The sequence below is a fragment of the Arachis hypogaea genome, chromosome 3 (assembly GCF_003086295.3).
Source record: "Arachis hypogaea cultivar Tifrunner chromosome 3, arahy.Tifrunner.gnm2.J5K5, whole genome shotgun sequence".
In the NCBI taxonomy this organism is placed as follows: Eukaryota; Viridiplantae; Streptophyta; class Magnoliopsida; order Fabales; family Fabaceae; genus Arachis; species Arachis hypogaea.
In genome coordinates this window covers 120,586,828-120,658,916 of record NC_092038.1, presented here as the reverse complement: position 1 = coordinate 120,658,916, position 72,089 = coordinate 120,586,828, and the positions used below count along the sequence as shown (strand labels likewise).

Below are 72,089 nucleotides of genomic sequence, written 5' to 3'. Positions count from 1 at the left end.
TCAATGAAGCAAAGAAATCATATATTCACATACCCAAAAAAAAAGGATCCACAAAATTGCTACTAATCCTGTTGCATTTGGGTATTAGAATTTTCATCAATTTCCTTTCCCAGTGGCCGCAACCTACTTCGTGGTGTTACCCATGTTTCGACCACTGTCCATCTGATTTAAAATAAAAAAAACAAGCGAGAAACAGGCGTTTCCTTATAATCAATAATGTAAAAAGTCAGTCATCTTAATCCAAGAGAAAACGAATGAGAACTTACGATAAAGAGATGCATTTGAACGCCCATGCAGAGTGGTCCAATGATATCTTAGACAATTCAGACAGACTATCATAGAATATATCCAAGATGGTCCATTCTGAAAGCATGTCAGAAGGACACTTTTTGGTCAGTTGCTTATATCTCTCCCAAGCTTCATAGAGGGATTCACCTTTTTTCTGTCTGAAGGTTTGAACATCCACTCTAAGCTGACTCAGCTTTTGAGGAGGAAAGAACTTGGCTAAGAAAGTCATGACCAACTTATCTCAAGAGTTCAGCTATCTTTAGGTTGAGAGTCCAACCATACTCTAGCTCTGTCTCTTACAGCAAAGGGAAAAGCATAAGCCTGTAGACATCGGGATCAACCCCATTTGTCTTAACAGTATCACAGATCTGCAAGAATTCAGTTAACAACTGAAAAGGATCTTCTGATGGAAGTCCATAAAACTTACAATTCTATTGCATCAGAGAAACTAATTGAGGCTTTAGCTCAAAATTGTTTGCTCCAATGGCAGCAATTGAGATGCTTCTTCCATGTAAGTTGGAATTTGGTGCAGTAAAGTCACCAAGCATCTTCCTTGCATTGTTGTTGGGTTCGGCCATCTCTACTTCTTTTTCGAAAATTCTAATAAAGTCCTCTTTAGAGTGTTGTGTTTTAGCTTCTCTTAGCTTCCTCTTCAGAGTCCTTTCAGGTTTCGGATCAGCTTCAACAAGAATGTCCTTGTCCTTACTCCTGCTCATATGAAAAAGAAGAGAACAGAAAAGAAGAGAAATCCTCTATGTCACAGTATAGAGATTTCTTTATGTGAGTAGAAGAAGAAAAGAATAGGAGAAGAAAAATTCGAACACAGAGAGAGAAGAGAAGAGGGTTCGAATTATGAGTAGAATAGAAATATTAGTAGATAAATAAATAAATAGAAGGAGATGAGAGGGAGAGAATTTCGAAAATCGTTTTTGAAAAATGGTTAGTGATTTTTGAAAATTAAGAAAAGAAATAAAATTAAAATTAAAATTTGAAATAATTAGTTAATTAAAAAGAATTTTGAAAAGAGTGAGGAAATTTCGAAAATTAGAGAGAGAAAAGTAGTTAGATGGTTTTGAAAAAGATAAGAAATAGTAAAACAAACAAAAAATCAATTAGTTAGTCGAGAAAGATTTGAAAATCAATTTGAAAAGATAAGAAGTTAGAAAAGATTTTGAAATTGATTTTTGAAAAAGATATGATTGAAATTTATTTTGAAAAAGATTTGAAAAAGAATTTTTAAAAAGATTTGATTTTGAAAATTAAAATTGATTACTTGACTAACAAGAAACTAAAAGATATGATTCTAGAATTTAAAGATTGAATCTTTCTTAACAAGAAAGTAACAAACTTCAAATTTTTGAATCAATCACATTAATTGTTAGTAAAGTTTTCGAAAATTATGAAATAAAATTAAGAAAAAGATTTTGAAAATCAATTTTAAAAATTTTTGAAAATAATAAAAAATGAAAAATGTTTGATTTTCGAAAAAGATTTTGAAAAGATTGGATTTTTGAAATTAAATCTTGACTTGACTAACAAGAAACAACTTATTTTAAAATTTTTTGACTAAGTCAACCCAAAGATTTCGAAATTTATGAGGAAAATAAGAAAAGGATAATTTTTTTTTGAATTTATAATGATGAGAGAGAAAAACACAAATATGACCCAAAACATGAAAATTTTGGATCAAAACCAATGATGCATGCAAGAACGTTATGAATGTCAAGATGAACACCAAGAACACTTTGAAGATCATGATGAACATCAAGAACTTATTTTTGAAAAATTTTCAAGAAAAGAAAAACATGCAAGACACCAAACTTAGAGATTTTTCATGTTTAGACTCTATGGATTAAAGAATGCATATGAAAAACAACAAAAGACACAAAACAAGAAAATATGAGGATCAAATAAGAAGACTTACCAAGAACAACTTGAAGATCATGAAGAATGAAATGCATAAATTTTTTGAAAATTTTTTTAGAAAATTAAAAATATGCAATTGACACCAAACTTAAAATTTGACTCAAGACTCAAACAAGAAACACAAAATATTTTTGGTTTTTATGATTTTATTTTTTTTTCGGATTTTTTCAAAAATTACCTTTTGGAAAAACGAAAACAAAGAAAAATTTTGAAATATTTTTGAAAACTTTTTGAAAATAAAATAAAGGTTGAAACAAGAAGAAAATTACCTAATCTGAGCAACAAGATGAACCGTCAGTTGTCCAAACTCGAACAATCCCCGGCAACAGTGCCAAAAACTTGGTGCACGAAATTGTGATCTCATTGGCGCCAACAACTTGGTACGCACAATTGTAATATCACTCTTCTTCATAACTTCACACAACTAACCAGCAAGTGCACTGGGTCGTCCAAGTAATAAACATTACGTGAGTAAGGGTCGATCTCACGGAGATTGTCGGCTTGAAGCAAGCTATGGTCACCTTGTAAATCTCAGTCAGGCAGATTAAAATGGTTATGGAGTTTTGATAATTAAAATATAAGTAAAACGCAAAATAAAGATAGAGATACTTATGTAAATCATTGGTGAGAATTTCAGATAAGTGTATGGAGATGCCTCATTCCTTTTGAATCTCTGCTTTCCTACTGCCTTCGTCTAATCCTTCATACTCCTTTCCATGGCAAGCTGTTTGTAGGGGGATCACCATTGTCAATGGCTACCGTCCATCCTCTCAGTGAAAATGGTCCAGCTACGGGTTACGTAGGACTAATCATCTGTCGATTCTCGATCGCGTAGGAATAGGATTTACTATCCTTTTGCGTCTGTCACCACGCCCTACAGTCGCGAGTTTGAAGCTCGTCACAGTCATCCCATCCCAGATCCTACTCGGAATACCACAGACAAGATTTAGACTTTCCGGATCTCAAGAATGCTGCCAATGGATTCTAGCCTATACCACGAAGACTCTGATCGCAAGGAATTGAAGGCTCTATTGTCAGGAGAGGCAATCAAACGCATGGACCAGGAATCCAAGAGATACACATTCAAGCTTGTTTTCATGTAGAACGGAAGTGGTTGTCAATCATGCGTTCATAAGTGAGAATGGTGATGAATGTCACATAATCCTCAACTCATTATCATGGTGCAGCAAAGTTGCCAATATTCTGGTCTTCCACAGGAAGAACCTATAGAGTTTCTGGGACAGTTTTTAGAAATTGCTGACACAGTATATGATAAGGAAGTAGATCAGGATGTCTACAGATTATTACTGTTTCTATTTGCTGTAAAAGACCAAGCTAAGAGGTGGTTAAATAACCAACCTAAGGATAGCATAAGGACATGGAAACAGCTGTCAGAAAAATTCCTGAATCAATATTTCCCTCCAAAATGGATGACACAGCTAAGGCTGAACATCCAAGGCTTTAAACAAGGAGATAATGAATCTCTTTATGATGCCTGGGAGAGATACAGAGAGATGCTAAGAAAATGCCCCTCTGAAATGTTTTCAGAGTGGGTGCAGTTAGACATCTTCTATTATGGGCTTACAGAGAAAGCTCATATATCTTTAGACCACTCAGCTGGTGGATCTATACACATGATAAAGACAATTGAAGAAGCTCAAGAGCTCATTGATACAGTTGCCAGAAATTAGCATCTGTACCTAAGTAGTGAACCTTCCATAGGAAATAAACCTGCAACAACTAAGGTTGAGGAATACAAAGCCAAAATACCTTATCCTCAGAAACTATGCCAAGCAAAACAGGATAAGCAATTTGCCCGCTTTGCAGACTATCTCAGGACTCTTGAAATAAAGATTCCGTTTGCAGAGGCACTTGAGCAAATACCCTCTTATACTAAATTCATGAAAGAGATCTTAAGTCATAAGAAGGATTAGAGAGAAACTGAAAAAGTTTACCTCACTGAAGAATGCAGTGCAGTCATTCTGAAAAGCTTACTAGAGAAGCTTAAAGATCCCGGAAGCTTTATGATACCATGCACATTAGAGGGTACTTGTACCAAGAAAGCTCTATGTGATCTTGGAGTAAGTATCAACCTAATACCTGCATCCACTATCAAAAAAATTAGTTTGACTGAAGAAGTCAAACCAACCCGGATATGTCTCCAACTTGCTGATGGCTCCATTAAATACCCATCAGGCGTGATTGAAGACATGATTGTCAAGGTTGGGCCATTTGCCTTTCCCACTGACTTTGTGGTGCTGGAAATGGAGGAGCACAAGAGTGCAACTCTCATTCTAGGAAGACCTTTCCTAGCAACTGGACGAACCCTCATTGACATTCAAAAAGGGGAATTAACCCTGAGAGTCAATGAGGATGAGTTTAAGTTGAATGTTGTCAAAGCTATGCAGCATCTAGACACCCCAAACGACTGCATGAGCATTGATATTATTGACTCTCTGGTGGAAGAAGTCAATATGACTGAGAGTCTCGAATTAGAGCTAGAGGATATCTTTAAAGATGTTCAGCCTGATCTGGAGGAACAAGAGAGAATAATAGAACCTCTGAAAATTCCTCAGGAAAAGGAGAAACCTCCTAATCCCGAGCTCAAACCATTACCATCATCCCTGAAATATGCATTTCTGGGAGAAGGTGACACTTTTCCTATAATCATAAGCTCTACCTTAGAGCCACAGGAAGAGAAAGCACTAATTTAAGTGCTGAGGACACACAAGACAGCTCTTGGGTGGTCCATCAGTGATCTTAAGGGTATTAGCCCAGCCAGATGCATGCACAAGATCCTATTGGAGGATGACGCTAAGCCAGTGGTTCAACCACAGAGGCGGTTGAATCCAGCCATGAAGGAGGTGGTGCAGAAGGAGGTCACTAAATTACTAGAGGCTGGGATTATTTATCCTATTTCTGATAGCCCCTGGGTGAGCCCTGTCCAAGTCGTCTCTAAGAAGGGTGGCATGACAGTGGTTCATAATGGAAAAAATGAACTGGTTCCTACAAGAACAGTTACAGGGTGGCGTATGTGTATTGATTACAGAAGGCTCAATACAGCTACCAGAAAGGATAATTTTTCTTTACCATTCATAGACCAGATGCTAGAAAGACTAGCAGGTCATGATTACTACTGCTTTCTGGATGGATATTCAGGTTATAATCAAATTGCAGTAGATCCCCAGGATCAAGAGAAAAAAACATTCACATGTCCATCTGGAGTATTTGCATACAGAAGGATGCCATTTGGTCTGTGTAATGCACCTGCAACCTTTCAAAGGTGCATGCTCTCTATTTTCTCTGATATGGTGGAAAAATTTCTGGAAGTCTTCATGGATGACTTTTCAGTATTTGGAGACTCATTCAACTCCTGTCTTGACCATCTAGCACTTGTTCTAAAGAGGTGCCAAGAGACTAACCTGGTTTTAAATTGGGAGAAATATCACTTTATGGTGACTGAAGGAATTGTCTTTGGGTACAAAATTTTGAACAAGGAAATAAAGGTGGATCAAGCTAAGGTAGAGGTAATTGAAAAATTACCACCACCTGTCAATGTTAAGGCAATCAAAAGCTTTCTGGGGCATGCAGGATTCTATAGGAGGTTTATAAAAGATTTTTCAAAAATTGCAAAACCTCTGAGTAATCCGCTAGCTGCTGAAATGCCATTTATCTTTGATAAGGAGTGTCTACAGGCGTTTGAGACTCTGAAAGCTAAGCTGGTCACAGCACCAGTCATCTCTGCACCAGACTGGATATTACCATTTGAATTAATGTGTGATGCCAGTGACCATGCCATTGGTGCAGTGTTGGGACAAAGGCATGACAAGCTTCTGCACGTCATTTATTATACTAGTCGTGTTTTAAATGACGCACAGAAGAACTACACAACCACATAAAAAGAGTTACTTGCAGTGGTTTACGCCATTGACAAGTTCAGATCTTATTTAGTAGGATCAAAAGTGATTGTGTACACTGACCATGCTGCTCTTAAATATCTACTCACAAAGCAGGATTCAAAACCCAGACTCATAAGATGGGTGTTGCTTCTGCAAGAGTTTGATATAGAAATAAGAGACAGAAAAGGGACAGAGAACCAAGTAGCAGATCACCTGTCCCGAATAGAACCAGTAGAAGGGGCGTCCCTCCCTCTTACTGAGATCTTTGAAAACTTTCTGGATGAGCAACTTTTTGCCATCCAGGAAGTACCATGGTTTGCAGACTTTGCAAACTACAAGGCTGTGAGATTCATACCCAAAGAGTATAGTAGGCAGAAATCAAAGAAATTGATCTCGGATGTAAAGTACTATATGTGGGATGAACCATATCTCTTCAAGAGATGTGCAGATGGAGTAATCCATAGATGTGTGCCTAAAGAAGAAGCACAGAAGATCCTCTGATATTGCCATGGATCACAGTATGGAGGACATTTTGGAAGTAAGCGGACAGCCACAAGAATCCTCCAATGTGGCTTCTACTGGCCTACTCTCTATAAAGACTCCCGAGAATTTATACGTAATTTGACAGTTGCCAAAGATCTGGCAATCTGCCTCACGCTTATGCCATGCCTCAATAAGGGATCTTGGAGATTGAGTTGTTTGATGTATGGGGTATTGACTTCATGAGGCCTTTTCCACCATCATACTCAAACACTTATATTCTAGTGGCAGTGGATTATGTATCCAAATGGGTAGAGGCTATTGCAACACCCACTAATGATACTAAGACAGTGCTAAAATTCCTCCAAAAATATATCTTCAATAGATTTGGTGTCCCTAGAGTACTAATCAGTGATGGGGGCGCTCATTTCTGCAATAAACAGCTTTACTCTGCTATGGTTCGATATGGAGTTAGCCACATGGTGGCAACTCCATATCATCCACAGACAAATGGGCAAGCTGAAGTCTCTAATAGAGAACTTAAAAGAATCCTGGAATGGACTGTGATAACCGTAGAAGGGATTGGGCAAGAAGCTTGGATGATGCTCTGTGGGCATACAGAACAGCATTCAAGACTCCTATAGGGACCTCTCTATACCAGCTTGTGTATGGAAAAGCCTGTCACTTGCCAGTGGAACTGGAACACAAGGCCTACTGGGCAACCAGATTCCTAAACCTTGATGCCAAGTTAGCTGGAGAAAAATGATTGCTCGAGTTAAATGAGATAAAGGAATTCAGACTCAATGCTTTCGAAAATGCAAAAATTTACAAAGAGAAAGCAAAAAAGATGGCATGACAAGAAGCTGTCATCCAGAGTCTTTGAGGCAGGGTAAAAAGTTCTGCTGTTTAACTCTAGGCTAAGATTATTCCCCGAAAAGTTGAAATTCCGGTGGAGAGGACCATATGTGATTACAGGTGTGTCACCATATGGATATGTAGAGCTTCAGGACAATGACTCTAACAAAAAATTCATTGTTAATGGACAGAGAATCAAACATTATCTTGAAAGTAATTTTGAGCAAGAATGCTCAAAACTGAGACTTGATTAAAGCTCAGTAATAGTCCAGCTAAAGACAATAAAAAAGCGCTTGCTGGGAGGCAACCCAGCCATTAACAAAGCTTATTTGTTAATTAAATGATAAATTTGCAGGTTCATATTAATTATCTTCAAGGTAAAGTATCAACTGCATAAGTTCACAGAGTTACAGAAGGATTCAGATGATAAAACAGCAAAAAGAAGCTCACTGGTATGAAAACGCCAGTAAAAGCTGTTTTGGGCGTTAAACGCCCAAAAGAAGCATCTACTGGGCGTTTAACGCCAGTAGGGATAGCCATTTGGGCGTTAGACGCCAGAATGGATACCATTCTGGGAGTTTAACGCCAGATTTGCAGCATCCTGGGCGTTCAGAAAAACGCCCAGTGATAAAGGATTTTCTGGCGTTTAACGCCAGCCAGAAGCTACAGCTGGGCGTTAAACGCCTAGAAAAAGCTACAGATGGGTGTTAAACACCCAAAACATGCAACAGTTGGGCGTTTAACGCCAGGATTATGGGGAGAAGGTAACTTCGTTTTCACTTCAAATTTTTTCGATTTATCATGTTTCAATTCATGATTTCTTGCATAAACATGTTACAAACTCTCATCTTTCAACTTCAATTTCGAAAAATTTTTAATCCTAAACATATTTCTTAATTTTTTTTCAATATCTTTTCAAACCTTTTTCAAAACTCATTTATCTTTTTGAATTCTTTTCAAATCTTTTTAAATTCTTCTCAAATCTTTTTAAACTCATCATATCTTCTTTTCAAAATTCAGATTTATCTTTTTCAAATATCTTTCTTATGTTTTCAATTTTAAATTACATCTTTTTCCTATCATACTTATCTTTTACAAATCATATCTTCTATCCTATCTTCTTCAAAAATTTTCAAAAAATCCACCCTTCTTCCCCTTAAATCCGCGTTAGGCCTCCCTCCTCTCCTGCACAATTCGAACTTGGCTCTCCCTCTATCCCTCTCCTTTCCTTTTTTTTGCTTGAGGACAAGTGATGAGCGGATAATTTATACGCTTTTTGGCATTGTTTTTAGTATGTTTTTAGTATATTTTAGTTAGTTTTTAGTATATTTTTATTAGTTTTTAGTTAAAATTCACTTTTCTGGACTTTACTATGAGTTTGTGTGTTTTTCTGTGATTTCAGGTATTTTCTGGCTGAAATTGAGGGTCCTGAGCAAAAATCTGATTCAGAGGCTGAAAAGGACTGCAGATGCTGTTGGATTCTGACCTCCCTGCACTCGAAGTGGATTTTCTGGAGCTACAGAAGCCCAATTGGCGCGCTATCAACGGCGTTGGAAAGTAGACATCCTGGGCTTTCCAGCAATGTATAATAGTCCATACTTTGCCCGAGATTTGATGGCCCAAACCGGCGTGGCAATTCAGCCTCAGAATTTCCAGCGTTTAACGCTGGAACTGGCATAAAACTTGGAGTTAAACGCCCAAACTGGCATGAAAGCTGGCGTTTAACTCCAGAAAAAGTCTCTACACATGAAAGCTTCAATGCTCAGCCCAAGCACACACTAAGTGGACCCAGAAGTGGATTTTTACGTCATTTACTCATTTCTGTACACCCTAGGTTACTAGTTTACTATTAATAGGATCTTTTGACATTGTATCTCTACCTCATGACACTTTACACGTTTCTTTGTGTACTTCCCACGGCATGAGTCTCTAAACCCCATGGTTGGGGGTGAGGAGCTCTGCTGTGTCTTGATGGATTAATGCAATTACTACTGTTTTTCATTCAATCATGCTTGCTTCCATTCTAAGATATTACTTGTTCTTAAACCGGATGAATGTGATGATCCGTGACACTCATCATCATTCTCAACTATGAACGTGTGCCTGACAACCACCTCCGTTCTATCTTAGATTGAGTAGATATCTCTTGGATTCTTTAATCAGGATCTTCGTGGTATAAGCTAGAACTGATGGCGGCATTCAAGAGAATCCGGAAGGTCTAAACCTTGTCTGTGGTATTCTGAGTAGGATTCAATGACTGAATGACTGTGACGAGCTTCAAACTCCTGAGGGCGGGGCGTTAGTGACAGACGCAAAAGAATCACTGGATTCTATTCCGGCCTGATTGAGAACCGACAGATGGATAGCCGTGCCGTGACAGGGTGCGTTGAACATTTCCACTGAGAGGATGAGAGGTAGCCACTGACAACGGTGAAACCCTTGCATACAGCTTGCCATGGAAGGAGCCTTGCGTGCTTGAAGAAGAAGACAGTAGGAAAGCAGAGATTCAGAAGATGAAGCATCTCCAAAACCTCAACCTATTCTCCATTACTGCAAAACAAGTACTTATTTCATGTTCTTTTACTTTTTACAATCAACCCTGATAATTATTGATATCCTGACTAAGATTTACAAGATAACCATAGCTTGCTTCAAGCCGACAATCTCCGTGGGATCGACCCTTACTCACGTAAGGTATTACTTGGACGACCCAGTGCACTTGCTGGTTAGTTGTGTGGGATTGCAAAAAGTGTGATTGCAATTTCGTGCACCAACAAGCAAACCTCTAAGTTTGGTGTGTTTATCCGTGATCACTAAGCCAACACCCACTAAGATCATGGCTCCTAAGGGAAAACAAACCACTCCAAGAGGCAAGAAAGAGAATATTCCAAAATAACTTTGGAATCAAGGGAAGTTCTTAACCAAAGAACATTCAGACCATTACTACAAAATAATGGGTCTAAGGTCAGTGATCCCGGAAGTTAAATTCGATCTGAAAGAAGACGAATATCTGGAGATCCAAGAGCAAATTCAAAACAGGAGCTGGAAAATCCTAGCTAATCCTGAAACAAAGGTGGGAAGAAACATAGTTCAAGAATTTTACTCTAATCTGTGGCAAACAGACAGGCAGAGAATAGCTGGAACCGCCTTCTATGACTATCGAACTCTAGTCAGAGGGAAGATTGTTCACCTCCACCCTGACAAAATAAGAGAGATCTTCAAGCTGCCTCAACTGCAAGATGACCCAGACTCCTTTAATAGGAGAATGATGAGAACAAATAAGAGCTTGGATGAAATTCTAGAGGACATATGCCTCCCTGGAACCAAGTGGACAACCAACACAAAGGGTGTCCCAAACCAACTCAAGAGAGGAGATCTCAAACCAGTCGCCAGAGGCTGGCTGGACTTCATTGGGCGTTCTATACTGCCCACTAGCAACCGCTCTGAAGTCACCATCAAAAGAGCAGTAATGATCCATTGCATTATGTTGGGACAAGAAGTGGAAGTTCATCAGCTGATTTCTTGTGAACTTTACACAATTGCAAACAAGAACTCCAAAGATGCCAAATTGGCTTATCCAAGCTTAATCTCTATGCTATGTAAAGATGCTGGGGTAAATATGGGAGTAAATGGGTATATCTCAATCGAGCAACCAATCACCAAAAAATCAATGGAAGGACAACAAGTGCAGGACGACCCCATCAAGAGGAAAGCACAGGAGTTCCTCCCGGAAATCCCTCAAATTGAATACTTGGAGCATCTTGAAGCATCTGTTACCTAGTTGCAAGAAGCTATGGACCAACTAAAGGAAGAACAGAAAAATCAAAATAGCATGCTTTGCAAACTGCTTGGGGAACAAGAAGAGCAAGGGCGTGAACTGAAGAAACTGAAGCGTCAGAAGCTATCTCTTGAAGGGCCAAGCACCCCACAGACTAAAGGAGCATCCACTTCCCAAAATAAAGGTTGTTGAGTTCTAATCTTAGCCTTAACTCTGTGATAATTGTTCTTATTAGGAATTTACCTTAGAAGTTATATATGAGTAGTAGAATTAGTATATTTATTTTGATTTTATCTCCAATTAAGCTATAATTTATTTTTCTCATCATCATCAAACATGAATAAAATAGCAGATTTTTAGAATAAGGAGACAATATTTTTTCGAGTTTTTAATAAGAAAAATTCAAATTATTTATATGTGGTGGCAATACTTTTTGTCTTCTGAATGAATGCCTGATCAGTGTATAATTTTAATGGTGGAGTTTATGAATGTTAAATCTATTGGCTCTTGAAGGAATGATGGACAAGAGAAATGTTATTGATGATCTGAAAAATCATGAAATTGATTCTTGAAGCAAGAAAAAGCAGTGAAAAAAAGAAGTAGAAAAAGCCAATATCCCTTTAAACCAAAAGGCAAGGGCAAAAAGGATCCAAGGCTTTGAGCATCAATGGAAAGGAGGGCCTAAAAGGAATAAAATCCTGGCCTAAGCGGCTAAATCAAGCTGTCCCTAACCATGTTCTTGTGTCATGAAGGTCCAGGTGAAAAGCTTGAGACTGAATGGTTAAAGTCGTGATCCAAAGCAAAAGAGTGTGCCTAAGAACTCTGGACACCTCTAACTGGGGACTTTAGCAAAGCTGAGTCACAATCTGAAAAGGTTCACCCAGTTAGGTGTCTGTGACATTTATGTATCTGGTGGTAATACTGGAAAACAAAATTCTTAGGGTCACGGCCAAGACTCATAAGTAACTGTGTTCAAGAATCAACATACTGAAATAGGAGAACCAATAACATTATTAGAATTCTGAGTTCTTATAGATATCAATCATTCTGAATTTCAAAGGATAAAGTGAGATGCCAAAACTGTTCAGAAGCAAAAAGCTACTAGCCCCGCTCATCTAATTAGAATCTGAGCTTCACTTAAAACTCTGAGATATTATTGCTTCTTTATTTCTCTTTATCCTATTTTATTTATCTAGTTGCTTGGGGACAAGCAACAGTTTAAGTTTGGTGTTGTGATAAGCGGATACTTTATACGCTTTTTGGGGGTAATTTCATGTAGTTTTTAGTATATTTTTATTAGTTTTTAGGAAAACTTCATATTTCTGGACTTTACTATGAGTTCGTGTGTTTTCTATGATTTCAGGTATTTTCTGGCTGAAATTGAAGGATCTGAGCAAAAATCTTATTCAAGTTGAAAAATGACTGTTGATGTTGTTGGATTCTGACCTCCCTGCACTCGGAATGGATTTTCTGGAGCTACAAGAGTCCAATTGGTGCACTATTAATTGCGTTGGAAAGTAGATATCTAGGGCTTTCCAGAAATATATAATAGTTCATACTTTTCTCGAAGATAAACAACGTAAACAGGCGTTTGACGCCAGCTCCATGTTCTATTCTGGCGTTAAACACCAGAAACAGGTTACAACCTGGCGTTTAACTCCAGAAACAACCTATGCACATGTAAAGCTCAAAGCTCAGCCCCAGAACACACCAAGTGGGCCCCAAAAGTAGATTTTTGCACTATTCATCCCAGTTTACTCATTTTCTGTAAACCTAGGTTACTAGTTTAGTATTTAAACAACTTTTAGAGATTTATTTTGTATCTAATGACATTTTCAGATCTGAACTTTGTACCTTTTGATGGCATGAGTCTCTATACTCCATTGTTGGGGGTGAGGAGCTCTGCTATGTCTCGATGGATTAATGCAATTATTTCTGTTTTCTATTCAAACACGCTTGTTTCTATCTAAGATATTCATTCGCACTTCAATATGATGAATGTGATGATCCGTGACACTCAACACCATTCTCAACCTATGAACGCGTGCCTGACAACCACCTCCATTCTACATTAGATTGAATGAGTATCTCTTGGATTCCTTAATTAGAGTCTTCGTGGTATAAGCTAGAATCCATTGGCAGCATTCTTGAGAATCCGGAAAGTCTAAACCTTGTTTGTGGTATTCCGAGTAGGATTCAGTGATTGAACAACTGTGACGATCTTCAAACTCACAAAGGTTGGGCGTAGTGACAGACGCAAAAGGATCAATGGATCCTATTCCAGCATGAGTGAGAACCGACAGATGATTAGCCGTGCGGTGACAGCGCACCTAGACCATTTTCACTGAGAGGACGGATGGTAGCCATTGACAACGGTGATCCACCAACATACAGCTTGCCATAGGAGGAACCTTGTGTGCGTGAAAAAAAGACAGGGGAAAGCAGAGATTCAGAAGACAAAGCATCTCCAAAACTCCAACATATTCTCCATTACTGCATAACAAGTATTATTTAATCCATGCTTTTTATTTACTACCAATCAAAACTCAAAATTATTATTATCCTGACTAAGAGTTACAAGATAACCATAGCTTTCTTCAAGCCAACAATCTCCGTGGAATTCGACCCTTACTCACGTAAGATATTATTTGGACGACCCAGTGCACTTGCTGGTTAGTGGTACGAGTTGTGAAAAGTGTGATTTACAATTTCGTGCACCAACAGGCCATACTCTACGTTTAACGGTTCTATGGTTTAGGGTTAATGCTTTCCAGTTTACAATTCACGGTTTACGGTTTAGGTTAAGCGGTTTCCGGTCCAATGTGTACAGTTATTGGATTTGTGTTTCTGGTTTTAGGGTTTATAGTTCCCAGTTTACTTTTTACCATTTATGACTCAAAAATTATGGTTTCGGGTTTATGGCTCATGGTTCAGTTTCACGGTACAGTGTTCAGGTTTAAGGTTTTACGTAGTACGGTTTAGTGTTCACGGTGTAGTGACTAGGTTCTGAGATTGAATGGTTTCGTACCTATGGTTTATGGTTTAGCAGTTTACGGTTTAGGGTTCAAGGTTTACGGTGTACGGTCTATTATTAAACGGTCCAATGTGTCTAGTTTAGGATTTACAGGCCATGCTCTACGTTTAACGGTTCTATGGTTTAGGGTTAATGCTTTCCGATTTACAGTTCACGGTTTACGGTTTAGGTTAAGCTATTTAAGGTAAGCAGTTTTCGGTCCAATATGTACGGTTTATGGATTTGTGTTTCCGGTTTTTGTGTTTACGGTTCCTAGTTTACTTTTTACCATTTATGACTTAAAAATTATGGTTTTGGGTTTACGGCTAACGGTTCAGTTTCACGGTACAGTGTTCAGGTTTAAGGTTTTACGTGGTACGGTTTAGTGTTCACAATTTAGTGACTAGGTTTTGAGATTGAATGGTTTCGTACCTATGATTTATGGTTTAGCTGTTTACGGTTTAGGATTCAGGGTTTACGGTGTACGATCTATTATTAAATGGTCCAGTGTGTCTAGTTTAGGATTTACAGGCCATATTCTATGTTTAACAGTTCTATGGTTTAGGGTTAATGCTTTCCGATTTACGGTTCATGGTTTACGATTTAGGTTAAGCGGTTTAAGGTAAGCGGTTTCCGGTCTAATGTGTACAGTTTACGGATTCGTGTTTCCGATTTTAGGGTTTACGGTTCTCAGTTTACTTTTTACCGTTTATGACTTAAAAAGTATGGTTTCGCGTTTACGGCTCACGGTTCAGTTTCACGGTACAGTGTTCAGGTTTAAGGTTTTACATGGTATGGTTTAGTATAGTTTAGGATTTACAGGCCATACTCTATGTTTAACGGTTCTAGGGTTTAGGGTTAATGCTTTCCTGTGTACGTTCACTTATTATGTATGTTAATGTAATTTTTTAAATAGAATTTATAGTTTTCCTCGTTCATGTTTTTTTTTTTCATGTATTTTTGTTTAAATTTCTTTTCTTTTCACAATTAAATTTGTAAAATCAATTTTGCACATAATTTCCTTTGCAAAAAAGAATCCAAACACATGACTAATAGTTTTTTTTAATTTCATTTTTTTTCATTCATGGAAGGAACTAATTTGTGATGAGGGATGGGAAGTTCAGTCTCCTATAACTTAACTTTATAGGCAACGACCAAAAAGTGGAAAGCAAAAAAGTCATTAGGCAATAAAGTTATTGATGATGAGTGTCCATCACAAAGGAAAAATCAAAGAAGAGTGTGGGAGACAGGTAATGTAATACACACAGTTAATGAAAAGGAGTATACTTCATAGGAAATGGAAAAAAATATACCCTTTTCTCGAGTTATTGACCTAATACGTGTATGATTTTCAAACTAACCTTTTCGAGTGTTTAGCCATCTCATTAAACTTTGTTGTGGACTAAATTTTTGACTGGGTGTGTGATAATGAATGATAGCAACAAACACAATTCTGTTATATGAGTATAGTCAGTGACGGATCTAGAAAATTTTGATAGTGGGAGAAAAATATATATATAAATATATATGTGTACATAGAAAATTATAATAAAAATATTATGTGTACATAAAAATCAATTATTAAATTATTCATTAATCATTATATATTTGTATATAAATATATATATTGTTTAATTTATTTTTAATATGCATTTTTTATTTCAATATATATACATGTGGTTATTTTCTATGTACATATAACATGACTAGTTTTTAAAATATCAAATTTACAAATTAAAATACTAAAATTGTAATTTAAATAATAACATATAATTTAAAATTTTATTATTTAAGTTTGATATTTTAAAAAAATTAAGTAACTCTTTTTTAACAATACAATCGAAATATCTCTCTTTTTATATAGAATAATGCTACACATTCATGTTATGTAGTTTTTATGGAAAAAAATTAAAACTAATATAAAAAAGATAAATAATACTCTTTCGAGTCGATTTCTAAGAAAAAAACAAATTTCATTTAAATTGTGAATTTATCATTCTAATGATATCTAATATGACATTTTTAAATTGGCTATGAAGTACCAAAAATTAAATAAAATATTATTGTGGGGTCAAATTCAATAATTTAGCGGGGGAAAATAAATATTAGGGGATAAGTATGATTTTGGTCCCCAACGTAGAGGCTGAAAATTTATTTCGTCCCTGACCTTTTTTTCGCTATAAAATAGTCCCAAAGGTTTCAGTTTGTTTTAAAATCATCCTTTTTACCAATTTTATTTTTTATTATCAAATTACCCTTCATTAAAAGAATTATAAAATAAAATAGATATAAAATAAATTAAAAAATAAAAAGAAGAAAGAAAGGGATACGAGAAGGGGGTGTGGAGAGAAAGAAAGGGGGCGCAAGAACGGGGGGAGGAGGGGGACCACCGCACCACCGTCCTGTCGCACCACCGCACCACACCACCACCACCTTCTTCTTCTTCTTCCGCCGCACCACCGCACCACACCACCACCACTGCACCACCCCACCACCAATTCTTCTTCTTCTTTCTTTCTTTCTTCTTCTTCTTCTTCTTCTTCTTCTTCTTCTTCTTCTTCTTCTTCTGTGAACTGGATTTGTTAGTGAAATTTTTGGATTTTTTGTGAAATTTGTTGTGGAATATTGTTGTGGATTTCTGATGATGATGATGATGACCATGATGATAATGTGGTGGTGGTGGTGGTTCTATTCTGGTGGTGGTGGTGGTGGTGGTGGTTGATTTTGGTTAATTTTGGGGTGAAGGGAGAAGGGTATTTTCATCCGAAGGATGATTTTAAAATAAACTGAAACCTTAGGGACCATTTTGGAGCGAAAAAAAAGTCGGGGACGAAATAAATTTTCAGCCTCTACGTTAGGGATCAAAATCATACTTATCCCTAAATATTACTATCATATATTACTAAAAAAAATTAAATTGTAGTGGGGGCGCTTGCCCCCACAATGAAACATGTACATCCGTCACTGAGTATAATACATTATGAGAATTAATTGATTCATGGAGACAAGCATTCATTACAAAAATTAAAATAAATCCTTAAGTAACATATTGGTTTACAAAAATAATAGACAGTTACTAGAAAATTTTTATTAGCTTTGACTACAACAATGTAAATCAACTAATGTATTGAACTGAATAACATCAATTAGTTCCAAAAGATGGAGACTCCGAGTCACCAAAAAAAAGGATGGAGCCTTCTCTTTTACCAATCAGAAAATAGAGTTTTAAATAAATTAATTTTTTTACAAAATGTTAGGAATATAAACTGGATACGTAAACTGCCTTATATATTAGAGGTCTACAACCAAATATCAATCAGCTGTCAGAACTCCTTTGAATAGTAGGGATAACCTACCATGTTTGTTATTCTTTTAAGAAATTGTGCTTGCTAGTGGAGTGCAACTCATTAACTGTACATATTGCAATGTTTTTCATGTTTTTTTTAAATTAAACAGCTAAAACACCCAATGGCTGCCAGAGGGAAGCGACACTCAACACAAAAAATAGAAAAAGGAGACGACGAAGCCAAAAAGGAACAAAATAGAAAAATCTCAAGAAAAGTCGTCGATAAGGAAGTGATAGAACTGTCATCCAGGTTAGAATTAAATTATAAATCAACAAACTGTAAGTGTCCTTTTAAATCGATTCCGAATACAAAGTATTCATATTTTATGTTTTGTTTTTCATAGTCTCCGAGGAAGCACCATGCATAACCAGCGACTACATGTAAATTTTAATGGTGGAGCCGGTAAAGAAATTGGCGAAGACTTCGGTAAAACTATAGTCCTAGAAGGGTCCCTAAAAGATGTGGTAACACAAATGTTGACGATGATGAATACACTTTCAAACCTGATTGCTTCCCAGACCAAGACGTGTTATCTTGTGTTTGGAACAATACCACAAACGATTAATCTTCGAAATGGTCAGCCCGATAACTTCAACCCTACAGTAATGCATGTGATCATGAGCGGATTCAGCATGCCATCGGGTACTCTTGAGAGGAATCTATATCCATCCAAGAAGATTAGATCCAACATGTCCAGCATTCATCAAGCCGCGGATTCAATTTCGCATAAAAATACCAAGTGTTGTTCAATGTCTCCGAAGTGTGAACAAACAATGCTAGATGATTATGTTATTCGCCGTAATTTATTCAGAGATGATGGTACTGGAAAGAAGACAGATATAGAACCAGTTATACCGAGTAGCTTAGACAAGGCTGTATATGTTAGCTACTTCAACCCAGCTGACAGAAAGTTGCCACTAGCAAAGGAATCCGCAAAGATACCTATGGTGGGTTATCTCCTGTTAAGAAATCGTTAAAGATTTGTTGTTCTAATTAAGTATTAATAACTCACGGGTAAGTTTTCATTTTATCAGTGGACACCTGTTCTGTTCCGTCCCCCAACTGATATGGCACTGTGCAAGGACGAAGTTTCAGTCATGACCTACGTCTTTGGTTTAGATCTGGAGGATGAAGAATAGAATTCAGAGATAATCTCAACAGACAAACTTGTGGCACGCTAAATAGGAGAGTCATGTATACTCTACTGCCAAACAAATCATTGGTGGACGAGGTATGGATTTTTCAGTCATTAGCATTTGTTAATTTCATAAATGAAATTCCGAACACATAAAATAATTTTAATAAGGGAATATCTGTTTATATTTGATCTTATTGGCCGTTAAACAACGAACGATAAAGTAGATCATAAACCTGACATCAAGCATGCTCATGTGTGATGCACGCAAGGACACTAGGTTTCCCTGCTTGTGATTTTTACCCACTACATTTTCGGTAAGTGCAAACCATTAACAAATTGTCCATCGCATGGTTTCCATTGATCTTATACATGTTCCCATAAAATAAAATTTCAGCAATTTGCCCTTAATTGGACTCACTCACCAAAGACTTTGAAACACTATTATGCTAAGGAATACATGGGAGAGTTTGAATCGTTATGCAAGGTAAGTTTCTACTTTACATATCGCAATATATGTTAATGTCAGTAAAGAATGCTTATTCCAATATAACTTATTTGTGTATTTTTTGTTAGATTTTCGTTGCAATGAATGAGGATAATATGAACTGGTACCTGCTTGTAATTGACATTGAGAAAAGACACCTGATATTACTAGATTCTAAACCATGCGTCTCGAGCAGAACCAGGCGCCGTCGTTGTGCCAAGCTAATGGTAATGTTTTAAAATTTCTAAGAGGCAGAAATAACTATTCTAAATTAGTTGAACACGTAGTGGACTTGACACATGAAGTAAATTTTACTATGATTACAGGCACTGTTTATTGAGGAGATGCTTGATGACTCGACCTTCTATGCTAACCATACAACACACAGACCAGTAATTTCTGAATATCCTATAATACACCCTGTAGAGATTGGCGAGCAAAATGATGACTCGTAAGAAACTGTATAAATTTTTGTTGCTAGTTGAATTCTAAATTACTGAGAGACATCAATGATTTTGCTAACAAGTGATGAAAATTTTTTCTTTTGCACAACTTAAGGAGACCGCTAAGATATTTATTGATGTTGTTATTATGCTATACACTGCTTTTCTTTCCAGCCTTGGTTAAGGATGATAATAGTTTTTACAGTCCCATTTCATCTGCTATGATCATGTACCCTAAGAAATTAAATGGGGTATAGACTATAACAAACTTTTTTGATATGCAAGGAATGATTGTGGAGTTTGGGTGACAATCAAGATGAGAGAGTGCCAATGGAGTAATAACATCTGACTTTTTCTAACGTATGCTGACATCTGACTTTTTTTTGCGCTTAGGTAAATGAAAGCACAAGATTGCAGCTAGCTATTGATCTAGTCATGAATCCGTTCAATTTGAAATCCCAGGAAGTCTTTGAGACAGCAAAGACATATTACAATGAAATATCTAAAAAGGAAGAGCGATTGGTTAAGGGGATAGGAAATATGCTCTGAGTTATTTATACCTAAGGCATTCAAATAATTGTGTTAATTGCTTAGACTTTTAATACTTTAATGCTTGCAACAACTTATTAGGATTATGTTATTTGTAGTACTTTATGTTAATTCTCGATTTAGGTTTTGCATTGCGCACATTGATTGAGAAAAAACTACTGGGTCATAACAAAATCAAACTAGTTGGCCCGAACCCCTTTTAAAAAAACCAAAATTTTTTTTACCTAAGATTATGATATTTATATTTTAATTAATGGGATATTTTAGTCCATTTTTTAATGGAATACCGCATTTTGTTATGTTAATGAGAAAATCATTTGAATTTGTTCTGATATTTTCTAAAGCAATTAACTAAAAAGATTTCAATAATTTACCTAATTATAAACACAAGATTATACGTATTATAATGTTTTTATTTTCCCTTGTATAACCTTCATTATCTTTATGTGTATTCATTTAGTGACACGCAGACCAACTAAAGGTTATTAAACTTTATTTACCTTTTCCAAACAAGAGGAATACCATTCAAAGATAGTTTATTATATGTATTTATTATTCAGTTTACATTTTCGAAAAAGTTTGATTACTAATGGGGTTTGAATCCTAATGGATGGCTTCAAGATATCCCTTCAACTTCCTATGCAACTGGTGCGACGTTTGGTTTTACCCTCTTTAAAAGTTAAACTTGAGTTCCTCCAAAAATCATTTGACAACAACATTTTAAACACTCTTCTAATTCACTCACCGCTCCTATCAACTGCAGCAACTAGTCACTACTTTTAGCAAACAAAGATGGAGCCAGAATTTCGGTAAGCATCTAATTGTTATTTGCTTTTTGATCAACTTTTTTTCCACACACATGATCGTCTGTATTTGCATGGTTTTTTCTTTTTAACATTGATGACTTCTCAATTTTTGGTTGCATCTTTGCATGGTTTGTTATTTTTAACATTGCTGACTTTTAAATTTTTGGTTTGGGTTGGCTAGTTACGTGAATGCATTCAGGAACGTAAGAAGATTCCTGACCAGACTTTCGTCTTAAACCTATTCGCAACAAATGTAAGTTTATGGCCTATGCCACAGACGTTTCTTCTTTCTTGTTTCTGTATCTAAGGTTTTTCAACATCTGTGTAACATGTAATTTTGTTTCTGTGACTATAGGAAGATGTACGATTTCTGTAACACATTGTATGGAACGTCTCTTTCTTTACAACCAATGATCTCTATTTCATAGACAGACAAGACAACTGTCTCCATATCCACCCAAAGAGAGAGGGTGATAGGTACTCGATCAAAGCATCGGACATAGGGAGGATAAGATCTCTCTATCGACCAACCCCACTGCTTATTGTGGAACTCAGTTACGTTGGTTGGGGTATCTTCTACATGCTTGCATGGGAAATACTCATACGAAAGAAAAGCCCAAAGCGGTTGATGAGATATATGCCTCCAACGTGTTGTCAGACCAAATCAACAGTGGCTGGTAGACAGATGCAAGGCACACTTCAACAAGGAAGCACAACTGGCTGCGTTCGAGACAAAAAGGTTATTACGCCTGCAGCGTCGGAGGCAACAAGGTTCACCACCGCATTCTCATGAGTCAAGGTAATAATAACTTGTTTACTTAGGAAATTAAATTTACAGTCTTTTTTATATTCATTGATGTATAATAAATTTTCCAAAAATATTACATGATCAACCGCCATCAACAGGGGGGAGGGGCAGTGGCAGGACCTAGTAGGAGATATCGAAGAACTTCGCCGTCTGACTCTTCTAAGTCGTCTGTGAACCAAAGAACACCATCATCGTAAGATAGAACATGACAAAGTTATTTGTTTTTGGTTTTATGGTGCACTTATGTTTTGTAATAGTGTTTCGGTGGCCATGTGTATATGTACATATTTAGTTTTGTGGACATCTTCGATTAGTATTCTGTCTAATAACTTTGATTTTTTGAATGTAAATTATCGTGTTGGAAATCATTATTTTGTCAATGTATATACCGCATAATCTATTGGTTTTATTTTTATTAACTGTCACACAATTCTACCATGACAAGACTTTTTTTATTCTAGTCATTATTTATAAGAAAATTTGGTAAGAAAGGCTTTTTCATGTGGAAGACTTGATTGTTGTTTTTCTGTGGCTACATGGATGAGGGTGTGGCAGTGGTAACATCCTAATTAGGGATTGGAAATACTTTATGCAGAATCTATGAAAATGATTAAATTGGGAGTGAGATGATGTTCTTTAGGATGAGGGGTTCTAATGGTGTGATAAGGCGAAAAATATTGGAAATCAAGTAAACGATGAGTGACTAACTTAGCAACATAAAACTTAGCAAGATAAGGTAAATACACATGCAGGACACATGGAAAAATTGGCGGCTGCTTCTAATTTCAAACTAAATAAACACAAAATCAGAGATGATTTAAACTAGTATGTTGGAACTCCCATGGAATGTATTTCCTAGCATATGCAAAAACTTTGGTAGACGAAACAATTTTAATGGTACACAACACCTAATTCAAACTGGTTACAATAACACCGGTAAACACAATATTCTGCCACATCAATTCTCATTGGATGCAACATCTCACACAATTAATAATTAGAGAAATTTAAGTTCAATACTTATAAGCAAACAAGACACTTCAACCAAACAAAAACTACAGCATAAACAAACCGAAAACCAAGACTACTAAACGTGCCTCTAGAAAAATGACTAAATTCCAACTAAGTTATCTTCCGTTGCCGGTTATTCCGGATGAACTGCTGCAAGAAATCTTCCTACGAAGTAGTGCCAAAGTTGTAGGAAGATGTATGTGCTTGAATAAATTCTGGCACCGACGTCTACGCCAACCAGAGACATGCGACAACACATGCAAAGGCAGAAAGTGTTAGATCAACATGTCTTGTTTCATGTTGGATACTTACTACTGTTAATGGGTTCAGATTCACTATATATAGTGAATGCTACTTTCGGAGAAGAAGTGCATGTTCAGCAACCTTTCGGAGTTGGCATCCATGGGTGGTTTCGTATTATGGGAGTGTCAAACGGGAACATATGTTTCAAGTTCTCCCGTGAACAAGACGACACAAGACTTTTGGTATGGAATCTAACAACACAACGCTCTAGAGAAATTTTCGACCCCCACAGGGACCACGGTAGATCATATTTCCCAATATATGGTTTCGGTCATGTACCAAACACAGATGCATCACCATCATACATATGTGCAAAAGGGACATAGCTTATACCTACGTTTTTTCTCTAGATATTGTTCAAGGCATTCTACATGGTTTCACTGCATTGATTGTCTCCCTGGTGTAGAAAAAATTGACCCTAACTCTGTTTTTAATAATGGTAATGCGTATTGGATTACTGGTACAAGAGATAATTATGCTACACCCAAGTCTGTTTTATGTTACAGTGTTGAAGATGAATCATTTAGCGAGGTGTCTATTCTAGTAGGTGCAATATATACCGTTCACAATTTACTAACCCACAAGGAAAAAGTTGCACTCCTCGCTCATACACACAATGAATTTGGTTATGTCGCATTAATTTGGCACTTGAATGAGGACGCCGGTGGAAACAAAATATTAGAGCAATACTGCAGGTTTGCGAGTCGAAGCATCAGAGAAAATTCAATACTATTCGTGGATGATAACCTAATTTTGTTGGTGAACAATTCAAAGGAAAAAGAGTTACTCGTCAATTACAGGTACAGAGAGCTTGTGTTTACAGAATATGACATTGAATATGGCAGTAGAAATCTATTGGTGAGGAGAGCATGGCGAGACCCAGGAATGCCACACCCGATTACAGTTAGGTCTACACTCAAGTATTTTGCAGGGATGTTTCCTGTCTAGAAATAATTGATATTAAGATCTACTCCGACTACATGTATTGTGAAACTTGGTTGAACCTCTATGTTTAGTATTCCGGTTGATGTTCTTTATGTATTTTTTTTGTTAATAAAATCCCCAGTTAATTGTTATGACATTGGTTAATTCCAAGTATTTTTTTATTTCATTTTATCTTACTTGTGTATGTTTTACATTGGTTTGAAAGTCCCAAAATTAAGAGAAATAGTTGCATAACAACTTCATTCTATCTAATTCGATGTGTCATGTAATGTTCCTCATGTATAGGAGATTTATAATGGTGTTATTCTATTTCTAACCATCCTAGTATAGAGATTATGTGACAAATATCAGTTAACCTACTAACATTTTACGCGAATATTCAATCAAAAAATGCTATTCCAAAAAAAGACTGAGCAAGGTAAGGGTAGACAGACACATGAATGGAATAAATAGTTACCTGGAAAAACTTGGTTTGGCTTAAAATTCCAGAGAAAGTTGAGCTTAACCGGTTTCAAGCCACTTGCTGCATTAATCCTCAGCTGAATTATCTACTAATTGTTTTTGTAGCTGGCCCAATTTGATAGCTAGCCCACTTTACCTTTAGAGAGACTTGAACTACCAAAAAATAAATGTTTTTCCAGGTTAGTTGACTAAGCCCAATCCCAAGTATGTTAGAAAGACTAAATATTCAGTTAATTAAAGTAACTAATACTAGGGGAAAAAATATCGATGACCTTTGATCATCTACTATGTTACACCTTAATATCTAACCAGAACTCAACCAGGATGATCGTGAATTGACACATGCATACAAAATTCGACCTATAATTTGACCAATTTTTTCCTATTTAACACGATTCCACCAAAAAAGACGACATATAAACGGCCAATGAAGAAACTACTTGAAATAAGTTAGAAGACAAACTTACATGATGGCCACAGGTTTCAGGAGCACAATTGTAGACACCACTACTGTCTTGGACGATGGCACAACCTAACCCAGTACATTGTAAGACCTGCAATAAGCCATACACTCGTTGAATATTACTATATAAGAAGAAAAACAGATCAACCCAGTACATAGTAAGACCTGCAATAAGCCATTAGCACTCTATAACAAACTCCAGGTTGCACTCTACCTACACGGCCACGTCTCTGAAATGATCAATCCATTAGCACCCTTTCTTTGAATTTGACTTAGAAAGTAAGTGGAATTCAATAAAGTGCATGAAGGGGTCAATAAAGTCAAACAAATTTAGCAAATAAAGGATTCAGCAATAACAGCAAGCTCCAGTTTTTGAAAAAATCGGATCTTTCATTTGGAGCATTATACATCATCTGCAAGGGGATAAACATGATGATCTATAACTTCAATACCTGATGAGCGGAAGCCTTTGAAATCCATTATGGTAACAAACAGGCTAGCTTATTTAAAGCATCATAGCTGGTCTCCTTTGCTTTACCCCAGTCTATGACATACACAACATCATCTATGGTGATGCTACTCTCGGCGATATTTGTTGCTAGGAAAATTTTTCTACAATGGAAAATTAACAATCATCAAAGTTACAAAACCTGAGAGTTAATAAAAAATAGTAATCCACTTTTTGCTGAACAATTGATGTATATTAGAACAAAGCAGTGGCCAATCATCATGGTTAGATAAACTACAAGTGTTAAGATTTATTTAGGTTCAAGGGATTAGGAATTTGAAAACCTACGCAAGAAAATTTCTAAAAGGAAAGCAATTAAACTTGAATAACAAGTTGCAATTCACCAATTTTTCCAAGCCTAACATAACATTTTAGTTGAGTTTTAGCTTCTTCATTCTCTCATTTGTTCATATTTATGCTGCACCCTAGTATATAAGAAGAAAAATAGATCGTGTCAATTATCTATTGTGGTAGCTGCATGATTTGTCATGGAAGTCACCAAATCATCAGTCTATATTGTCATGCCCTTCTCCTTCCTACTCTTACAGAATTGCCGAACATTGAGTTATAACATGACTGCAATGTTAAGCATTCATATCACTAAAAAAAGGTTGTTATTTTCTGGTATTCGGACTGACTTACTACAACATATTAGCCTTCATATGCCATTGAAATCAGTAGGGAACTTTGATAACTAACTCACAAAAATAAATACCATAAAACATATACGTATGTATAGGTAAAACAAGAACACATAACTAGAAATATAATCAAATTCCAACCATATTGCCCATATCAAAAAAACGTCATCGACAATTTTTGCTTTAAAAGCTTCAAGCAATTGTGTGTCTACATTCTAGTAGAAAAATTCAGAAAGAAGGAAATTATTCTTAAGTTTCTGAACCTAATAGAGGTGCTTCAGGTTCTGGTTTTGATCTAATCGTTATACTTTGTTGATGAAGCCTCCTTCTCTCTTGTAGCTGCTTCGCTAGTCTTCTTCCTCAACTCTGCTTCTATACTTTTCTTGTTCAGCAGCTTCTCTAGGTTTACTATTCTTTCCTCTACATGTGCTATCAGGTTATCCATTCCCAAATGTTCTTCAACGTGATTCTGCTTCCCATCACCCGATCCCCTTGTAGCCTCCCCCGCTCTGACCCTTACAATGTGTTCATCAACCCAGAGAAAGAATTTGCAATGTGCTTCTGTCACCTAAATCAAATAGAACACAATGAATGTATGGTAGTACAAAACACTCCAATTCAATCTAATCCACATATGTGACTGTAATTAATCCCTAAAGCCTAAATCTTAAAAATCCTTTCAAATTTAAAGCCATTTTTATATCATATCAGGTTCCATGTCAATTCATGTCACAATCAACATTTTTAATCTAGGTACATCTATTTTCAATAAATCAACTTTTTTCCAGTTCTCAATCATTCTTCAAAATTAACCAGCACCAATATCAAATCATATACAATATCAACCCAATTTAACAGCAAATCGCTTACAAAATCAAATCATTTTCATAACCAATACGCATGTCATTCCAAACAATTCAAAATCACATCTACAACAACTTGAGCTAGGGAAAATAACCAAAATCTATGTTCTAAACCTCCATTCCAAAAAATCCAAAATTTATCCAATTTTAGAAAAAAAAAACTTAGTGATCATACATGAAGAATTGCATGCTTACCTTTAACAACGGGCATCCAAAAAATAGCCTATTCCGGTTGGTGTCTGTATTTGACATGTAACAGATGGCATATTTTCCGCAGAAGTATTTTGGGGCCACACCATCTTTTACATCCCCAGGTTGCAGCGAACTTGAACTTGCATATCCATCTATCAGTTCCTGTTGTCCGCCGACTTCGCCTCTGCCTCATCTCGTGTTTGAGGAGCATACATCACTGGCCATCAATCTAATTAACATTAAACACCACCATGAACAACTATTATCAACTATTGCATTCAAAATTGAAACAATCTACTTCGATCAAAGGTGATTAAAGAAAGTGAATAACAGAACAAATCACGCAAAATTGGTTGTGAAAATCGACAACAAAAACAAACGAATTATCTAGAAGAATAAACAGTTGGCCTTACAATGGTTTTTCGAGAGGGTTTTTCACGTGGGTCGTCGGAACCGTTCCCGGCAAGGGGATGAGTTACGTTCTTCGACAGTTTCGGAAATATTTCACTCTGCCTGTGAGTGACAGAAAAGGACACCCGCATAATCCTAGACGAAGAAGCAGTAGGCAGGGTCTTCGACGGGGTTCAAAAAAATCTGTCACTAACGATGAGTTACCAAGGAAATCAGAGGAATTAGGTAGAAGAAGAGGCTGTGAACATTAAAGCGGTATTTGGGAGAAGGTTTTACGAGTGGGTCGCCAGAAAAATCAAACGCTTCACCTATAGGAACGGTTGGAGGAGCAGTGAGGTAGAAGAGGAAGCTGTGGACATTACAGGGGTATTTGGGGAAGGTTTTGCAAGTGGATCGTCGGAAAAATCAAACCCATCACCTATAGGATGGGTAGAAGAAGCAGTGAGGTAGTAGAAGAAGAAGTAGTGGACATCACAGGGGTATTAGGGGAAGGTTTTTCGCGTAGGTCGCCGGAAAAATCACACCCATCACCTACAGGAATGATAGAAAAGAAGAAGCAATAGACACAAGGGTAGAAGAAGCAGTGAGTTTGAAGAAGAAGCAGTTCCTTCGAACTGTATTTTGAGAGGTAGAAGAAGAAGCTGTAGACATTCAAATAGTATTTGGGAAAGATTTTGATTTGTATGGTATTTGGGAAAGGATTTGTAAAATCAACTATTTGCATATTGTACCCATTTATATTACAGTATAAATACATTATGTGGTATAATGTAAATACTATAAAATACAATGTAGTGTGAACACATTTATTGAATGAATTAATGAAAGATTGAAAATTTGTTTATCAATGGCTGAGATGATGACACATATGTAAAGGTAATTTACCCACAAAATTGGCATGGGTTTGGAAGAAATCACCCTAATTATTTTGTTGGTCTCTATAATTTTGCGAAATTTTCAATTAGGTTTCTAGATTTTTTGTTTTTAATTGGGTCTTTGTACCAATTTTTTTTAATTACGTCTCTCTTGGTAGTGATTGTCTTAATTTTATAGGGACCCAACTAAAAAAATTGGTGCAGAGATCCAAATAAAAGAGAAAAAAATTTAAGGACTCAATTAAAAAAATATTTTAGTACAATGACTCAATTAAAAGAAAAAATATAAAGACTTAATTAAAATTTTGCAAAACTATAAGAACCAACAAAATAATTAAAGCTAAACATATAAAATTATAATAAAAATCAATGGAAAGAAAAGAAAATAACTGACCCTCTTTGAATTTCACGGGAGGGGGTTTCCCAAAAGGCTAATCAGTAGCCCAAATTATCTTATTCTCACTAGAAAGAAAAGAAAAAGCTATGTTCATAGTTACTGAGTTGTGTTCTCGCCAGCACCTTCTCCCAAGGCTTCTTCACTCCCTCAAAGGTGAAAGTGTTTCTTGCCTTCCACATATTCCAACACAGTATCGCTACTAAAATGGTCTCTTTGCTTTCATTCTGTCTTCGTCCAAAGTCTGTCTTCGTTTCTAACCACCATTCGTGAAACTGTTCCGTGGCTGTGGAAGGGAGCTACTGATCAGGTAGCTATTGGAAAAACAGGTAAACTCCTCGGTACCCAGACAAAAGCCACATTATATTTCATTTATTTATTATATTATTTTACAAAAGCAAAACAAATACATCCATCATTGATGAAGTTCGAACAAGTCAATTTTAAAATTAATAGACTTATTTATCTTTTATTCTTTTATTTAGAAGTTCTAATTTGAAATAGATTTTTTTAAAAAAATTATTGCTATTTTTGTATAGTATTAAAAATATTAAAATTAGTTGATGAGAAATTGAAATTGGTTACACAGTTATATTTAAACTTGGTTTGATAAAACTTTTACTTTTCGAAAGTAGCTTATGAAATCTGTCTTTTAAAAGACAGCTTTTTAAAAACTGCAGCACTTGCGTTTGGTAAATCACGTTAAAAGTAGCTTTTAATAAGCACAAGCACAATTGTATTTGGTAAAACAGCTTTTAAAAATTAAAAAAATTATAATAAATATATTTATAACAAAGAATAATTTTTTTAAAATTTTAGAGACTAATAATTTAAATATTTATTTGATTTACTCTCTATATTAATATAAATAGAGTTATCATTAGTCAATAATAAAACTTGTATATAATCCAATGTTAGTACTGATACGTCTGTTACCATCTATATTTTGACTAATGTTCATGAAGTTGGTGTACGAAAATTTTATGATTGGTTTTCATAAATCATGTCTCCTTCTTCACGTTTTAAAGAACAGAGAAAAACAAACATCTACTAAAAAATACAAAAATAACGCACAAAAAATAATATAAATGGATAGAGTTCATACCTAATACGTGATAGAGATGTATTTGTATTAAAATTGTGAAGATTAGGTTGAAAAATAAAAAATATATGAAGATTGTGTTAGAATTTGTGAAGGCTAAGTTGAGAAATTAGAAATATATGAGTATTTCAATGGCAATATAATGGCGAAAAATATGTGTGGGAAAATAAATAAAATCTGGTGTTAATAATTAATAATGGTAATTTTGAATATTTATTATATTAGATTTTTTTAATTTTGATAAGTACAAATCCAACTTTAAAAAACTCTCTCTTAAATGCTTTCAAAAGCACCCAACTTGACAAGCACAAGCACTTGGGTTTTTTAATTTACCAAACACAAAATGAGATACTTGTGCACATCTTCAAAAAACTTTACCAAACCCAGCCTTATACTAACAAAAAATTATCCCGTATACCGGTTGAAGTAAGCGGAACATTGTATACCTGGTACGAACAAGTTGCCATAACATATGTTTGTCTTCTAGCGAAGCGAAGAATAAAGGACTAAAACAACCCTAATTTTGTGAATGGATTGTCGCAAATAACCAGCTCAAAAGCGTAGAACCGTAGATGACGAGTACATTATTTAAATTGGTAAGCTGTTTTGTTGGAAGTCAAATAAATATGGATTGGTAGCTGGTAGGTTCGAAGGTGTAAGATCTAGCGGTAGTGTCAGAGCCTCAGAGAGAAGAACGACGCAGAAGGGTTCTTTGTGGTTGGATTCGTTGATTTTTCTTCCTTATTCTTTATTGTTCTCTCCTGATTACTTCTCTTTACAACATACCTTACATAAATGTGAAACAAAATCTACTATGATCTTCCCAACTTCAAAAAAAGATATGGATGAAGAGACATAAACCATACATGGTCAATGGAACTTTTCTCAAACCGAAAAAAATCGAATCATAAATAAGTACAACAAACTCAAAAAAAAAATAGAGATCAGCAGGGAGAGACAATGAAAAATGGACTTAGATATTTTTTTAGGTTATTCGGAATCCACGTAAACAAAATTTTTCTATTAGGACCCTTTGATGAGTTGAACGCAAGATGGCAGTGATCTCTTTCTCAGATATGCACAATCATAACAGTTAGACTATCCACTTAATTTATATTATTTATTTATTTATTTATTTAAATTTTTTGCCTTGCCTCTTCTTTAAGCAAACAAAACAAAATAGGTACTACTTTTCTGTTACCTTTTAGAATCTCACATTACTATTTATTATTTATTGCTACTTTCCCTTTGCATAGCTTCTTGTTTTACGGATTTTTTTTATGGTAATAATAGTTCAATTGGTTAGAGACTTTTTTCAGTTTTTCTATAATAATATAAAATTTAAGATAAATCATTACTTTAAATTCTCTAAAATGTTATTGTGTGTTTGGTGACAAACTGAAGGCATATCTAATATAGTAAAGTAGCTGGTTGTGTGAGTTGGTAAAATTGTCGAGGTTGGTCATGGTTTTATTTGGGATAAATTAAAAGGGACGACCAATTTAACCACAAAAAGATTATATGAACACAATGATAATTGATTGGTACAATGTGTATAGTACTAGACTTGAATGTGAAACTTGGATAAACTGAAAAAATAAAAACTTATTTGAGGATCTCCTTGAATAAATCATGATGTCCAGTTAAAAAATTCATACTAAAAGGAATAGTGATAAGGAATATATTCACATTGCTTAGCTTGAGGTGTGAGACGCAGTTGCTAAAGAATTGAAACTCTAAGCAAAGGGTTGGGTGCCCAATCAAAAAGTTAGTTTGGCAGTTGACAAAGTCAAGCCAACTTATCTAGTTGAAGTGCTCATCGATAAAGACATTATGGATGAAACAACATCTTTGCTCAATCCTGAAGCAAGTTCAGACCGCAACTCTAATGAAGATGACGATGGAGCAAGACTGCTGATTGATGTAAGTGTGTAACTGGCATATCAGCTAAAAAAGATCAAATTTACATGTAGAACCAAACTTACAGATTTCTCACTACTTATAATGGGTGCAAGTTGCAAAGTGGTGCCTCTTATCCTTTGATTATCAAACACAAACATTAGATGATTGATAGTTAAGAATTTACAAGCAATAATAGTCTTACCTTAAGCCACTGATGGCCCAAAAAAAAAATCCCATTTTCACATTGACTCAGCTCCGCTATAACATAAAGTAAGACTAAAAAAAAGAGTTAGTCTAAAATCTTAGACTAACCTCACATCAACTCTTCTACAATACAACTAAATAATTCAACCGGTTGTAAGTTCAACTTAGACCTTAGTTTTTTCTGTCCACTATAATCAATACATGTGAATTTACACCGTTTATGTAAATTAATTTAAATCTCGATGGTGCAAATGTATGAAATACCGAATTCCTTTCGGATAGAGTGCTGTATGGAACCGCTTCCTATACTAACTAGTCCTAAATATAAGAAACATTTAAATTTAATAAGAGATATTCTAATCAATTTTTTCTAAATTAAAAATTAAAAACTCAACACAAAAGACCATATTCTGAAATGGATATAGACTTAACTAAAGCCCAATGCCAAGCAAAGTCCTAGACTACAAGAAGAAATTGGGTTCCACTAACCCAACATGAGGTGGAGCCTTAACACAAAACAAGATGGGACCTATTAGGATAGGATGCAGGACCTGGGACCCCAGAATTTGTATGAAAGAAGAGCCTACAGGAGTGCCACTCAACTGAGCCACCACGTTTGAAAATAAGGTGGTACCCAATGGGAACCAAAAAAGAGAGGATACCACGTTGACATTGGGCAGAAGACGATCCAAAAAGCGAAGGCTCACCCCCTTCTCACTTAAAGGAGAGGCGATCGGCAGTGAAGGATTTTTCTAAATTAAAAATTAAAAACTTAACACAAATAAAAGTATTTAATTGTTTACTCTAATCTGTGATACTTAGGGCCGAAAGATCCTTTCCTTTTTACACAACTAGATATTTTAAATTTCAAACTACAACATAAAAACCAACAACCCACTTCTTCTCAGTTTTCTTATTGGAGCCAACACTAGCGTGTAATCCTATTTTCCACTCTTCTTCTGTCCTTTCCCGTTTTTTTCTTTTCTTTTCTTTTACATATGTGAATTGTGATTTTCCTCTTTTATCAATTCTGTTTCGCACTATCTCCATAATTATTACCCTTCGCAATTCATCTTGTTATTAATCTTGACTATCCTCTCTCCTTTGTGATGCACATCAGACTCTGTTCTTCTTCCATAGTCTTAGGATTTAGGATTGTTATCTCGTCTAAAATTAGGATTTAGAATTTAGAAATTAAAATTTGACCTTTTCTTTATATTGACAAATTATAGATTACATGGAAAAAGGAAAATTAATTCCGGGATTTCATTTCAATCCCACTGATGTAGAGCTTCTAAAGTATTTTTTGAAGAGAAAAGTGACAGGCAAAAAGCTACCCAATGTGATTGCTGAGATTAACGTTTATCAGTATTGTCCCTGGGATCTCCAAGGTTAGAACTAAGCGCATCTCTTTGTCTTTGGCTGTGTTTGGTTTAGCATTGGTAAAGAGAAAAGTGTCTTTTAAATTTCTTTAATACTTTTATTTTGTGTTTGATTATTTCTTCTCCTTTGAATGCAGATGTGATTTTACATTCTAAATCCATTTTTATGTAAAAAAAATTATTTTCAAGAACACTTTATTTTAACTTTAATCTCTGAAATGCGTTTTTTTTAGGATGAGTTCATCCAACTCTTTGGTAAACTATAATTTTATAGAGTTCACCCAATCCTCTAACGAACTTCATCCAAATTCTCTCTAAAAACCTGGCTGAGAATAAAATTGAAATTTTTAAGTCATTATCATCGTCTCCAACAATATATGAGTACACAAAAGTATACACAACAAGCCAAGAGTGGCTTCTTCAATGTTGCCGGTGCCAATAGCATATTTAACCAGGATTTTTCTGTTATGAAAATACGTAGTGAGGTTTGGTTTGGTAAAAAAAAAAAAAAATATTGAAATGAAAAAAGATGAGTGCTGCAAAGACATTCTCTTTTTACATAAAAATATATCTTTGGTATAGAAAACTGTTTTTGAAATAAATTAAAATAATTCATTATTAACATCTTTATATACATAGATCTATTTTTTTGAACTTAAATTGTCTAAATGATAAGCCTTCAAACAAATGCATATCGAATACTGCATGTAGATTGCCCAAACAAATGTGTTGGCGCAACAAATGCATAAGAATTTAAACTATATCACTTCTTATATAAATTTTTTTAAATAATTTGTTACTTACATGTTTGCTGAAGCAAAAAATAAATAAATAAATAAACAAACGTTTTTTGTTTATTTATTTCCAGGTAAGTCACATCTGAAAAGTGGGGATTTGGAGTGGTACTTCTTCTGTGCAAGAGGAAAAAATTATGGAATTGGGTCGAAGACGAACCGTGCTATAAAGAATGGGTACTGGAAAGCTACTGGTATGGACAAAGCTATTGTTCAGCATGACAAGCAAACAGTGGGGATGATGAAAACCCTTGTTTTCCACACTGGGAAACCGCCTCATGGGACCCGAACTGATTGGGTTATGCATGAGTATAGGCTTCAAGATAAAGACCTTACTGATAAAGGAATTGCTCAGGTGATCACCAATCAATTGTTTCTTAAGAAGATATTTGCAGCTTGTATTTGTCTAATTTCGCTGTTTGTATTAACAACATTCTTGACATTGTTTGTTTACTTATACATCTAGTGACCATTGTGAATGTCTTTTAATTAGTTCTCCTGATTTATTTTCATGGCAGGACTCTTATGTTATCTGTAAGGTGTTCCGAAAGGAGGGTCATGGCCCACGGAGCGGTGCACAATATAGGAAACCATTTAATGAAGAAGATTGGGATGATGATGATGACGATGATGATGATCATCACGTTGTTGAGGAGGGGGGAACCCCTTCAACTGCTTTGGTTGCGCCGGTTTCCATTCAGTCTATGACATTGGATGGCTCTTCTTACATGAAGGCAACCTCTGTTTCATGTGAGTCGGGACCTGTGGCTACTTCTCCTGTCCCATCAACTCCTTCTTCAGATGCAAGCATTCACACGGTTAATAATTCAACAGTGACTGATCTCTCCAAAGACGAAAAAACAGTACCTAAGGTATGTAATCTGGTCTTCTTTCTCATGTGCTTGCTTTTACCTTCTTTTTAGGAAATGCTTTTAATTTTAGTTTTATTATTTTGAACTTCTTCAAACCGCAAACACCGCCCCGGGGGACTTTTAGTGACTTATTTTGGATATTATTCCAATCTTCTTTAGTCCTCCATTGCTGGTATAATCCTCTCTAAATTCGATTGTGTTTTTTAGCTCTTCCTATTATAAGTATATTTGAGTTTGCAGTATAAATTAAGTTTGATGGTAATGAGATATTCAATTGAAGGGCTTGTGATCTCATTAAATTTGTCTTATGATATGTTTGCACAATCTTTTTATTCATATTGAAATATGTTGTGAATCTTGAGGACTAACATAAGTTTGATGTTTGTAATCAGGAAAATATTGCTGCCGGTGACCTCTTGAGTAAGTTTTTTGAGGGTTTGGAAGACCTCGAGTCTGAATACACTCCAAATGGAATGGGCTTGGATGACTTCGCCCCAAATGGAATAAACTATGATGACTTGGGGCACTTGGATTTGATTGATTGCAATTTCCTCTAGTTCTACTTCTAGCCGTCTCACAATCTAAAAGTTGTAGATTTTTGTTTAGATTTAACAGTTGCTTTTTCATTTTGTAAATGTCTAATTTGTTGTTTATATTACATGTTTTTTTGGTTCAGATCACAGGTTCGATCATATTTTTTTTATTTTATGATTTTTCTGTGCTACACATAAAACACACCTAAGGATAGAACTCCCATGCACGTATAATGCAAGCAAATATACAACGATCTATGTGCTTTAGATTAAACCCACCTTTAACCCAACTATATAATTGCTTTCTGCTTGGTTCATTGTACGAGGTCCATTGCCTCTTTCAGTCCTTGGAGTTGCTAATACTAATCGATTTTATTAGATAGACTATAACTTTTTTAAATAATGTGAATAATAGATTTTATAGTTTTAAAATTGACTCAATAAAGTAAAAAAATACTTCATCCTCTAATTACTTCTTAAACTTTAATTTTAAGATAATCATCTGCACAATTAATGAATTGAACATTCAGTCATTGTTAACTATACATGAATAAATCGAATAAAAAAAATAACCATCGAATTAAGAATAACTTTCAAACTTCCACCACTTACTTAAACAAATAAGTGAATTGACAACTCGACCAACCCAAGTTAGTTATTTATTTATTTATTTTAAAAAAGAGAGCTAATAGTTCAGTAACATAGTCTGAAAACAGACAAAAAAAATCTTATTTAGTCCATGCTATGTTTTTGTACATGAGGCCCAAATATTTTTTTTTGTCTATGTTCCCTACTCATGTTAAACACTATTTTGGTTCGCCAATGAGCCATAGCTCACACGGCATTTCGCCCCCTCCCCACCTCAAAGGTCTCGGGTTCGAGTCCTATCAGCTGCATCCAAGGAGAAAAATTGGTAAGTATGTGAGGAGTGTGTGGGTGTGTATTGTACCTAGGATTGGGGGTTGTCCAATCCGTTGGGGTACCTAGGATTGGGAATTGTCCAATCCACCGACCAAAAAAAAAAAACACTATTTTGGTTCCAAAAGTCCTATTAGGTATTCCAAAAAATATGTAGCTTTCTAGTATTATAGAATCTTAATTTTCGAACCAAGTTGGGTTGGTCTAGTGGTTAGCTCACTAGTCCGCTTAAGCAAGTGTCGGGAGTTTGAATTCTGCCTTGTGCATGTAGCAATCCATTGGCCAGCGGCAAACCCTTAAATAGAGATCAGTATTTTTAGTAAAGTACCCCAAAAATCAAAAGGCGGATTAGTCCTAACAAAATCCATTGGCCAGCGGCAAACCCTTATCGCGGCGGATTAGTCCTTGACCTGCCGGATTGAGGGATACCGTGGAAAACAAAAAAAAAAGAATCTTAATTTTCGAATGCTTAAATCAGTTATGGTGTCGTGCCTCTTATTTGATTTTTCAAAATAACTATCGACCCAAGTTCACACCATGCCATGCCTCATGAACCATGCATGACAAATGTGTGACATACATGTACAAGGAATATCAATAATTAATCAAAAGATTAAAGCAAAATAAGAAAAAATCAAAAGACTTACGATGAATTTGTGATTGACAGCGACAAATGTCTCGTATGAGTTATAGATGAAAATAAGAATTGAAGTATGAGAGACAAATTAAAAAAATATATTTGTAAAAAAATAAATAAAAAATAATTTAAAGATATATTTGTCTCTTTATAAAAAAGATTTAGTTATTTTTTCTAAATATTAAAAAAATTAATTCTTTTAAATAATTTTAATATAAATTTTTTTTAATAATTAAATTTTTCTAATGGTCTTTTATATAATTTTTTCAAAATATTATTGCCACTAATATGGTATACTGAAATTAGTCTTTTTAAGGTTTTTTTTATTTCAAACTAAAGCGGATTGATAATAGGAGATTGTAGGTTTTGAGATGAATTAGAGTAAATATAAAATTTTTAATAGAGAAGATAATTTTTTTAATGGGAGTTGAAATTAGTTAATCAACTCCATAGAGTCCTTCAATCATATTAACACATGGAAGAGAGGATCCACTAATGTGAAAATTTGATAAATTAGGAGTCTATATTATTATCTCTTTTGTTCAAGTTTTGCAAGCTGAACTATTATCAGAGGATATTACAAGTTACTATTTTACTAGATCTATTTGGGAGAATTTAGTACCACTACGAATTGAGTTATTCATTTGGTTTTTGTTAGTGGGCAGAGTCAATACCAATGAGAGATTAAGTAAATTTGGCATTATTGATTATAATAATAGTATGTGTTTTATGTAACAGGATAATGAGAATTTTTATCACTTGTTTATTCATTGTGAATTTACTTGGTAGGTGTAGTGTGCTTGATTGAGTGCTTATAATAAATTATGATGTATTTCAAGTTCAATCAAACAATATTTTGAGAGTTAGACAAATGCACCTGTAAGAAAGGAAGAACATAACACGTGGTTGATTGGTTTTTTTTACTATTATTTGGAGCAGTTAACCGAAAAGAAATGACAAAATCTTTAGGAATTAAAAAATAAATATTGTGGAAGTAATCAATAAATCGATTAAGAATTGCAAAGAGGAGTAATATTTAATCTCTTAGATTGTTAATAGCATCGTCGAAAATAACTAAAAATTAATTTATTTTATTTATTTTGTATTTTCATATTACTACTTCACTTTGATGTGTTGAACTTTTTGTTAAAAAAAATTCCTTTTAAGTTTTTGAAATTTTAATAGATATGTGCCTTGGAATATACGCCAAATGGAATGAGATTGGATGACTTTGCCCCCAAATGGATTAAACGATAATGATTTGAATTACTTTTGGATTAACTTGTTAGGACGTTTGGTTTGTAGAAAATCTAATTTTATTATTTTTATTGTTTTTATTTTTTTTATAAAATTTAAAAAATAATAAATAAAAACGCAAATCAAACGCCCCTATTTCTTTATTTTGTAAATGTCTCATAGATTCTATTATAAACATCATAAATTAGACGCCAAAAAATAAACATGATAAATTTAATCATATTTTTATTTATAGCATTGATATCTTCCGTATAGAAGTACTTCCAACTAAATGATAAACTACTCGTATAAATTTTTAATTAACAGCTATGGATATAAATTAGATAACGTTAGCTGGTATTAAGCAATTGTCACTTATTTTTTCTAAATAAATGTTTTCCTTTCCTTCTCACTAAATATAGAAGGTAAACAAATAAATAATTGACTATCTGAAAGGAAATTCATTTACATAATAATCAGGGATAATAAAAAGAATTTCCTAACACAAGCAGTCAAAAGGCTCTGCTACGGTTAAGATCCAACTAAGACTATCTATGTTATTGAGTTTGACATATATCAGAGAAAATAAAATATCAACTCTACTCCCGGTAGGAAATGATGTAGTGGTGCCAAATGGCGATGTATTCATCTTGATTCAATGGCATAAGTTTCAGAGCCTCTTAAAAATGATCTGCGCCACCATATTTGGAATGCCTTGCTTAGATTTGGACATTCAGTGCCATGACTTGAGAAATACCTAAACCAAACCATAAACAGCACATGTTGTTGCTTCAAAGGTAACGTAAGAAGTGTCTGTCCCATGGCCTCCTCCATGGCCTTCATGTCAAGTCCTTTCCTGCATCTCTGTAACCAACCAAAGTCCAACAGCATAGGCCTAAACCATGCTTGGAGAAGCCCTGATCTCACTTCCAACCTGCATTGTAGTTTTCTTGTAGCCATGGCAATAATCAGAACCGCCGACACTCGGCTGAGTTCGTATCTGATCATGGGGGATGCATTTTCATGCATTCCAACAAGTTGCTGCTGATCTGCCCATATATTCACAAAGTCATCTGCTACTTGCCCATCAAGCATAATTTCTAGCAACCAGTTGATGTTATCGACTTGTCTTGAGATTCGCTCAATCAAAGTCTTGCTCGAATCTGTTTTTACCAAGAAACTTCTGGGAGGGATTGCGTCAGACGTCTCCTCAAAGAGGCTAACAAGTGAAGCCAGACATGAGCGGCAAACAGCATAGAGATCCTCCTTGCTGATGTCAAGATGGTTACACAGAAGACCCTTCATCAGGGACTTGAGTTCAGTTCTTGCATTGGCATCCTCACAAGTGCTGATAGACCAAACTAGTTGCCGCGCTATATTTGGCAGGAATTGGGAATCCGTTGAATCTTGCAAGTACAGTCTTGCTAGAATGTCTCTTGCAGTTGCATCATCAAACTTAAATCTTGTGAAGAGGCTTCTCAATTTCTCCTCTTCCTCCTCCGTCCAAGGAACAGCCTCAAGGTATTTCAAACAGGACAAAACCCCCTTGTTGAACATGATGCCTGCCGAAACCTATTCATATATCATGTCAAAGGCTATAACATTGAAGTCTCAACTATATGAAATTTGTTTTGACAGAAGAAACTCAATTTTGTAGCCTTGTTCTTAATTCCTTTTCAAGGTATGTAGAGTATATGGTTTTTTCTAACCCGTAACAAAGCAACAATAGACAAAGCCATAAGAGAATATCAGAACAGAAGAAATTGAATGGCACAAAAACGAACCTCCAAAATGTCAATGGATCGATAGACTCCAATCTTGATGAGCTTCTTTGTGACATCATCGTCATCTTCGAACATAAGCTCGATGGTGTCTCTGAAAACACCCAAGTTCTCAACTGCAGGAACCTCCATTCTACACATCTTGGGTGCTTCACTCGAATTCTTCAGCGACAAACCCTTCTTGTAATCGCCAACCAAATCCGCAAAAACCTCCGAGTTCGCGCTCAGAACTCCCGAATCAACCTCCAGAACCATGCAACTTCCTCTCTTCCCTCTCAAAGTCAATCTCACATCAAAGCCATTCTTGTTGACTCCTTCAACAGAACTGGAACTGGAACCTGAGCCCAAAATCTCCGGCGGCGACGACCGGAAACTCGGCGCAGTGGGAGCACGGAAGCTTGCGGATCGTAGTTCAGGTTCGGGCTCAATCGTGACGGCGGGATCGGAGTCGATGGGAGAGACCCTTCCGGGAGAGAGGATCCGGCGAGGGTCAATCCGAGAGACGATGGGGAAGGGGGATTTAGGGGAGTTGGGGACGGAGGCGAGCGTGGTGTGCTTCGATAATGATGAAAGCGTTTCGGTTTTGTTGCGGGGCGATTTGGTGTGAGAGAATGAAGAGTTTTCGGGGCTCGCCGGAGGGGTGGTAAATGAGCAGCACCACGTCCGCCGCCGGGAAACGAGCTTCCGGTCTCTACGGGACGACAAGTAGTCCATTTTGGGGCGGGTGAGTCACAGACTCAGTTACGCCGCTGAGTTAGTGAGCGAGTACGAGTTATAGTGAAAATGCAAATGGGAGAGGAGCTGAGCTGACAGCCTAGTAGTGTCACGAGAGATGATGCCTATTTTTTGGTTTCTTGCGGTCGGATGGCCTTTTCATTTTTGAGGTGAAAGTGGTAGTTAGATACAGAAACCAATTGATGATTGTACTTCACTCACAACAATCCGACAAGTGAAGTCAAGTATCCATCAAAAGGCGCTGCCAACGCTCAAGCAAGGAATTCACAATTCACTGACTCCCCGTGTGAACCACTGTTCAATGTTCAAGCAAATATTTACTTCGGATTAGGGTAAACACAAAACACTATCTGCATATTAGTTCTTTTACAATTGATTCGAAAGTCCATCATTTTAGGCCTATTTACTTGACGGGCTTCATCGTGACAAGCCCAAGCCGTCCCAAATTCAAACAGCACCCAAGACCCAAGTTCTTTATAGTTTATACTTTATGCACTACTTTAGGCCTCCAACCCAAACTGAAAATGCCACGTGCATGGCATATATATAACATACATGACCAATTGACCATCATGCATGAATTAACCTTCTCTCACAGCGTCACTCACCCACGGGGAAAAAAAATGTAAGAAAGTTACATGATTGAAAGCGCTAGAAAGAAGAAACTTTGGGAGCGAGATGTAAATATAAAGATAGAGAGAGCATACGCGATATGAGATGCAACAGAATTATTGGTTACAAGGGAATATAATATATGAATGAATAGAATAAAATAAAATCATATATGATACATCATATACATGGGTTTGAAAGCATCCAGATCTTGATATGATATATAGATCTAAGCGTCGCCATCAAGCATGATACGCCTCCATAACGAGCGTCCACGTTCCACATGACCATAACTGAGTCAATGACGTCCACCAAACCTCATTGGCGGTGCCTTCCTAACACGTAATCTCTATTTCGCCCCCCAAATTTCCCCTTTTAGGAACCATACAAAACACGTTCCCCACTCCTATTCTATGTAAATTCTCTCTTGTACTATGGTCTCCATCACGCGACACCTGTCTTCAACACACCCCACTTTTTGTGCGCCACGTGCACCCCTTCCCTCTTCCCTCGCCACGTTGCTCTTGCGTGGTCCACCCTCTCATGCTTAGCCGCCACTGTATCCACCGTGCTTCTCGTCCCCCCTTCCTCCACAACTATATATAAACCACTCCATTTCAATTTATTTGTACTCTTTCTCACACAACGGATTTCTATTTTCAATCACGATCGATATAGTTGCTTGGTGAGCGACTTCTTATCATTCATGTTAATAGTATTTGGCGTTTCAATTCGACATACATAAAGAATTAAAACAAGAGAATATATAATGGAGGCACCGATGGTATCCATTGAACGGAGTTCATCGATTGAAAGGGAACCCAGAACTCTCAGCATCGACCAACTTGAATCCGCAAGGGTTAGTAAGTGCTTTTTAATTATCTCTCTTTTATTTCATTATTATTATTATCTCATTATTTTATTTCTTAGCTTCCGATCCACAACTATATATGCCTAATATGGGATGTTATATATTGTTATGGAATTTACAGAATTTAGCGATGTACATATTGAATACAAAGCCTATAGAAGAAGCTTCCAGAATTTTCACAGAGGTAATTGCTTAATTAATTATTCTCTGCTAGTTTATTTTATTGTAGAGATTTCGCTGTTGGTAATATTATGGATATATTGGGCAGTTACCCTAAGAATAAACCAAAATATTAATCTGCCAGAATTGTGAATTTTATTTGTACATTAAAATCATCCGTCACTAAAATTATTTTTAATTTATTTTTAATGTATATATTTTAGCATGTATTTTATATTAATAACTAATTTTAATGTCACGTAACATATTTTTTATTTTTTGGTGGTTTTATATATTTTAAAACAAAATAACTTGTCATTTCAAATAGGTTAACCCTTTTTATAAATGCTGGCAAAATAATAGGCAAAAATAATAAAAGTATTAGTTATGTATTATTTTTAGTTTTTTTTTACATTATTACATAATAAGTATAAGTATACACATTTTAAGTTTTTTATCTATTTTATTGGATTATAAAATATTGTATTTTATTAAATTTTAGATAATGTATGATTTTTTATAAAATTTATATTTTAAATAATTTATTTATTTAAAATGTAAAATTATTGAAAAATATTGGTATAGTTAATTTGATAGTAATAATAGTAATAATATCTCTGTATTACGTACTGGAGGCATGCACACGGCTAGGGTGGATAAGATAATGGAGTTCCCATGCATGAGAACTTGCACTATATCCATATTTTATTTGTCGAATATATTTTAACATGTTTTAAAAAATTTAATCTGTCATATCTTCTCCTTGTATGACTTTATATATATATATATATATATATATATATATATATATATATATATAGGGTACTGTTTATTTTTACTCAAAAGGGGGTGTAAACGTACGACTGTTAATTTTTTTTATTTAGATGTTAGATAATTAAAAAAATAATTTTTAAGAAGATAATTATCTGGATGTATACTTTTATAGCTAATAGTTTTAATTTTAGATAGTGAATATTTTTAATGGCATAATAATATATTAAGTGTAAAATTTAATATATATATATATATAAATTAAAGTATATATTAAAATTAGTTATTAATATAAATATTTTAAAATATAAAATATATATTAAAAATATGTTATGGAATAATTTTATAGCAGATAGTTTTAGTTTTAGTCTTAGTCTTTTAGACAGTGAATATTTTTAATGACAATAATGATACTATATTATTTATTTTGTTAAATTTAAAATTTATATATATTTTAAAAAAATTCAGATATATAACAAAATTAGTTATTAAATATAAAATATATATTAAAATATAAAATATAATTAAAAATAAATTAAACAAAATAATATTTTAAAAAATTAGTTAGGTTTACCGATATGATAATATATTATGGATGGTTTTTTTAAAAATCAAAAAGTAAATTATATATATATATATATATATATATATATATATATATATATATATATATATATATATATAGTGTTACTAGGTATTTTTTAAAAATTATCTATCATTCAGTTTAAAAAAAATTAAAAAACAAGTATTTTTTATAAAAAATAAGTAACTTATATAAAAAATAAGTAACTTTTTATAAAAGTGTAATATTTTGGCTGAGCAGTAGTTTCATTCTGTATTTATGCCATGTGCAGGGTCTACAGCTGGTGGTTAGTGCAGCTTGCCGTATGGGATATACAGGGATGGATATGGATCCTGCCCAAGAATTGCAAAATATGAGAGATGATGACCCTGCTGCACATGATGCTTTCAGGGACATAGCATCTGCACCTTTCTAGAACGTATATCAAATAACAATATGACTCTCTTCAGTTACGTATTGTTGCTGCTGATGAGAGATCTTCAATGTAGTCTTTGTAAATATTTGTCAACATGGGATGAAATTTTGGGTTTTGGTCTTCTATAATTTTTATGGTGTCGCTGGATTATTCGTTGTTTTTCACGGATGCTTTCAATTTTATTTTATTTTATTTTATTTCAAAAATTTGATGAGAATAGTGTTGGTTTTGTAACAATTAAATCATGATTTGACTGGAGAAAGCGACTATGTTGAAAATATGATTTGGTTTATAAGTGGGGGAAGACGATTTGGTCCTGGAAGTAGTGGTCTAAGTTAGGCTGCCAACGCGAGACTCAATTTCGTACACAGTGAGTAGTTTACATCCTTAGTGTCCAATAAAGATTGGTCGATCATATAGCTCCGTGCACAGAAATAGAGAATTATAAAAAAAAAAATATAAATAAATAATCTTAATCGGTTAAGTTTATCAGTTAATTTTAAATAATTATAATTAATAATTAATAGTTTTATATTTTTTAAAAAATAAATTTAAATAATTATTAATTAGTGATTAATTAATATAAAATATAATTTAAAAATAATTATTAGCTTATTATTAATTATACCTTTATTAATTATCTAAGTTATAATAAAGTTATGAAAATTGTTCGTTGATTAAAGTACATTTTTTTAATTTTATATTTGGTTAGTTTTGGTGTATTCTATGATTATTGAGGTCTGGCATGCATTACATGGGTATGGGGCTGCGTAGGTAAAATCGGACGGTCCGATTTAGCGGGTATGTAATTGGACGATCTGATTACTGGCATGGAGGATAAACAAATTAGACCGTCTAATTTACGTATCATTGCTACGCATTGTGCATGCACTAACCAGCCACTAGACTTCTTCTCACATTCGAGTAAAATTTCAGTCTTCTATTTAGTGTTCCACCTTATTCTTCTCTTATTTTTAGACCTTTTTATCTCTTTTAAAACCTATTTTCTTTCTTTTATTGAAGCTCCAGCAATAACAAAAAAATTCAAGGGGAGATCAAGTTAAACAATATTAAGGAGACGAAGAATAAAAGATGTTAATCATCTAAAATTACATATTGTTAATTATTTTGATCTTTTTAATTATGTAAGTTTATTTTACTAAATTATTTTTTTAATTTAAATAATAATAATTAGGTTACATGTTATTTGAATATTTAGTTAATGTATGCCATTAGTTAGTTCAAGCGTTAGAGTTGTGTTAGTATAATTAGTGAATTAAGTAACATAAATTTATTTTTCCTGATCGAGGTATTATTATTATTTTTTTCTAGTGACCGTTAGTTTAGGTTTAGTTTACTAATTTAAACTAGGTTAGATAGTTAATTAATTTAGGAATAATGTGGTTAGTTAGTAGAATAGATTTTGTATGGTTGTTAATTTAATTTTTATATGTGTCCGTACAGTGATAATAATAATAATATATAACAAAAATGAGGAATCAGTTATATATATAAATATAAATTAGGTATTATTAATAGTTATTAATGTAAACCAAATAGGATTTAGTTTAGATATTAGAATTAGAATATATATTTTTATATTGTTGTCGAGTAATAATAATAATTAAATTTAATTTTAAATTTATTTGAGTTTAACATTCTATTTATATTAAACGAATGGAAATCGTTATTAAGAAATAAATAGGATCTAGATATTAGAAAATATAGTTTTTATGGAAATAATAGTAATAAATAGATGTTTATTTTAGTTTCATTTAAGGTTTATTAATTATGTTATGTTGCTTATGTGATAATGAGAATGGTAGAATGTTAAATATGGTATGTTAATTAAGTATGGTTATATTTGATTAATGTGATATATGACTATGTTTTGTAGGGTTCACGGATGTTAATATGTGATCATTATTTGCCATCGGATCCATATAATCCAATTGTGGAGGGGTATTTGCGGGAGACTAGATTTTATCACGTTTCACAGATCGGAGTTGTCCAATGTCAATCGGCATTGGTTAATGCTCTGATCGAAAGATGGCGGTCCGAGACTCATACTTTTCATTTTTCAATTGGCGAGTGTTCCGTGACGTTGGAGGATGTGGCGGTAATTTTTGACCTTCCGACAAATTGTATTCCATTTACAGGACCGACTTTGAGTAGTTATGAGGCATTAGAGGTCGAATGCCTCCATCATTTTGGTGTTGCACCCAGGAAGACAGAATGTAGAGGAAGTTTTGTAAAGTTGACTTGGTTTCGGAGACTAAAAGATCATATAGTCTTAGATAATGATATTCAGATTCAGAGGTATGTAAAGTGCCACATAATGTTATTATTTGGGACGATTATGTTTGGGGACAAGTCTGGGGCAGGAGTGCACTGGAAATTTCTTCCATTGCTCCGTAACTTCGGCGGGATCAGAGAATTTAGTTGGGGTTCGGCATGTTTGGCTCACTTGTATAGAGCATTGTGTAGGGCTACTCGTGTTGACTGCAAGGAGATTGATGGACCGCTGACCCTTCTGCTTACCTGGGCTTGGATTCTGTTCATACCCTGGGTCGAGCTCTCCGATCCGGGATGTTCTACAGACAAAGCGACCGATCTCTTCAGGTCAGGACAGCCCGACCTCTTCTCAAAGAGCTCGACCAAGTCACAGGAAAGCCCAATAAAGGGCCCAAACAGAGGAACACGTCCCGAATCCAAGGGCAGCCCAAGCCCGTAGAGATAAAGGCGGTTCCCTTAAGAAGACCTCACTCAAAGATAAGATAAGATAAAGATAACTATCTTATCTCCGGAAAGGTCACTCCCCACCATTATAAATACACTGGAGCACCTAGGTATAACTCATACTCTAATTCTACTCAATACCTGCTTAATACCCTTGCTAACTTAAGCATCGGAGTCCCTTGCAGGTACCCCCACCCTCCGAGGACGAAGGAATCAGCACCACCATCAAGTCCAACAAATCAGACACAGCATCTCCGACCCTTACAGAAGATCTCATCCGAGATCGACCTATAGTTTCAGATAACCCTCGGAACATTGGCGCTGTTGCTGGAGAACCTGGAAGTCATCCCATCACCATGGCGGACGACCATGATAACGACCACACCTCAGATCTAGAGGAAAGAACGCCGCATAAAAACGCAGACACCACCCCAAAAGATACTTCCCAAATCAACAACAAGAAGAACTCCCCAAACGAGGGAGCCATGGATGCATTTCAAGACCGGTTAAAACAACTTGAGGAAGAAGCCCTACGCCAACGAGAGGCTGAGAAGGACCTACAAAGGGAAATAAGGCGACGCTGGGAATTGGAGAACAAACTCCTAAAACTTGAAGCCGATGTCAAGACGAAAACCAGCTGATCCACTCCCGAAGATAGCACCCGCAAAGAGCAAGACCCATTCACCAAGGAGATCATGAAGACAAAAATTCCAAAGGACTTTAAACTTCCAGACATGACCTTATACGATGGCACTACAGATCTCGGCAATCATCTCAGTAATTTTAGAAGCAGAATGTATCTCACCGACGCCTCAGATGCAGTTCGTTGCAAAGCCTTTCCAACTACTTTAACAAAAACAACAATTATATGGTTCAACAATCTCCCTCCTAGGTCCATCTCAAGTTTTGACGACATGGCTAAGAAATTCATGGCCAGATTCTCCATTCAAAAGGACAAAGCTAAACATGTTCCGAGCTTACTGGGAATCAGACAAGGAGAATGGGAAACCCTGCGCAACTACATGGAAAGATTCAACAAGACATGCATGGACATACAGAACCTGCCAACAGAAGCCGCTATTATGGGCCTCATTAATGGATTACGAGAAAGGCCCTTTAGTCAATCTATATCAAAAAAGTACCTCATATCTCTGAACGAGGTGCAGGAACGAGCGGAGAAGTACATCAACATGGAGAAAAACTCCCTAATGGGAGAGACCTCGAAGGCCGGGTTCACCCCCCGGGATAAGGATAAAGACTCCAGAAAAAAAGAAGACCGACATAGAGAGAAAATTAAAAAATACCACAATTACACCCCTCTATGGGTGTCTCTTGTGGATGTATACAGAGAGGTTTGCAACACGGAAAAACTACCACCAGCTCGGCCACTCAAAGGCAAAAAAGGAGGAGGAAACCGGACTGGATATTGTGAATACCATCGGATCCACGGGCACTCCACCAATGAGTGTTTCAATTTAAAAAATGTCATAGAAAAGTCCGTACGAGAAGGAAAGCTAGATCGATATCTGGCCACCCATGATGATGAACAAAGAAAAAGAAGAAGAGCAGAAGATGTCGGACCAACCGCGCGATCATCTCGAACGCCAGAAAGACATGTCCACATGATACATGGCAGATTTGTCGGGGGAGGAATCTCCAAATCATCTCGCAAAAGACATCTCAAAGACGTATATCATGTCGCAAGAAAGGAGGAAACACCCGACATCCCGGCGATCACTTTTACAAAGGAAGACGCATCCGGCGTCGCATCAGGGCATGACGATCCCATGGTCATCACTATTATACTGGCAAACGCAGATCTTTACCGCACGCTAATAGACCAGGGGAGTTCTGCCGACATATTATTTAGAACGACTTTCGACAAACTCGGCCTAGAAGAAAAAGAACTCAGAGCGTATCCAGACAGCCTGTTCGGGCTAGGCGATACCCCAGTCCAACTGATGGGATACATCTCACTCCACACAACTTTCGGAAAAGGAAGTCAGTCAAGGACACTCAAAATAGATTACATCATAGTCGACATAAGTTCAGCCTACAATGCCCTAATAGGTCGGACAACGTTAAATCAACTCGGTGCAATAGTCTCGACTCCGCATCTATGCATGAAGTTCCCAACTGCAGGAGGAACAGCTACAATAAAAGCATATCAGAGGATGGCGCGCCGCTGTTATAATGTAAGTCTAAACCTCAGAGGCAGAGGAGAAGAATTCCACACAATTGTTCCCTGCCTCGAACAATCAAGCGGAATATGAGGCACTACTAGCTGGTTTGAAGCTGGCTAGGGAGGTTGGTGCTCAAAAACTTATCATCTTCAGCGACTCACAGGTAGTTACTTCACAAATAGCAAGAAGCTACCAAGCCAAAGATCCCACTATGAAAAAGTACTTGGATAAAACCAGGGAACAGCTTGGACAATTCGGAGAGTATGAGATTCGTCACATACCCCGAGAACAGAATGTCTGGGCCGATGCACTCTCAAAACTAGCCAGCACCAAACTAGGAGGCAACAATAGAAGCCTCATCCAAGAAATTCTACAGAATCCATCAATCTCAGAAGAAGAAAAAGTCCTAGCCATAACAGGTCGCGATCAGGGACGGATGACTCCCATAATTAACTACCTCAGAACAAAGCTCTCCCTACAGATGAGAAAGAGGCAAAGAGGTTAAAACGGGAAGCACAACACTATACCATCATAAATAATACTCTATACAAAAGAGGGATTTCAATATCATTGCTAAAATGCGTGCCGACTTCCAACACAAAAGATGTCCTAGAAGAAGTACACAGTGGCATTTGTGACAATCACCTCGGAGCGCAGGCACTTGCCAAAAAAAAAAGTACTTCGGGCAGGATTTTATTGGCCAACTCTACAAAAAGAAGCCATAGAATTTGTAAGGACATGTTCACCATGTCAGAAACATGCCAACTTTCATACCGCTCTGCCAGAGGAACTCATCAGCGTGACCTCACCTTGACTATTCGCAAAATGGGGACTCGATCTCCTCGGACCTTTTCCTCAAAGATCGGGACAAGTCAAATTCCTCATAGTAGGAATAGACTACTTCACAAAATGGATCGAGGCAGAACCCCTAGCCAATGCTACAGCTCAAAGAAGTCAGAAATTTCTATATAGAAACATCGTCACAAGGTTCAGAGTTCCATACTCCATCACTACAGACAATGGTACCCAATTCATAGACGCAGGCTTCAGAAAACTAGCGGCTGACTTGAATACAAAACAACAATTCACCTTTGTTGAGCACCCCCAAGCGAATGGGCAAGCTAAAGCTGCTAACAAAGTTATATTAGCAGGGTTAAAACGGAGATTATAGGATGCAAAAGGAACCTGGGCTGAGGAGCTCCCGTAAGTCCTATGGGCATATCAAACGACTCCACATTCCATGACAAAGGAGTCACCTTTCTGATTAGCTTACGGAATGGAGGCAATGATCCCAGTGGAGGTCGAAGAAAGATCACCCAGAGTAATCTATTTTAGCGAAAAAGCCAATTTCCAACTTCAAAGGGAAGAGCTCGACTTACTTCCAGAAATCCGAGAAAGAGCTCGGATAAGGGAAGAGGCGTTCAAACGACGAGTGGCCTCCAGATACAACCGAAAAGTAATACAGCGGGCCTTTGCTGAAGACGATCTCATCCTAATCTGAAATGACATAGGAACAACTCGACCTGGAGAAGGAAAGCTGATAGCAAACTGGAAAGGACCCTTCCGAGTCATAGAAGTACTGGGAAAGGGCTACTACAGGCTTTTCGAACTCGACGGGCGAGAGCTTCCTAGCTCATGACACGCCTACAACCTAAGAAGGTACTATAGCTAGGGATGATAAAAGATCTTGGACAAGGCGCACTCTTTTTCCTAAAAATGGTTTTTTAACGAGGCGCGCAGCCAAGACCTACAAATCACTCGAGTTAAGAAATTAACCCCTCATGTATATTTGCATTCTCTTTTAATAAAATTTGTTCAGATTCTCTATAAACGCTCAAGTCGTATTATTCTGAAATATTCATCGCCCGATTATAAAGCTATAGATCGACAGAAAGTGAAAACCAAATTCACTGCACGATCACGATAAAAACGAGGGTTAAAACCCAAATTCTACAAAATTGGCAAAGATGAAAATAGAATAATGCAAGAAGTTATTGAAAGTGATCCATAGAAAGGACCTGATGAGGTCCTAATAAAATGGATTGTTATAAAATAAGTTAAAGACTGGCCGGCACAAAAAGTCGGACCAGCCATAACAACCCAAGTTATAAGTAAAGCCCTGGAAAGAGGTCTGGCCAACCCTATAAAAGAGGATTACTATAACTTCGAAGAGCCTGCCATGAAGAAGTCGGACTCCTACAAAAAGTTACAAAGATAATCCCTGAAAGAGACCTGAACAAAGTCCAAGAAAGAGGATTATCAAGTAACTCAACGGGGCCCGACATGACGAAGTCGGCCCAGAAAGATAAGTTACAAAGATAATCCCTGAAAGAGACCTGAAAAAGGTCCAAGAAAGAGGATTATCAAGTAACTCGATGGGATCCGACATGACGAAGTCGGCCCAGAAAGATAAGTTACAAAGATAATCCCTGAAAGAGACCTGAACAAGGTCCAAGAAAGAAGATTATCAAGTAACTCGACAAAACCCGACGTGACGAAGTCGGCCCAGAAAGATGTAAAGCTACAAAAGGTAATCCCCGAAAGAGACCTGAACAAGGTCTAAGAAAGAGGATTACCAAGTAACTTGACAGGACCCGACATGATGAAGTCAGGCCCAGAACACACAAATTACAAAAATAGTCCCCAAAAGAGACCTAAATAAGGTCCAAAAAGGAGGATTACAAACAAAACCGAGCCAAAGAATCAAGCTGATCATGTCGGACAAAATCTTAGCCTACGAAGGTACCAAGATGAGTGCAAGCAGACATGATATAAAAACAACTAAGTTATGTTAATAGCAAGCTCCAGAGGCCACCAAAATCAGCCCCCGAAGCTTGAAAACTACTTTGTTTTTCAAAATAAAGTTGCTAAACAAGCAACCAAAAGAAGTACCAACAGTCAGCAAAATACCATTTACAAAATAAAGAGTTCAACAGCCCACAAGCCGGGCTATTTACATTAAACAGAAAGAAAACTCAGTCAACATTAGAAGACTTCTCAGCAGCATCACCTCGGGGTGAAGGAGGACGAGTCTGAAGAGGCACCGCATCTACCGTCCCATCATCTCGGTTAAAGATTTGGCAATCCGGTTCCCCTTCTGGACGATTGATCTCAGTAGTAGAAGTTGGAGAAGTCGGCACAGCAGAAGTCTTGGTAGCAAGCAGTGAAGGACGATCATCATCATCATCATCATCGGGATCGTCAGGGACAATCTTACCATCCCTAACAATATTGTCCAGGCTAATAAGGGAAAGGTCGAGATCTGGCGTAAGAACTCGAAATTGCTCTTTCAGATTCTCATAAGCCGCAGTAACACTACCTACAAGATGACTTTGAATTTCGGAGTAATCGGCCTGAACAGATTCCAACCTACTCCTGAGCTCCATCATCTCTCTATAAGTAGTAACATAGCTATCCTTATGTTTTAGAGCTGTATCCTCGGCCAGTTGCGCGGCAGCCGCCAGACCAACAGCCCGGGCCTTTTCCCCCTTCAGCTCCTTTTTCAGATCGGCCACTTCTACCTCGAGATCCTCTTTTAAACCCTTAATTCGGTCAAACTCTGATTTCGCCTCCTCCATAAAGGCCTTGGTAGCATGGATAGGAAGTTCTTGAGTAGTTTGGTATAAAGCCGCTCCTATGTGTGCCAGTGTAATACCACTCCGAGTAATAAAGTCAAAATGACGAAGAATGGATACATCGTCGGTAGGCATGACACCATAAGGAGCAATCTGTTGATCTACAAACCCAACTACATCAAATTCGGGAGCACCAAGATTAAATGGCTCGACAGTCCGAGGTCTTTTTGGAGGAGGAGCAATTGAAGGAGCAGAGATACCAACTGAAGTCTGAGGCAGATCGATCAAACGAACCCGGGGAGTCGGGATCATCCTCCTCGGCCCAGGAGAGCTCGGGACAGATGGCTTCAACAAAACCTGAGAGGACCCTTCTCCGACCACTTTGTCCGGGACGTTTTGAGCTGCGGTAGCCTTCCTCGCCTTCTTAAAGGCCTTCAGTGAGTCATTATTCTTCGACATCTCTGAAAAACAAGAAAAACGCAACGACTTATGAATATCCAGAAAGAAAAGTAGAAAATAAAAGACATGGGAACACAGTTTATAAAATACCCAATACAACAGGAATCAAGGATGGATCCCCCAGAAATTTCTTGGTCTCAAGATGAGGAGGTTCCCCCCAAATATCCTCCAAAGCAGCGACAAAGGCCTGCTCGACCTCGTCTAACATCTCCCAGGTATACCTAGACACAACTACATTCCTCTGCCACTCTAAAGGAAAACGAGGCTCGCCATTCTCATCCAGGAAGAAAGGACGAGCTCCTTCAACAGCTCGGATCTTGAAAAAGTAATTCTTAAAATCGCAGAAAGACTCATCATACATGGAGAAGACCTTATGTCCCTAGGCCAACCTAAAAGAAATCCAAGAAGCTTTCTTTTTGGTAGTTCCAGGCTTGGTCAACAGAAACAGATACAGAAAAAAGGGTTAAAGAAGGCTTAACACCGAATTCATGGCAAACCAGCTGAAAAATCTTAATAAAACCCTAAGAATTCGGATGAAGCTGAGATGGGGCCACATTACAAGACCACAACAGGTCGGTTTCAAAGGAAGTAAAAGGAAGGTAATATCCATTTGGCTAAAGAAGAAATCATATGCATAAAAGAAAGGACGCTCCCCCTGGGTCAGAACAGGAAAGCAGACTATGTCATCAGAATCGGGTGCCACCAGCTCATAGTTGCGTTCTTGATTCTCACTACTACATATCCGATGGTGTTTTCTAAGCTCCACACAGAACTCCGCGTTAGCTAGAGATACACATAGCAACACAAGGGAGTCCAACCAGTCGGACATCCCCTCAGGAACCTTAGAGGACGCCTCGACAATATTTTTGTGAGACGACATGGCCAACTAATCCTACAAACAAAAGGAAACGGGTTACTAATCCAAAAACAAATTCGGGCAATATGGAAGCAACTCGGACAACGCAACCTCAAGCACACAAACAGTAAAAGGAAAACCCCAAGACACACAATGAGGTCCAGGGGCATCCTTTGGAGGCAATGACAGCGTAAAGTCTCAGAAAAAGCTATAAAGATAAAACTCTCTCCCAAACAAACAACGTCCCGAGGAGAAAAAGGCGAAAGTCAAAGGAAAGTCATCAAAAACCATCATTACTATCAAAGAAAAGTCATCAACAAAAACAAAATCATCAATGGAGTAAACAAGTTATCAAAGGAGCAACCTTTTTCAAAACAGCAGTACGAAAATCAACGACAACACACGAAGCCTAAAAAAAAGCCAAAACCAGAAAAATCACCCAAAGCATACATAAGGACAAAAGAAGACCAGGAAACAGGCGTCACAGCAATAAACCAAGTACAGAAACAAGGAAAAAATTCAAGCTTCCCAACATACATCAAAAGAAAGCAGCAGAAATAAACAGTGAAGAGAAAACAAAAGCCAACCTGGAAGAAGGAAGAAAGCTTCGAAAAAGAACAGCAGAGAATCGACTACGATGTGGAAGCACCAAGCGAATGCCAAAGCGTCACAAGAGAGAAAACGAGAAATGCAGGAAAGGAAACGGCGAAAAAGAAGGGAAGTTACAAGGAAAAGAAAACCGTCTCTTGGATACAAAATTTGAATAAAGGAAACCAAGAGAAACGGGGCATTAAAACCAATTAATGAGGGCATTAAAACCCTCGCACATTCCAAGGCTAGGACGCTAATACAAAAGCGCGCGCTCTCAGAGGAAGCAAAAACGTTTCGCATTCAAAAAAGAACTCTACAAAGATAAAGATTCGAAGTCCTAAAAAATAACACTCTACCTCCAAATAAAGACCGAGCTTGAGAAGGGGCACTGTTCATACCCTGGGTCGAGCTCTCCGCCCCAGGATATTCTACAGACAAAGCGACCGATCTCTTCAGGTCAGGACGACTCGACCTCTTCTCAAAGAGCTCGGCCAAGTCACAGGAAAGCCCAATAAAGGGCCCAAACTGAAGAACACGTCCCGAATCCAAGGGTAGCCCAAGCCCGTAGAGATAAAGGCGGTTCCCTTAAGAAGACCTCACTCAAAGATAAGATAAGATAAAGATAACTATCTTATCTCTGGAAAGGTCACTCCCCACCATTATAAATACACTGGAGCACCCAGGTATAACTCATACTCTGATTCTACTCAATACCTGCTTAATACCCTTGCTAACTTAACCATCGGAGTCCCTTGCAGGTACTCCCACCCTCCGGGGACGAAGGAATCAGCACCACCATCAAGTCCATCAAATTAGACACAGCATCTTCGACCCTTGCAGAAGATCTCATCCGAGATCGACCTATAGTTTCAGGTAACCCTTGGAACAGATTCGTTTACCATTTCTCTCGCTTATACCAGGCAATCCTTAAGTCTTTCCACTTGCTAATAGGTAAGTTCAAGCATCATCTGCTTTGAGTAAGTGCATCACCTTTTAATTGAGAGTTTTATCATAATTTTTTTTATAATGAGCTGTTTGATGTCAGATGGCGTAATTGGAACCCTGATGAATGGCCTTACAGATATCATTCTCTAGCTCACTATAGGAGGGTATTGGACGATCTGCAGAAAGGACAAGTATGTGATATTCAGTTGTTTTTATATTTTTGATTAGCCGTATTATTATCTGGTGTGTAATACTCTGTTACCTTCAATGCGTTCAGTTTGTTTGGAGGCATATGCAGTTGATCGCATTGAGGCGGGTGTGATTCCGACTGACATCTGCCACCACTCGGTTATTTGGAGTGCAACCGTGCCGCTGATCTCTTTTGAATGCATTGAGTGGCATGCGTCTGATAGGTTTAGGAGACAGTTTGGTTTGAGTCAGGGTGTGCCTCATCAAGCGCGAGACCTAGGTGATGCACATGGCGAGGTCTTGACTGGACCTAAGAATGAAGATTGGTCCGATGTGCATTCATTCTGGGTCATGCAATGGACGAATAGTCAGGGTGTGCCTCATCAAGCGCGAGACCTAGGTGATGCACATGGCGAGGTCTTGACTGGACCTAAGAATGAAGATTGGTCCGATGTGCATTCATTCTGGGTCATGCAATGGACGAATCGGTATAGTCACATTCTTGCTGATCCACTGGTTCCATTACATAATCCCTTGGATATTTACATGCAATGGTATCGGGGGACATATGGTGCCCACTTGCAACTGACCGATCTCGCAATTCAAGAGAATCAAGAGGGCCACCCAGCGGATCATCAGGAGAACCAATAGCAGCAAACAGAACCACCGCCTCCATCACCGCCCCCACCACCACCCCCAGTTTCTCAGCCAGAAACACAAGAGGCACCTCAGTCATATATTCCTCAGACTCAGCCCGCGGATTACTTTACTCCATCAGTTCCATTACATCAACAGTATTGGGGTGTTCCACATTTTGACTCAGGAGAACAAGCCTCATTTAGCCAGTTACTTGGATTCATGGCTCCGCAGCATCCGAGTGGTATTGCTTCAAGTAGGATGTCGTTAGACTCGAGAGCTCGACACCATACATCCTCATCACATTCTGGCGGTCGACATTCTATTGATTCGAGTAGGAGTGATGCTTCCATCGTAGGTATCATACAGAGCGGGAACCCACGGCGTATTCTGACGAGTCTAATTCAAGAGAGTAATAAGGCAGCTGCTGATGAGGCTGATGACTACCTAGTAGATCGTCTAGATGAGGATGAGGATGATGATGATAACGATGATGAGGATGAGGATGAGGATGAGGAAGAGAATGTGGATGATACAAATGATGATGACTCCCACGGCGACGATCCAGCGCCTAGTGCAGGTAAAATAATTTACTTGCGTGAATTCAATGTATCAGCTATATTTATTTAAGAAATACATTTTATTAGAGCTTGTTCTATTTTGATAGGTACGGCCCACAAGTGAAAAGGGAAAAGGCTATGACCTCAGGACTGATCCTCCTCGCTGATGCGCTAATAGATATACTCTATCTGCTTTTAAAAGGGTTGCAAAGAAATGCAAAAAGTTCTGTAATAAAATCATGCATTATAACATAATATTAGACAATAAAAAATTTGTTTTATTCAAATTTACCTATGTTGACGATAAGCTTCTACAAGTACGGAGCCTTGAACTTTCTCAGGAAGTTTAACTCTATATGCCTGATACAAAACATGTGGAAAGCCCTAGGAGGAGACCAGGCTCCGTTACTCCGAATAATAGATGAGTTGATGGATTCATGTCTGTCAGATATAAGGCCCACACCGTCACGCGTCACCACATGCTGTCGCAAGTTACTGAGAAAAAAGTGCCACGCGTCAGATGTCTCTCCCTCCACTATCGCAAATGCAATGGGCACAATATTGTTGTTGCCGTCCTGAGAAACTACCACCAACAGACAACCTTTATATTTTTCATACAAATGAGTTCCGTCTACCTGCACTATTGACTTGCAATGTCAGAATGCTCTAATACAAGGGTAATAACTCCAGAAGACTCGATGTAAGACACAAATGTCAGGAACCAAGTCATCACCCTGGTACGCAAGCATTGTTTCAAAGTAAACGACCGCTGATGGCTCTTTGTGACACATGGCCTCAAACCATATGGGCAAAGCTTCATACGAAGCTTCCCACCCGCCGAAAATTGACTCCACTGCCTTCTGCGTTGCTAACCAGGCTTTGCGATAACTTACGGTATAATTAAACTTCGACTGTACCTCCGCAATGACTGATTTTACCTTTATAGATGGGTCAACTTCTACCAACGGCTTAATTGCTTCTGCAAATGTGTCGGAACCCAATTTGGAATGATCTTGAGATATGGTTGCTCAAGTACACGTGTGACTACCATTGTACCTCCTTATCTCCCAACAGTACTTTTTGGACATTTTACTCACCCTGATCAGCCAGTCACAACCAGCACCGTACTATGTACATTTAGCATAGAATGTTGTTGGCTCCGACTCGTACACCCGATAATCCACGCCTTGACAGATTGTATAATCTTTCATCGCCTTAATCACTGCCTCCCTAGAACTAAATTCCATTCCATGATAAATTCACCATCCGCTACAACAGGAAGCTCTGCTACATTCACACCAGAAATTATGTACTCTGATTAATAATTATAAATTGGTCATATAAATATAAATAAGTAATTAAATACATAAGAAATAAAAAATCAACCATAAAACTAAACACTAATTACCATAGTTATCAGAACCGAATCGGTCATCAACCGTGTCAAATGACCGGGTCACTGGTTTATCCAGTTGAACCGGTCATAATTAAATCAAATTATTAAATTATAAGAATAAAATTAAATTGAACAAGAAAAATAACTAATAACACAATCAATATCAATATACCAATATACCAATATACCAATATATTTATATCCTATGGGTTGTTACTTGTTTGGTGTTCGTGTCCATGTGCGGTCCAACCAACCAACCGAACCGGTTAGACGGCCGGTTCACCTTTTAACCAGTCGAACCGGTCCAGTTGATCTGGTCCGGCCCGGTCGAACTGATTTTGCCCGATAGAACCTATCCGGTCCGGTTTGGTTCGAACCGGTCCGGTCTAGTCGAACCGGTCCGGTCCAGTCGAACCGGTCTGGTCCGATCCGGTCTCACCATCCGATCTGGCCCGATTTTGACAACTACGCTAGTTACCAGATAAAAAAGCTCGCACAATCAACTACCATTTCTACTGATCACATGTTCGTCATGCTAACTAATCAATCTGTCATATTAATCTATCATACATTGTATCAAAACTACATACCTGCATTCATATACTCAGGAAATTCCGGTGTATGTATGGCCTCCAAATCCAGTGAGCGCATGAAAGTAGGCTCCACAAACGAATGCTGGTTTACTAGTGCATTTGTCACATCCGCCACATCTGCCTGCATAGTATCGTCGGCCTGATCTCCATCTCCACCCGGATCAAGGCATTCATAATTACTTTCGAACTCCTCCTCACTATCACTATTATAATTTTCCAGCTCAATATTCCGGTCTGCTTCTGACTGCTCAAACTCAATATACAGCTCGATGAATGATATCTGTGAGCGAGTTTTCATGTACACTGAAAACATATCTTACATGCTCGCTTCATCGGTTACATATTTGGTTTGAAACTGAACGAACCCACTAAATACAGATACTGGGTTCCTATACAAAATGCACGATATTCTCCTACATATTTGAGAATCCATCTTCTCACAAATTACACCTTTTAATTCTTCAAACGACAACGTAAATGGAATAACAATATCCAATGGATTTTCACACACAAATTTTACACCTTCAGCTGTTTGTAACAAATTTGCCCATGATAATAAATCTTTAACAATACTCTATCATCCATTATGATATACTCACAGGAAACACTCTCAAACTTGAAAAAATAGGATCTTCAAACAATGAACATGAAAGCTGGTGCCGAAACAATGAAGAAGAAGAAGAAAAAACTACAGGGTTTCAGAAGAGAGATTTCAAAGACTAACAAAGAATGGAGACTTCGGATAATGTTGAGGTATATATAAAACCATAAATTGGACGGTCCGACTGCATTTCAACAGTTAACTTTTATTACGCTCTGAAATCGGACCGTCCGATTTTGATTACGTTCAAATTCAAAATTTTTAGCATGCAGCAAATCGAACTATCCGATTTAAGTGAACTAATCCAAAAATATCTCAGCCTCATGTAATCGGACGGTCCGATTACTATGCTCGATTTTTTTCCTCACTCACAAATCGGACCGTTCGATATGTGCACCCCTTTCTCCAACAAAAAAATCAGACGGTCCGATTTCTAGTCTTTAGTCAGCTAACTAACGCCGTCACATTACTGTATTATCTCCTCAAATCATCATAACGTTGAGTTACACACGTTACTTTGTCATATGAAAATTAATGAGCCACTAAAATATAAAGTTCACTTCCTAATTTAAGTTTTTTAAATTAGTTTATATTTTACAATGATAGTATGATACGTTATTATTATTTAATATTAAATTATCAAAAGAACTTTTGCTAATAACGTGAGTTCATATAATTTGAAAGTTTCGATGAAGGGAAGAAAGTAGTTAATTATTATTATTTGAAGTTATACGTCAATTAACTGGATCATCAATGTTTAAATTCTGCTGATGAAGTACCAAATCAAATATAATAGTGTATTAAAATCTAAAATATAATATTTTGACATAAGATGTATTTATCGTATTTTAATATATGTATGTATAAATATTAATTAAAAAAAGAAAATTACAAATGTGTTATTTGAATAATAAATTCTTAGAGTTATTATCTTGAGAAAAATTTTAAGTTGGTTTTTTTTCATAAGTACTAACTTTTTTTTTATATCGAACTCCAAAAAAAAAATCAAACTAAACAATTCGTCTCAATTGGAGAATTTTCACAATATCAAAAACTAGAGCATGACGTAAATTTAAAATTATTGAATATAAAAAATGTAGAGAGTGTAAGAGAGATTTTGTTTTTTTTTTTTAACTAATAAATTAGTAATAATTAGTTTTTTACAAAGTGTGGTGCCAACTTAGTATTGGTTTGATTGGTTTTTTTAGTAAAAAATAATTTTTTAAAAAATAAAAAAGAATTATTTAATTTAAAATTTATTTGAAAACGTTTTTAAAAAAAATATTTTTTTTAAATTAACAATATCTTATTTAAAAAAAACAGAAATAAAAGACATTTTTAATACTTGAAAACTCTTTTTAAAAAGTTTATTCACATGTGAAATAATTTTTATCTAATAAATTTTTTTTTAAAAAGATAAAAAAGTACTTTTTTTCCAAAGTCAATTCAAACTTACCCTAAATCTCGAATACAAGCTGCATTAACTCTGACATATTTTCAAGGAGCAAGTAACAGGGGTGCGAGAAAGCACACCGCTTCTAGCTAGGTTAATCGCCACTAGAGAATCAAACTCAAGAACAATGCATTCAGTGGCGGAGCTTAGTTCAGACAAGAGGGGGCATGGCCCCCAAATTTTTTATAAAAAAATTAGTAGTACTTTTTTAAAAGATAAAAAATAATTCAATTGGTTTAAATACTTTACTATAACTTAAAGTACCCAATAATTTCAATAAGCAACATTCTACCTTTAAGTTCAAACATAAAAAATTAGATATTTTTATTTATTTAATTTAATATTATTTTATATACTATTTATTTAATTTAATTTTTTATATGATAAAAAATAATAGAATATTCAATAAGTATTAATATTATTATATTTATATAAATTGATAAAAAATCAATAAATATTATAAATTTTAATATTTGTCCTTCTAACTTCTTCTTTACATATTCTATAGGATATATATTCAAATTTTTATATAAAATAATAATGAAAAATTAAAGAATTAATGCATTTTTTAAGAGGAAGACTAATATTTAAGAAGGAGAACATATAATTTTTACAATATCAACACATGTAGATAGTTCTTCTACTTTAATGAATCACGAAAAAAGTGAGATACAACTTTCAAAAGTTCAAAAAGTTACCTCTGATGAGTTTGACCTTAATTTTTTGGAACGAGACCTTGAAAAACGGCTTTAAATTTGGCAATACCACCAAAACCAGAGAGATGAGATTAGATGAGCTTATTTTAAATGGGATCTATATCAAAAATATTTTGACAATTATCTTCTATGTGGCCCCCCCCCCAAAATTTTGTTTCAAGTTCCGCCACTGAATGCATTGGAACTCATTAGTCACATCAATCTGAAGTCCTTGAATAATCTCCCATATCTCAGCATGGGTTATGGAGCAACTCCCAATATTATGGATTTGGATCCTCTAAAATTTGAATTTCACTTTAGAGAGTAAAGTGTGATCTCTCACCATTTATTTCATAGGTGGGACCAAGCATAAATATGAAAAAAAAAACTATTTAAGGGTAGAAGATCACGCTTTATTCTCTAAAGTAAAATTCAAACTTTAGAGGATCCAAATCCCAATATTATAGGAGAAGACTTCGATGAATCTTGCACAGTGATCTCGAAAATATTTTTCCACTCGCTACATTATTGTTGTTGCTATAGTACGATCTATCAACATTTAACTTAATGTAATTCTCTTGTGGAGATATCCACTTAATAACGGATTCTGATTTCAAGTTAGTCTTTAGGTGAGTAACTCAATTTCATACAAATAGAAATCTCATTAGTCTGGTTTTCAAATAATAATACTGAATGTCAGGATAGTGACTTTTTTTTTCAAAGACCAGTTTATTATAAAAGTGCCAGAAATAAGAAGTAGTCACTCCAAACAAATAGGACCAATGATTCTTAGAAGAGAGATTTCTGAGAAACCAATCCTTGAAGGTTGTGAGTTAAGAAATTAGTATTCTTGCTGCGAGGCATCAACTTGCCAAATGACAGTTGCAAAGGAGCAATTCCTTAGAATATGAAGAGTTGTCTTTTCATTCCAGCCGCATTTAAGACATGTTGCTGAAGGGCTCATATGTCTTTTACGTCTCTCTACATTAAAAAAGATGTTCTGACTTGTTAGCCATATAAACGATCTAACCCTCTCTGAGCCCTTCCAGTTCCAAAGCAGCTTAAACATCTGCTCAAGGATAGTAAGAGCTTCTTTTGACAAGTTATAAGCAATCTTCAAGTTGAAATTACCATAAGAAGAGAAATACCATGGAATCCTATCCGAATTTTTTCAGGGAGACGGTGGGAGATGCACAAAATCTGGTCAACCAAATCAGCTGACAGCTAACTCTTTAGACTATCTTCATCCCATCCGCTTGAAATGGATAAGAAATCATTTAGAGATACATTCAAATCACTAGAGTTTAGAGGTTGAATGTCATGCTTTTTCAGCTTTCTAACTTAGGAACCCAATTATTTTTTCAAAATTTTATTCTTTTGCCGTTGTTGATACACCAAAAGGAGTTCCTTCCACATCACTCCAAGCTGCAAAACTCCTATTCAATGATTGGAGTCATTTTTTTCCTCTAACATATGGGATAATGTCATTTTCGCATCTATACTTGGCTCTTAGAACTCTAACCCACAAGTTATTCTTCTGTTTCTGTAGTTCCCAACCGATCTTTGTTATAAAAGCTCGATTAAGAGAGCATGCATGTTGAATACCTAAGCTACCAGCCACTTTTGGTCTCGTTACCTTTTTTAATTTAGGAGATGTACTGTCTTTGACTGTTCTGAAGTACACCATATAAAATTCTTCATTTTCGATCAATGCTATCACAAGTAGAGACTGATAAAGCAGCAATTTGCATAGCATAAAAAGAAATAGTAAAAGTGATAGATCTCACCAAAGGGTTCTTCCCTTCTAAGGACAAAGAAGAGAATTTTCAATTTTTGAGTCTTGAGTTCATGATGTCAATGATCCCCTGATAAGTATCCTTGTTAACCTTGGAATGAAAAAGGAGAATCCCAAGATATTTTCTAAATTTTTTGTTCTATCAAACTGCAATATTTCACTAATCTTGGTATGAATATTATGACACACATTATCAAAAAAATAGATTCTGGTATTCTCACTGTTGACTCATTGTCCAAAACTAGCACAAAAATTTTTTAACACCCTGTTTATCACTTTATTTTAGCACAAAAATTTTTTAACACCCTGTTTATCACTTTAATTTTCGTCATCTATATATGGCTATACTTGTGGATATACTTAAATCCAAAATTAGGATTATTAGATTAGAAAATTTGAGACTTTTATCAAGTTGAGTAAGATTGTGTTAATAGACAATATTATTAGCTTTCAAATATTATTATTATTATTATCATGTTTCTAGAGTTATAGAGTTATTCAGTTCGGAGACGTAGTCAGAGTTGCTTCCAGTTTTTTAGAATCAAGTTGTGACTAGATGTTTTGTCTATAATTATTTTTAAGTGTATTATTAATATTTAAATTCAACCATTATTTTTAGCATCTAAAAATATTTGTTTTCAATGATTTTTAAATTTTTAGAATGAATATTGATTTTTGAAAAACTCATAATTTTATAAAAATACAGACGATATTCATATATTTTATAAAGCACACATATTTTTTTTTTGTTTGACTTTGTTATACTTTAGTTACATTTAATATGAAACCTTATATATATTTTATTTAGCAAAAATGACAAGTAGTCCCTTGACCTTTTGATCTGCGGACATTTAAGTCCTCTAAGATTTGAAAATATATTTAAGTCTCTAACCTTTTTAAAACTTGGACATATCGATCCCTCATGTTCAATAGGATCTGTCAGACCCAACGAAAAAATCAAACGTGACTCCTATTGTACTATTCTGATCGATACGGATGCACACGTGAGAGAGTTTTTAAAATGGGACAAATTAGACTCAGGGATCGATGTGTCCAAATTTTGAAAAAATTAGGGACTTAAATGTATTTTTAAATCCTCAGAGATTTAAATATCCGCTGATTGAAAAGTCATAGATTGATTTGTTCTTTTCTCTTTATTTATTATGAAATTTAGTAACATGTTATAAGCATTAGAGATTTGTTATAAGTGAATTGGTTTGAATTGATTTGGGAGACTCTGACTAGAAAACCGTAATTAACGACGGTTACAACGTTAACCTAAATGCATCTGGTTTAGACCTCTGCTAGCTGGGGTGTTGCTAACCCAACGTGTAGGTCACACGTTGGATCTGTTATACCGTACGGACACCAGAAAAAGGGCTATTATTAGTGGTGGAGCCGCCCAAGTGTGTGACATTCGATTTTATTTGACTTCTGGAATGAGAACTCCCATTTTAATTAGAGGTGGAGCCGCCCAATGTGTTATCGAACAATATTTTACGTGAGTATATATATATATATATATATATATATATATATATATATATATATTAAATTTATATAACACAAAATTTTTTATTATTGTATTCATATTTAATATTATAATTTTGTTTCACACAAAATAAAATTTATTTAAATTTTAATATTATATACATAATATATATATATATATATATTTAATATTTTTTTTAGATTCTAATATATCTTTTTTTTTGGTTTCGTGAATGAATTTTTAACTTATTTTTTATGTATTATTTATTTTAATTCTAAAGTCCAGTTTTTTTATGTATAGACATGTTATTTTTAATATTCATATACTATTTTTTTGTTTTAGACTTTAGTCCAATATATAAAACTTACAAAAAAATTTCAAGATTTATAAAAAAATAAGCAATCGAATTAATAAGTTATTTTTTAAAATCTAGACCATTCGAATAAAATATAATAAATAAAGAAATTAAATTTAATGAATTAACAAAACATGTAGCATTCCATATTTAACAAGGAGCGAATAAAGATGAGCCTCAAAGTTCTAACTATATAAAAACCAACCCCCACTTCTTTCCAATTTTCTTATTGGAGCCAACACCAATGCGCAAATCCAGAAATCCTATTTTTCACTCTTCTTCTATTCTTTTCCATTCTTTTCTTTTCTTTTCTTTCACATATGTGAATTATAATTCTCCTCTTTTTTTTCAGTTCTGTTTCACATTATCTCCATGATTATTATTTTTCACAATGCATCTTGTTATTAATCTTGATTGCCCTCCTTCCTTTGTGATCCACAGCAGACTGTTCTTCTCCCATAGTCTTAAGATTTAGAATTTTTCTTTCATCTAAAATTAAGATTTAGAGCATAAAATTAAAATTGGACCTTTTTTATATTGACGAAGTATGGATTATATGGAGAAAGGAAAATTCAATCCGGAATTTTATTTCAATCCCATTGATTTAGAGCTTCTAAAGTATTTTCTGAAAAGAAAAGTGACCGGCAAAAAACTACCCAATGTGATCGCTGAGATTAGCGTTTTTTAGTACTATCCCTGGGACATTTGAGGTTAGAATCAAGCGCATCTCTTTGTCTTTGGCTATGTTTGGTTTAGTTTCTGTGTTCAAAAAATTACTTTAGAAATTTTTTTCCCAAAAGATAAGGCTTGAATCCGATACTTTTGAATAAGGACAGAAAGATTATGGGAATTTTTTCTGAAATAAAATAAAAAATTATTTTTTTTTCAAACCTAATATTCCAACTTTTAGGAATGCAACTTTTTTAAGGTGAAAGTGAGTTTGTCGCATCCGGGCAAACTTCTTTTAAATTTTCAATAATTCTCATTTTTAATCTATTATCATCATCTCCAACAGTACATAGGAGTACATAAAAGTACACAGACAACAAGCATAACTTTTTCAATGTCGCCGGCACTAATGTTTAAACTCTGCTATTGAAGTACTGATGCGTGAGCATCTTTTCTATGTTTTCCTAGCAAATTTGCATCTAATTTGTTGAGTTTAATAAAAAAAATTAATTATATTTTAGGCAATATGGATGCTACTTTGAGTCTTTTGCAATTTTGTTTATTTTAGGTAGTATTCGACTGGATTTGATGGAGTTTCTGCAGCTCAAGAATTAAAGGAGACAGCAGCGAGGAGCGACGCGTGCGCGTGACTGACGCGTACGCGTGATTTGGAGCTATCCACGGCGACGCGTGCGGATGACTGACGCATACGCATGATTTGAAGATTTGCTCAGCGACGCGTCTGCATGACCGACGCGTCCGCGTGACTTGCGAAAAAGACCATCGACGCATACGCGTGACTGACGCGTACGCGTGTGACATGCGCCACGTGCAGAAAATGCAGAAAACATTGGGGGGTGATTTTTGGGCCCCATTTCAGCACCCAAGTTAGGCGCGGATCCAGTGAAGTCAAGTGGTCCCCACGCTACAAGACCACGGAGTAGTTAGTTAATTCTGATTTAAATTCAAATTTGATTTTAAAATAGGAAAAGATATTATCTTAATTTTAGATATTAGATTTTAAATTAATTAATATTAGTTATAAAAAGGAGAGATTTCTCTTCTATTAAGAGGTTCCATTAGGGGGATTCCATTAGGAAATTCTATACAAATTTACATTCCACATTCCATGAGCAACTAAACCTCCACTGTTAAGGTTAGGAGCTCTGTCTATTTGTATGGATTGATTCGTTTGATCTTTCTAATTTAATCCATGTTTTGATTTATATTTCAATAAATGTTTTTGCTCTTTATTTTATGAATATGGGTGGAATGGAAGTATGACCCATGTTCTAATTGAGTTCTTGTAAAACTTGGAAAAGCTCTTTACTTGAACAACAACTTGAAAACATATTATACTGAATTTCTAATTGTTTGTATTTAACGGGATACATGGCATATAATCCCCTTATTTTCGGATAATTAGGATTCTTTTAGCATATAAACTAGAAATTGATCATCACCCTGTAATTGGAATTAATTGACCAAGGAATTGGCAGTTAATGAATTTTGGAGGAGACTAGGAAGGTCTAAGGAATTAGGGTCTAGTTACATATAGTTTGCCATGAATTAAATCTTGCATGATTAAAATAGTTAGTAAGAATAATCAATCTGGAAAAATAGATAACTCTGAAGTCTTAACTATTTTCTCAATATTTTATTCCCAACTTATTTATCTGTCTATCTTTAATATTTCAAATTTATGTTTAATGCTCTTTGAACTTCCAACACTATTTTCTGTTTGCCTGACTAAGCATATCACTCAATAATTGGTGCTTGATCCATCAATCCTCGTGGGATCGACCCTCACTTACTGATGAGCGGATAATTTATACGCTTTTGGCATCATTTTTAGGTAGTTTTTAGTAGGATCTAGCTACTTTTAGGAATATTTTCATTAGTTTTTATGTAAAATTCACATTTCTGGACTTTACTATAAGTTGTATATTTTTCTGTGATTTCAGGTATTTTCTGGCTGAAATCGAGGGACGAGCAAAAATCTGATTTAGGCTGAAAATGGACTGCTGATGCTATTGGATTCTAACCTCCCTGTACTCGAAATGGAGTTTATGGAGCTACAGAACTCCAAATGGCACGCTCTTAACGGCGTTAGATATTAGACATCCAGGGCTTTCCAGCAATATATAATGGTCCATACTTTTTTGGAGTTTAGACAACGCAAACTGGCGTTCAACGCCAGTTCCATGCTGCATTCTGGAGTAAAACGCCAGAAACACGTCATAAACCAGAGTTAAACACCAAAAACACGTTACAACTTGGTGTTTAACTCCAAGAGAAGCCTCTGCACATGTAAAGCTCAAGCTCAGCCCAAGCACACACCAAAGTGGGCCCCGGAAGTGGATTTCTACACTTAGACTTATTTCTGTAAACCCTAGTAGCTAGTCTAGTATAAATAGGACTTTTTACTATTGTATTAAGGGGTCATTTTCCCTATTTTCAAATTCATATCACATTTGGGGGCTGGCCATTTGGCCATGCCTGGACCATTATCACTTATGTATTTTCAACGGTGGAGTTTCTGCAGAACATAGATTAAGGGTGTGGAGCTCTGCTGTACCTCAAGTTTTAATGTAATTACTACTATCTTTTATTCAATTCAGCTTATTCTTATTCTAAGATATTCGTTGCAATTCAACATGATGAATGTGATGATCCGTGACACTCATCATCATTCTCACCTATGAACACGTGCCTGACAACCAATTCTGTTCTACCTTAGACGATCGAATATCTCTTGGATTCCTTAATCAGAATCTTCTTGGTATAAGCTAGAATTATTGGCGGTCACTCTTGAAAATCCAGAAAGTCTAAACCTTGTCTGTTGTATGCCAAGTAGGATTCAAGGATTGAATGACTGTGACGAGCTTCAAACTCGCGATTGTTGGGCATGGTGACAGACGCAAAAGAATCAATGGATTCTATTCCGACATGATCGATAACTGATAGATGATTAGCCGTGCTATGACAGAGCATTTGGACCATTTTCACTGAGAGGATGGGAAGTAGCCATTGACAACTATGATGCCCTACATACAGCTTGCCATGGAAAGGAGTATGAAGGATTGAAGGAAGGTAGTAGGAAAGCAGAGATTCAACAGGGACAAAGTATCTCCATACACTTATCTGAAATTCCCACCAACGATTTACATAAGTATCTCTATCTTTATTTTATGCTTTATTTATTATTAATTTTCAAAAACCTTTATAACCATTATAATCTGCCTGACTGAGATTTACAAGATGACCATAGCTTGCTTCATACCAACAATCTCCGTAGGATCGACCCTTACTCACGTAAGGTTTATTACTTGGACGACCTAGTGCACTTGCTGGTTAGTTGTGCGAAGTTGTTACAAAGTGTGATTCACGTTTGAGAGCGCTACCAAGTCTTTGGCACCATTTTGATGATCACAATTTCATGCACCAAGTTTTTGGCGCCGTTGCCGGGGATTGTTCGAGTTTTAAGCCAGCGATTATTCAAGATTTCGGCAACAACACCAAGTTTTTGGCGCCATTACCGGGGATTGTTCGAGTTTGGACAACTGACGGTTCATCTTGTTGCTCAGATTAGGTAATTTTCTTTTCAAAAAGTTTTCAAAAATCTTTCAAAAATTTTTTCTTTGTTTTTGTTTTTCTAAATATTATTTTCGAATAAATCCAAAAAAAATTTCATAAAATCATAAAAACCAAAAAAAATATTTTTGTGTTTCTTGTTTGAGTCTTGTGTCAATTTTTAAGTTTGGTGTCAATTGCATGTTTTTTTTTAATTTATGCATATTTTCGAAAATTCATGCATGGCGTTCTTCATGATCTTCAAGCTGTTCTTGATAAGTCTTCTTGTTTGATCTTTAAATTTTCTTGTTTTGTGTCTTTTGTTGTTTTTCATATGCATTTTTGCATTCATAGTATCTAAACATGAAAAATTTCTAAGTTTGGTGTCTTGCATGTTTTTCTTTTCTTGAAAATTTTTTAAAAACAAGTTTTGATGTTCATCTTGATCTTCAAAGTGTTCTTGGTGTTCATCTTGACATTCATAGTGTTCTTGCTTGCATCATGTGTTTTGATTCATAATTTTCATGTTGTGAGTCATTTTTGTGTTTTTCTCTCTCATCATTAAAAATTCAAAAAATAAAAAATATCTTTTCCTTATTTCTCTCATAAATTTCAAAAATTTGAGTTGACTTAGTAAAAAATTTTTAAAACTTAGCTATTTCTTATAAGTCAAGTCAAATTTTCAATTTTAAAAAAAAAATCTTATCTTTTCAAAATATTTTAAAAAATCAAATCTTTTTCATTTTTTATTATTATTTTCGAAAATTTTTAAAATTTGTTTTCAAAATCTTCTTCTTATCTTTATTTCAAAATTTCGAAACTTTACTAACAATTAATGTGATTGATTCAAAAATTTGAAGTTTGTTACTTTCTTGTTAAGAAAGGTTCAATCTTTAAATTCTAGAATCATATCTTTTAGTTTCTTGTTAGTCACGTAATCAAATTTTAATTTTAAAAATCAAATCTTTTCCAAAATATCTTTTTCAATTATATCTTTTCAAAATATCTTTTTTTCAAATTATATCTTTTTCAAATTTGATTTTAAAATATCTTTTCTAACTTCTTATCTTTTCAAAATTGATTTTCAAATCTTTTTCAACTAACTAATTGATTTTTTGTTTATCTCTTATCTTTTTCAAAACCACCTAACTACTTTTCTCTTTCTAATTTTCGAAAATCACTTCCCTCCTTTTCAAAAATTTTCTTAATTAATTAATTATTTCAAATTTTAATTTTAATTTTATTTCTTCTCTTAATTTTTGAAAATCACTAACCCTTTTTCAAAATTAATTTTGAAAATTCTGTCTCTCATCTTCTTCTATCTATTTATTTATCTACTAACACCTCTCTTCTACTCAAGAATTCGAACTCACTCTTCCCCCTTCTGTTTGGATTCTTACCTTTCTTCTTTTATTCTCTTATTCTTCTACTCACATAAAAGAATCTCTATACTGTGACATAGAGTATTCCAGATTTTCTTTATTTTCTTCTCTTTCATATGAGCAGGAACAAGGAAAAATGCATTCTTGTTGAAGCTGATCCTGAACCTGAAAGGACTCTGAAGAGGAAATTAAGAGAAGCTAAAATACAATAATCCAGAGACAACCTTACTGAAATTTTCGAACAAGAAAAGGATATGGCAGCCAAGCCCAACAACAATAATGCAAGGAGGATGCTTGGTGATTATACTACACCCACTTTCAAATTTGATGGAAGAAGCATCTCAATCCTTGCCATTGGAGCAAACAATTTTGAGCTGAAACCTCAACTAGTTGCTCTAATGCAATAGAACTGCAAGTTCCATGGACTTCCATCAGAGGATCCCTATCAGTTTTTGACTGAGTTTTTGCAGATCTGTGAGACTGTTAAGACTAATGGAGTAGATCCTGAAGTCTACAGGCTCATGCTTTTCCCTTTTGCTGTAAGAGACAGAGCTAGAACATGTATGGACTCACAACCTAAAGATAGCCTGGACTCTTGGGATAAGCTGGTCACGGCCTTCTTGGCTAAGTTCTTTCCTCCTCAAAAGCTGAGCAAGCTTAGAGTGGATTATCAGACCTTCAAACAGAAAGATGGTGAATCCCTCTATGAAGCTTGGGAAAGATACAAGTAGATGACCAAAAGGTGTCCTTCTGACATGCTTTCAGAGTGGACCATTCTGCATATATTCTATTATGGTCTATCTGAGTTCTCTAAGATGTCACTGGACCATTCTGCAGGTGGATCCATTCACCTAAAGAAAATACCTGCAGAAACTCAAGAACTTATTGACATGGTTGCAAATAACCAATTCATGTACACTTCTGAGAGGAATTCTGTGAATAATGGGACGCCTCAAAGGAAGG

The 72,089-nt window shown here is 35.8% G+C and overlaps 3 protein-coding genes and 1 non-coding gene across 4 annotated transcripts; 1 reads left to right on the top strand and 3 right to left on the bottom strand.

The window, feature by feature from the left end:
* The first annotated feature begins 32,720 nt into the window (after positions 1-32,720).
* LOC112791122 (NAC domain-containing protein 82) lies at positions 32,721-35,813 on the top strand. Its single transcript, XM_025833841.3, has 4 exons — positions 32,721-33,481; positions 34,341-34,621; positions 34,785-35,138; positions 35,531-35,813. The coding sequence occupies exons 1-4, from the start codon at positions 33,328-33,330 to the stop codon at positions 35,693-35,695; spliced, it is 954 nt and encodes a 317-aa protein (XP_025689626.1). The 5' UTR covers positions 32,721-33,327; the 3' UTR covers positions 35,696-35,813.
* A 3,068-nt stretch (positions 35,814-38,881) lies between these two features.
* On the bottom strand, positions 38,882-41,667 carry LOC112791121 (BTB/POZ domain-containing protein At2g13690). Its single transcript, XM_025833839.2, has 2 exons — positions 40,247-41,667; positions 38,882-40,034 (listed from the first exon to the last, which is right to left on the bottom strand). The coding sequence occupies exons 1-2, from the start codon at positions 40,955-40,957 to the stop codon at positions 39,108-39,110; spliced, it is 1,638 nt and encodes a 545-aa protein (XP_025689624.1). The 5' UTR covers positions 40,958-41,667; the 3' UTR covers positions 38,882-39,107.
* Positions 41,668-57,433: 15,766 nt separating this feature from the next.
* Positions 57,434-58,333, bottom strand: LOC140183564 (uncharacterized). Its single transcript, XM_072232016.1, has 3 exons — positions 58,258-58,333; positions 57,845-58,134; positions 57,434-57,757 (listed from the first exon to the last, which is right to left on the bottom strand). Exons 1-3 carry the CDS (start codon positions 58,331-58,333, stop codon positions 57,434-57,436), a joined length of 690 nt encoding a protein of 229 aa, XP_072088117.1.
* A 13,446-nt stretch (positions 58,334-71,779) lies between these two features.
* On the bottom strand, positions 71,780-71,887 carry LOC112793827 (small nucleolar RNA R71). Its single transcript, XR_003198520.1, has one exon. It is a non-coding gene; the product is annotated as a small nucleolar RNA R71 (small nucleolar RNA).
* Between the last annotated feature and the right edge of the window lie 202 nt (positions 71,888-72,089).

Coding starts and splice junctions, on each gene's coding strand:
- LOC112791121 (XM_025833839.2), bottom strand. CDS start 40,957: ATGGACTACTTGTCGTCCCGTAGAGACCGGAAGCTCGTTTCCCGGCGG. Junction 40,035..40,246: donor GATCCATTGACATTTTGGAG/GTTCGTTTTTGT, acceptor ATATATGAATAG/GTTTCGGCAGGCATCATGTT.
- LOC140183564 (XM_072232016.1), bottom strand. CDS start 58,333: ATGAAAGATTATACAATCTGTCAAGGCGTGGATTATCGGGTGTACGAG. Junction 58,135..58,257: donor AACAACATTCTATGCTAAAT/GTACATAGTACG, acceptor CCATATCTCAAG/ATCATTCCAAATTGGGTTCC. Junction 57,758..57,844: donor CGTACCAGGGTGATGACTTG/GTTCCTGACATT, acceptor TCAATAGTGCAG/GTAGACGGAACTCATTTGTA.
- LOC112791122 (XM_025833841.3), top strand. CDS start 33,328: ATGGAAAAAGGAAAATTAATTCCGGGATTTCATTTCAATCCCACTGAT. Junction 34,622..34,784: donor CTGATAAAGGAATTGCTCAG/GTGATCACCAAT, acceptor TTTTCATGGCAG/GACTCTTATGTTATCTGTAA. Junction 35,139..35,530: donor ACGAAAAAACAGTACCTAAG/GTATGTAATCTG, acceptor GTTTGTAATCAG/GAAAATATTGCTGCCGGTGA.